Source organism: Pan paniscus, chromosome 12 (genome assembly GCF_029289425.2).
Source record: "Pan paniscus chromosome 12, NHGRI_mPanPan1-v2.0_pri, whole genome shotgun sequence".
Classification (NCBI taxonomy): Eukaryota; Metazoa; Chordata; class Mammalia; order Primates; family Hominidae; genus Pan; species Pan paniscus.
The window spans coordinates 72926231-72998319 of record NC_073261.2 but is presented as its reverse complement, the minus strand read 5'-3'; the positions used below and the strand labels follow the sequence as shown (position 1 = coordinate 72998319).

Here is a 72089-nt window from a genome sequence, read left to right as displayed (position 1 = left end):
AATAGCTATTTGTATTATTTACCACGTTTTTAACTGGATTGTCTTTTCACCATTGAGTTACAGTTATTGATATATTCTGCATAAAAGTCTCTTATCAGATATATCTTTGAAAATATATTCTCCCATTCTGTGGGTCTTCTTTTCACTTTCTTGATTATGTACTTGTAGCCCAAAATGTTTAATTGGAGGTAGGAAATTTAAATTTTTTCCTCTGTTACTTGTGCTTTTGGTGTCATATCTTGAAAAACCATTGCTTAACCCAAGATCATAAAAATTTACTGCTACATTTTTATTGAAAAGTTTTATAGGTTTAGCTCTTATATTTAAGACTCTGATCCACTGAAGTTAATTTTTTCTATGGTATGAGGTAGAGATCCAACTTTATTCTTTTGCATACAGATATTCACTTGTCTGACACTATTTCTTAGATAGATAATTATTTCTCCATTAATTGTTTTGAAATCAGGGAGTGTGAGTCCTCTAGTAGCTTTTCCTTTTCAAGATTTTTTGGCTACTCTGGGTGTCTTGCATACCATATGAATTTTAGGATCAACTTGGCAATATCTGCAAAAAAAGACAGCCAATATTTTGATAGAGATTACATTGAATGTGTAGGTCAATTTTGGGATTATTTACCATGTTGACATTAAGTGTACCAACTCATGAACAAGGGATATCTTTCCATTTATTCAGATCTTTTAAAATGTATTCCAACAATGTTTTGTAGTTTTTGTATATAAGTCCTGCCATTATATTGTTAAATTTTTCCCAAGTATTTTATTATTTTTGATGCTATTATAAATGGAATTGGTTACTTAATTTTTTCAGATTCTTTGTCAATAGTATGTGAAAATAAAATTAATTTTATTAATTTTATTGATATTATATTCTGCAACTTTATTGAACTTGTTAATTAGTTTGACAGTTTCTTAGTGGGTTCCCCAGGATTTTCTATATACAAAATCATGTCATTTGTAAACAGAAATAGTTTTACTTCTTCTTTTCCAATATAGATGCCTTTTATTTCCTTTGTTGCCAAACGTCCTGGCTAGAACCTACAGTACAGTATTGAATAGAGGTGATGAGCACAAGTGTTTTTGTCTCCTTCCTTATCCTAATGGGGAAGACCTTCAGGCTTTCAACATTACGTATGATGTTAACTGCAGGTTTTCTCAGATGTCCTTTATCAGATGTTTTCCATATCTAGTTTATTGTTTTGGGGAAGACCTTCAGGCTTTCAACATTATGTATGATGTTAACTGTAGGTTTTCCCAGATGTCCTTTATCAGATGCTTTCTATATCTAGTTTATTGTTTTTAATAAAGAAAGGATACTGTTTTCTCAACTGTTCTTTTTTATATATTGAGATGATCATGTACATTTCATCCTTTATTCTATTTATGTGGTGATTTTCTTATGTTAAACCAACCTTGAATTCCTGGACTAAATCCTGCTTGGTCTTAGTATACAATCCTTTTAAATTTCCACTTAGGCTCTTATACACCCCAGCTGAAATTCAGCCACAAGCAGAATGAAATTGCCAAAGGACTGCTACTTTTTTCAGTAATGCCTTGGAGGTAGGACATTTTTACTAAGCTGAGGTTTCAGTCAGATCAAATAGCTATAGTATCCAGGAACAGAGATTTTCTCTAAAGTTGCATATTTTGGACAAAATATTTACTGTGCTTTGGAGCAAGAACATTTATTGGAGCTCCAAAAATTGTCAGTCCTCCATGGTTTCAAGAGTACCAGCAACTACCATGCCACTAAGCTGGGAAAGAGGGGATAACAATAGTGTCAAGTTAAAACATGAAAGACCCTACTGGGTTTTTTTTTTTTTTTTTGATATTCAGTGCATTGTTTTCCTTTTCAGTTTGTTCTGTGCCTTTGGTTAATTTCTAGAGTTCTGAAATGGTTGGCTTTAGTTTTGCTAGTATTTTCTTTGTTTTTAAGGGAAAGCAAGTTCAACAAGGTCCACACTCCACCAGTTTGGAAGATGATCTCCACCCATATACTGTTGCCTGACTTCAGAGAATAGTGTATGTACAACAGGACATGATAGTTGTTTTGTTTCCTTGTAGTGGCTTTGCATAATTTATTATAGAAATTCAAAGTAGATGTAGACAGGGCCATTTTTTATTAATTCAGTCAACAAATATTTATAAAGTATCTACTAAATACCAATGAATAAGACCATATATACACCCTTAACAAGGGTAAAGTCTGGAAAGAGAAGAGAAACCAGCTCTTGTTGAGCATATACAAGTTGCCACTACTATGCTAGGTATATTACTATCTTAGCAGGAAAAGAGAAGATAAGTAGAATCTTCATCTAAAGGTCAAAACTTTAGGTTGAGTCCTGAAGAATGAGTAGGAAATTATCAGCTAGACCTAGGGCAGAGAATATTTCTAGGTAGAGAGAACACTGACTTCAGATAAGGAAAGATTATGTTTCAGTAAGTATTATTGAAGGTCTGATAATTCCTGCCTATTTAGTGTAACTCAACCCAACACAATTTGGAGTAAACTTCAAAACAAACTTCAAAAACAAAAAACAAAAAACAAAGTAACAAATCTATACTTAACCAAGATTTTAACACTGATACAAAAAAACAGATAACTAAACAAAGATAAAACAAAAATAACTTTGTCATTATTATGTAAACCTAAGAGTTTTATAACAATTAGGAGATGGTTGGCTCTATTAGTTGTGCTGTATTGTCACAGTCAACTTCAGGGTCTGTAGGTGTAAGTTCCTGTTTATTTCTGCCAAGTCAAAAACTAAATTAAAGTAGATTAAATTCTTTACGAAATTATTAGATCCAATTTTGTTTGAAAAATAATGTGGGAGGAATAAAAATAAGAAAATCAGCTTGGTTTTGACCTGCCATCACACACAGTCAGAGCTGCTCTGATTAATGAAGACATTACCCGATTGGAAGAGCAGGTGAAAGAAACTCTTGACCTCACAGAGCTGGAATAAGTTCATGTGGGAGTTGAAAAGAAGATTTTAAAATATCAAATGTATCTTTGCCATCAGCTCTCATGGCATGGTATGCACCTCCAGAAAGAAAAATGGATCCTGTAAAGTGGAGTTTGGACCAAAGCTGCCTTTGGTAAAAACAAATTAGAATACGTCTTTCACAAGACTTGAAATTCATTTTGCAGTATTTTCAAGTGCTACCAGTGCTACCACCCTCTCACTTCAAATGCATGAAACCAATTCCAAATAAAAAGGGTTTTGAGGCATGCCAGTGGCTGGTACTAAACAATGCTATATTGTAATTATATATAAGACAAATAATAACTTAGCTCGGGAGGAAAGTCCAAAGACGAATTACCTACTGTGCCAGTTGAATTGTTTCTGTGATAAGTGACAAAAGCTATAACAATATGGGTCTTAAAGGATAAGGGCATTTACTACATCACTGAACAAGAATCTGGAAAGAGGTTGGTCCAGAGTTGGGTTAATTTGGGACTAAATAACATAATCAAGGGCTTGAAGTACTCTCTCTTTGTACTTAGTCATTCTCAGAGTGTTGCTTTCATTAGAAAATTTGTTTCATCATGATCACAAGATGACTGCCATTGCTCTAAGAATCAATCCAATGAATTACCAGGTCCAAAGTCTGGTAGGTCAGCTACTTTACAAGTCTCTAACGGGGGAGAAGCCCGTAGCCGCTGTATGTGACCACACAGGTTGTACACCTCACAACTCCAGAGGAGCAATCACACAACCCACAATGAGTATGGCAACCTACAGAGATGACCAAACACAGCAGTCCTAAGATATCCTTTTCAAGAATCCACCAGAATAAATCTCCCCAGGGTTGGAGACTGTGTCCTGTATTTATGCCTTTTGCTGATGAGCCTGGGAAACCAAGTTTCTTGCATGTTCAGTCTCTCTTGTGGAAGGCAGGCTCAGCCAAGCACACTCTGCCAGGAAATAAGGGAGAAAGAAAATGCTGCTGGCCATGTAGTCTATGCATCTGCCTTTTACTTGCCTGTGATTTAGTCCTAATATGACCACTCATTGGTTATGGCAAATACCCATGCTTCCAATTATCCCTATTGAAATATAATATTTCATTCTTTTTCTTTAGTTTCATTATTATTGAATTCAAATTAAAAATGTTGAACACTTAGTCAGAATGAAAATATATATAAGCAACTTAGTAAGATACAGCAAAAGCCACAAAAGTATACATGGCTTTTGACCTGTAATACTACCTCAGAAAAATCAATCCAAGAAATACTTTAATATATGTGATCAAATTATATATAATAAACACACACACACGTGTGTGTGTGTGTGTGTGTGTGTGTGTATTAGTCCATTGTCATGCTGCTATGAAAAAATACCCAAGACTGGGTAATTTATAAACCAAAGAGGGTTAACTGACTCACAATTCTGCATGGCTGGGGAGACCACATGAAAATTACAGTCTTGGCGGAAGGGGAAGTAAACACACCCTTCTTCACATGGCAGCAGGAGAGAGAAGTGCTGAGCAAAGGCGGAAAAGTGCCTTATAAAACCATCAGATCTCATGAGAATTTACTCACTATCATGCGAACTGTATGGGGGTAACCACCCCCTTGATTCAATTACCTCCCCTCCATCAACATGTGGGGATTATGGTAACTACTATTCAAGGTGAGATTTGGGTGGGGACACAGCCAAACCATATCAATGTGCAAGAAAATGTTAATAACGAATTTTAGTGTTGAACACTAAATAAGCACCTTTGAGGACATTTGGATTGTATATAGAAGTAATTTTGTTATTTCGATATTATCAAATAACTCAATGCACTCTTTAGAATTATCAGATAATACATATTTGTTGAATGGCAACAACATAGAAAATAGGAGTGAACAAATATAGACCCTACCCTGATGAGACTGGCGATTTATTAGGCAGGCACAACTTTCATGGTGTGATCTCAATTTAGAACAAATTACCAAAGTCTGGCCTAAGAAACTGAAGGACTCCTTTTAGAGAGACAGAGATTAAAGCTGAATATTGAGAATGAAAAAGAAACTCAGTCAAAGCCCTTGGAGATAGGAACTAATATCAAATTTCAGCAACAACATCTTACTTTTCTATAATGCTGTACAGTTTATGAAATGCATCTCCCTAGTAAAGGAGACCTTGTAATCTCCATTTTATAAGAAATGACAGTTCAGAGGAGTAAAGTAACTTACCTAGTTTCTATACAACCAGTAAATAGATAAAAATTAGACTCAAACATGTATCTAAAGGAAGGAGTTCAAGATCAGAAACCAGGAAATAAGGTGACATACATAAGCTCCAATGCAAACAATCTTTTTTTTTGGTAGCCACGTATTTTATTTTCTTGGTGTAATTATCAGTCTTTTAGGGGGAAAAAAGATCCTTGACTTAACTCTGACTTCTGACAACTAAACACATAAAAACATAATTAACAATAAAAGGGCACAATAGGTGCCAGAAGATTGGAACACTTGGGTGTTCAAGGCAAGATCTGTTTCTTCCTAATCTTATTTGTTCTTAATGCTGTCATTGACAGGAGTTTAGGATTTATCATTTTCCTTTCAAAGAACAGAACTCTGATGCATGTGCTGACTTGTCCCACCTCAAGTCATTTAGCAGTTGGAAAAATAGAACCCGCTGCATTTCAATACAGGACCATTTTTTCATAATAGAAGATTTTGCCATATTAATAAGTCATCCTAAGGGCTATCTTCCCTTGATCTAGAGGTCATATTTTACAAGAGAAAAATATGTTTGGGGTTTCTGAGTAACAGCTTTTGCTCCAGGCAGATCTAACCAACCAGTTCCTTGGAAGCATCTGTTATTTTTCTTTTACATGGTGAACTACTACATCCTGGGTTGAAGTATAGCACATGTTGGATTAAAAAAAAATGAGAGAAAATTACCATATATTTTATAAACATCTACAATAATATTTAATTATTTGGGGCTAAATAAATTCTGTTATACTATTAAACCTGAGGATATCTGTATTTGGGTGGAAGTTGGAGACAGAAATACATAGCAATTGGTCACGTTAATTTTCACAAATTGGTTTTCAGTTTTTCTAACATAATAATTCCAATGCTTGCTTATTTTTTCTTTAGAGGATATCTGAAAATAACATAATTTCTTCTATAATTTCAAGTCGTTTTCTTTTTTAAAACCATAATTCTGTGTAGTATCTAAGGCATGGTGGCTCACGCCTGTAATCCCAGCACTTTGGGAGGCCAAGGCGGGTGGATCACGAGGTCAGGAGTTCGAGACCAGCCTGGTCAATATGGTGAAACCCCATCTCTACTAAAAATACAAAAATTAGCTGGGTGTGGTGGTGGGCACCTGTAGTCCCAGCTACTTGGGAGGCTGAGGCAGAAGAATCGCTTGAACCTGGGAGGCAGAAGTTACCATGAGCTGAGACCGCACCACTGCACTCCAGCCTGGGTGATATAGCAAGACTCTGTCTCAAAAAAAAAAAATTAGAGGCTCTGTTTTTCCTAACATGCCATTAAACCACCTTTCAATTGTCACTCTTAAGTCAAAAGTACTCCTAAATGTCAATCCACAAAATTTGACAATTCACTCCATTATTCAGATTGTTCTTAAAGTGATCAACAGTGGGCTCTGTGAAACAACACACATTTCTCTCATTAAAAAAAAAAAACTAATAATCTCAGACACTAATTTTTTACAGAAAATATTTTCATTCCTGCTGCTATGTAATTTCAACCACAGCCACTCCCAAGTATTTAAACTCAAAGGACATGCTGAAAGGAACTGTATTAATTAAAGTACATTATCAACCCTATCTACTCCTCCCCTAGATTACTAATTTGGTCCTACTTCCAAGGACAGAGCAAAGTGGTAATTGGTAGCTTTTCCAGGACTTAATGAGCACATAAACTTAAACAACCATGACAACCATTCCCACTTCGTAAAACATAATTTTTATGACTGCCATTCAAGTTTGCCCAGCCCTCAGCGTGGTTTCCAGATTTACTTAACAGAGGATGATAACAATCATGCCGAGTTATAGACTACCAAATATTAAGCCGCAAATCCATGCTTTTTTCTTAGGAGACATTAAAACCATGGCTCTATGTATAGATTTCCGGCATGGACTACATGGCATAGGATCCTCAACTCATCTAAAAGAGCATGAATTTCAATTCAGGGTTTGTTTTTTGTTTTTTGTGTTGCTTGTTCTAAGCAAGAGAGAGATGTAAATCAGATGCGCTGCTGACCATGGTGTTAGAGTATTGGTGAGGATCTGCAATCCACAGGCAGTACAAAGGGTTAGTAGACCTTTCAGTAACAGGAAATCAGAGGAGAAAATTGGAGCAAACGAGCCCAACAAGCATGTTAGTTTATTTCATCTTTCAGGGAAGAACTTTTAAAGGTACTTTTCTGCTAATTTATGCTCTAAAGCTGGCATTCCCATTTCTCTTCCCACCTGCCCCTGTTCTAAACAAGTAATCTATCATTTTAAACATAATGCTGCGTTAAAAAAAAATTAAGGAAGTCCCCAATATCTTAAAATAACTCTAACAGTGGCAATTGTCTGATTTTGAAAGGCCTTACTGTACATTATTCTGTGTCACTTAATAGTTACATTGCTGTTTTGGTAACAAGGATTTTCAGAGATATAATGGCTTTTTCAAAAATCTCCTCATTTCTCTGAGCCTCCTGAAGAGGATGTACATTTCTCGATGCCTTTTCCTCATGCCCCATTAGGAAATGAATGGCTTCTGTGGATCCCACTCAGTTTACAACTCAACTTTCTCTTTTTTTATTTTTGTAATTTTTTTGTTTTCATTTTTTGGCTTAAAACAACGGAAATTTATTGTCATAGTTCAGGAGGTCAGAAGTCTGAAATCAAGGTATCCATAGGGTTGGCTCCTACTTTGGGGCTCAGAGGGAGAGTCGGCTCAACACCTCTGGCCTAGATATGGTGGTTGCCAGCAATCCTTGGTGTATTTTGGCTTGTGGCAGCATGATTCCAATCTTCCTCCACTGTCCCTACAGCATTCTTCTGTGGGTCTCTATCTCTGTGGAACTCACCTTTCAATAGCAATGCAAGATTTATTTGGTTTCTACCTGAATACAAGATTTCAGAACTTACTGATGATGTACTCACATGTAGAAGACCTAGTAGTAAAGAGAAATTCTTGAAATTTGACCAAGAATGACCACAGATCCTGTTTTTAACCATGCTGGTTCCATGGGTACTCAGATCTGAAATCTTCAATGTCTTAATAAATGAATATTTCCTATACATCTACCAATTGAGTCCTATGAATAGACATATAGAAATTAAAGTCAGATATCTCAAAGTTAAGTTTGTTTTAACTTTGACCACTGACCTTCCTTTCTATACTGATAACCAGAGTAATATTTTCAAATGAGAGATAATTTAAAATGGCAAGAAAAACAAAAAGCTGTATAAGAAATTAATGGTCTACATATAAAGCAAACTAAAATGTATGATTTTTTTAGCAGGGGTTGCAGTATTTTTTTAAAAGGACATAGAGAATCCATTTGTCCTTGATACTAGCAACATCTCCTCTTGAGTGGCATGGGTTAGTGTTTATAGATTACATTTTCTTAAAAGCCCAAACATACTAGATTTTGAAGTAAACAACACTTATATAATTATAATATTGTAAAACCTGCTTATTGAATTTTTGTTTTTAGAATCAATCTGTAGGATAAAGCATAGCAAACTTAATAATAATCATATTTGAAAAAAACTACACACATCTACACCGCTAATGCCATACATGAAAATAAACTCCAGGAAAGGACAGCGTATTTGAGATTTAAAGGATATTATTTGTAAAATTAAAAATAAGTGGTAGGCTGATACCAACCATGGTTAGAACTTCCCTAAATCAAGAAAACTGATAATTGACTAGAAAAGATGGGTAAAGTTTATGAAAGGATAATATACCAAAGAAATAAAAAAAGAGAAAGATTCTCAAACTCATTGGTAATCATGGAAAGGCAAATTAAGTCAACAATAATACATCATTTCTGTCCTATCAGATCAACAAAAATTAAAGTGACTAATAAAATCTCATTTACTATCAGTAGGCATGCAAATTGATAATTTCTTCTCAGAACAATATGGCATTACCTACCACAACTTAAAATGTTCATATCCTTGACCCTTTGTTTCTACATGTGATAATCTGTTCCTTAATATTACTCAACCCAGTAACAAAGATGCAAATAAAATATTGTCACTGAACATTCAGTGAACAGGAAAAATTAGAAACAACTATCTTTTAACAGCTGAGTGCCTATATTATGGTGCATTTATTTATATGCATTAACTGAAAGAAATATTTCTGATATATTGCCTGAACAAAAACAAGTATCAGTGCAATGTACATGGCTGTATGTTTCTATTAAAAAAAAAAAACAAACAACAACAACAAAAAAACAGTGAACTGGCTTGGCACACTGACTCATGCCTGTAATCCCAGCACTTTGGGAGGCTGAGGAGGATCACTTGAGACCAGAAGTTCAAGACCAGCCCAGGCACCATGGCAAGACCCTATCACTACAAAGAAATTGTTTTCATTAGACTTATATCGTAGTGCATGCCTATAATCCAAGCTACTCAAGGCTGAGCCAGGAAGATCACTTGAGCCCAGGAGTTCAGGGTTACAGTGAACTATGATCATGCCATTGCACTCTAGCCTGGGCAACAGGGCAAAACCCTAATTTAAAAAACAGTGAATAAACATCTATATGTATTTTCTAACATGGAAATGGTTGCAAGCACTATTAATCAGTAAAAAGTATAAGCCATGATGAATTTTTTTCCTTTTAAAGGTATATAAAAATTCTAGGTCACTAAGGAAGACAGAAGAAAGAATCGTAATTTTTAACAAGAATGTATCAATTATTTTCTGTGAATTATTTTTTGCATAATAAGTAAAAGACAAAAGGAATCTATTACATATCAATATAGACTGGCAATAAAGCCATCCTAAAAAATAAGTAAAATGAACCAAGAACATGGGTGAAGGAGGAAATAACCAACCTGAACCACAGGGCCTCACCTCTCCATTTCCATGCCAGCACTACTTAGCTGGGTTAAGGGTTGCCATCCTGCTGTTTCCAACATTCTAGGTTGAAAGTTTAAAATGTAAAGAATCAAATCTTGCAGAAGTGAATTTCTCCTACTTAAATTCATCAAAAGAAATGGTTATCCCTTTGAATTTGTCACTCTTCTTTATAAAATTTGATTCACTTGGCAATAAAATCCTGAATCAAGGGAAGACTAAAATGAAGCAGAATGTATCATTTAATGAGAAAATAAAGGTGAGAATCCTGCCTCAATCCAAAGATATCAACTATTAACCAATAAGGAGATGACACTAAAACACTAAATTACCAGAAGAAAATACTACAGTAAAAAGTACAGTAGCCAAAATATTACATTCGTCAAATGGTTAAAGTAAAAGGGTATACAATTTTATTAATTAATTTTTGAGCTTGGACTAGACTTTTTTGAATACTTTGTCCATATGCATTTGATAAACAACAGGCTAATGATATCCTGTTAGAGTAGAGTGGGGCACACATCTAATCAGAATAATTCATCATTGTGATTTTCCCAAGTTTCATATAGCCCAGGATATATCAAGGAATTATAAACAAATGAGAAAACCTTTAATTGACAGTTTTTAAAACAATGTCCAACTATGTCTTACCTGCAAAATGTCTACGAATTAATGACTTAAAGAATTATATTTCATAAGTGTATAATTAATGATAAGTCCTGCAGCAGCCACAGAGGCCAGATGACTGAAAACTCAGAAAATTTAGTTTTTATTTTAGTTAGGATGGCTAACTTGAGTTCTACTCAAGTTATGGCCAGGGAAAAAGTTTTTTCTGTATTTGATTTAAGTTTAGCCTAATAAAAATGGCATTTTATCCAGATTTAGACACAGAATATATCATAGAGACAGAACTTATTGTCTTGAAGACATCATCTGAACAAGTTTCCTGAATTAAGAAAAGTAAAGAGCTTTCATTCCCACTTTACAGATAAACTTGAATTTAAAGAAGAGATTACATGAAAAAAGTAGACTGACAACCTGATCTTCCTATAAGACCGCTGATACTTCCAGTCTACTGTGTTATGTATTCTTTTTCCAGATTTATTCTATGGTACCAGTGTGCATTGGCTGTACTATTTTTAGTTCTGGACAGAATTAATGGAATGTGTTAATAATGAGGAAGTGCATAAGGACAAGGCTGTAGTGCAATCTATTTGAATTAGTTAAGACAATCAGAATTTTCACTTTCCAGCCTTCCTTTCTAGTCTTCTCAAACCCCTGTACCTATAATTCACATAATTCATTCTAAGCATTTAGCTTTTGGGTATATTTCTCTTTTATCTTGGAATTTCATTTAAGAGAAATCTATAAACAATTAGAAGGAGACTACTTATTATAAAGACTAACATTTACTTTCTTTTCATCTGGTAGTGTGATGTATTTCTTCCTCTCCCTTTTAACTTTCTACTTTTGTTCTTATAAAGAATCTGCTTGCCTGGATACTTTGACTTTATGCTGCCCTATGAGAAAGGGCTTGTTTCTGTTGACAAGAGGATATATACAGAAATCTTAGAACATGTTTTGTTTTTTTCCATTATGCTTTTCAAATTTATTATTATTTAAAAAAAAAAAAAGGCCAGGGGGAGGAGCCAAGATGGCCGAATAGGAACAGCTCCGGTCTACAGCTCCCAGCGTGAGCGACGCAGAAGACGGGTGATTTCTGCATTTCCATCTGAGGTACCGGGTTCATCTCACTAGGGAGTGCCAGACAGTGGGCGCAGGCCAGTGGGTGCGCGCACCCTGCGCGAGCCGAAGCAGGGCGAGGCATTGCCTCACCTGGGAAGCGCAACGGGTCAGGGAGTTCCCTTTCCGAGTCAAAGAAAGGGGTGACGGACGCACCTGGAAAACTCGGGTCACTCCCACCCGAATATTGCGCGTTTCAGACCGGCTTAAAAAACGGCGCACCACAAGACTATATCCCACACCTGGCTCGGAAGGTCCTACGCCCTCGGAATCTCGCTGATTGCTAGCACAGCAGTCTGAGATCAAACTGCAAGGCGGCAGCGAGGCTGGGGGAGGGGCGCCGGCCATTGCCCAGGCTTGCTTAGGTAAACAAAGCAGCCAGGAAGCTCGAACTGGGTGGAGCCCACCACAGCTCAAGGAGGCCTGCCTGCCTCTGTAGGCTCCACCTCTGGGGGCAGGGCACAGACAAACAAAAAGACAGCAGTAACCTCTGCAGACTTAAATGTCCCTGTCTGACAGCTTGGAAGAGAGCAGTGGTTCTCCCAGCATGCAGCTGGAGATCTGAGAACGGGCAGACTGCCTCCTCAAGTGGGTCCCTAACCCCTGACCCCCGAGCAGCCTAACTGGGAGGCACCCCCCAGCAGGGGCACACTGACACCTCACACGGCAGGGTATTCCAACAGACCTGCAGCTGAGGGTCCTGTCTCTTAGAAGGAAAACTAACAAACAGAAAGGACATCCACACCGAAAACCCATCTGTACATCACCATCATCAAAGACCAAAAGTAGATAAAACCACAAAGATGGGGAGAAAACAGAACAGAAAAACAGGAAACTCTAAAATGCAGAGCGCCTCTCCTCCTCCAAAGGAACGCAGTTCCTCACCAGCAATGGAACAAAGCTGGATGGAGAATGATTTTGACGAGCTGAGAGAAGAAGGCTTCAGACGATCAAATTACTCTGAGCTACGGGAGGACATTCAAACCAAAGGCAAAGAAGTTGAAAACTTTGAAAAAAATTTAGAAGAATGTATAACTAGAATAACCAATACAGAGAAGTGCTTAAAGGAGCTGATGGAGCTGAAAACCAAGGCTCGAGAACTACGTGAAGAATGCAGAAGCCTCAGGAGCCGATGCGATCAACTGGAAGAAAGGGTATCAGCAATGGAAGATGAAATGAATGAAACGAAGCGAGAAGGGAAGTCTAGAGAAAAAAGAATAAAAAGAAATGAGCAAAGCCTCCAAGAAATATGGGACTATGTGAAAAGACCAAATCTACGTCTGATTGGTGTACCGGAAAGTGATGCGGAGAATGAATCCAAGTTGGAAAACACTCTGCAGGATATTATCCAGGAGAACTTCCCCAATCTAGCAAGGCAGGCCAACGTTCAGATTCAGGAAATACAGAGAACGCCACAAAGATACTCCTCGAGAAGAGCAACTCCAAGACACATAATTGTCAGATTCACCAAAGTTGAAATGAAGGAAAAAATGTTAAGGGCAGCCAGACAGAAAGGTCGGGTTACCCTCAAAGGGAAGCCCATCAGACTAACAGCGGATCTCTCAGCAGAAACCCTACAAGCCAGAAGAGAGTGGGGGCCAATATTCAACATTCTTAAAGAAAAGAATTTTCAACCCAGAATTTCATATCCAGCCAAACTAAGCTTCATAAGTGAAGGAGAAATAAAATACTTTACAGACAAGCAAATGCTGACCGATTTTGTCACCACCAGGCCTGCCCTAAAAGAGCTCCTGAAGGAAGCGCTAAATATGGAAAGGAACAACCGGTACCAGCTGCTGCAAAATCATGCCAAAATGTAAAGACCATCAAGACTAGGAAGAAACTGCATCAACTAACGAGCAAAATCACCAGCTAACATCATCATGACAGGATCAAATTCACACATAACAATATTAACTTTAAATGTAAATGGACTAAATTCTCCAATTAAAAGACACAGACTGGCAAGTTGGATAAAGAGTCAAGACCCATCAGTGTGCTGTATTCAGGAAACCCATCTCACGTGCAGAGACACACATAGGCTTAAAATAAAAGGATGGAGGAAGATCTACCAAGCAAATGGAAAACAAAAAAAGGCAGGGGTTGCAATCCTAGTCTCTGATAAAACAGACTTTAAACCAACAAAGATCAAAAGAGACAAAGAAGGCCATTACATAATGGTAAAGGGATCAATTCAACAAGAGGAGCTAACTATCCTAAATATTTATGCACCCAATACAGGAGCACCCAGATTCATAAAGCAAGTCCTGAGTGACCTACAAAGAGACTTAGACTCCCACACATTAATAATGGGAGACTTTAACACCCCACTGTCAACATTAGACAGATCAACGAGACAGAAAGTCAACAAGGATACCCAGGAATTGAACTCAGCTCTGCACCAAGCGGACCTAATAGATATCTACAGAACTCTCCACCCCAAATCAACAGAATATACATTTTTTTCAGCACCACACCACACCTATTCCAAAATTGACCACATAGTTGGAAGTAAAGCTCTCCTCAGCAAATGTAAAAGAACAGAAATTATAACAAACTATCTCTCAGACCACAGTGCAATCAAACTAGAACTCAGGATTAAGAATCTCACTCAAAGCCGCTCAACTACATGGAAACTGAACAACCTGCTCCTGAATGACTACTGGGTACATAACGAAATGAAGGCAGAAATAAAGATGTTCTTTGAAACCAACGAGAACAAAGACACAACATACCAGAATCTCTGGGACGCATTCAAAGCAGTGTGCAGAGGGAAATTTATAGCAATAAATGCCCACAAGAGAAAGCAGGAAAGATCCAAAATTGACACCCTAACATCACAATTAAAAGAACTAGAAAAGCAAGAGCAAACACATTCAAAAGCTAGCAGAAGGCAAGAAATAACTAAAATCAGAGCAGAACTGAAGGAAATAGAGACACAAAGAACCCTTCAAAAAATTAATGAATCCAGGAGCTGGTTTTTTGAAAGGATCAACAAAATTGATAGACCGCTAGCAAGACTAATAAAGAAAAAAAGAGAGAAGAATCAAATAGACGCAATAAAAAATGATAAAGGGGATATCACCACCGATCCCACAGAAATACAAACTACCATCAGAGAATACTACAAACACCTCTATGCAAATAAAATAGAAAATCTAGAAGAAATGGATACATTCCTCGACACATACGCTCTCCCAAGACTAAACCAGGAAGAAGTTGAATCTCTGAATAGACCAATAACAGGAGCTGAAATTGTGGCAATAATCAATAGTTTACCAACCAAAAAGAGTCCAGGACCAGATGGATTCACAGCCGAATTCTACCAGAGGTACAAGGAGGAACTGGTACCATTCCTTCTGAAACTATTCCAATCAATAGAAAAAGAGGGAATCCTCCCTAACTCATTTTATGAGGCCAGCATCATTCTGATACCAAAGCCTGGCAGAGACACAACCAAAAAAGAGAATTTTAGACCAATATCCTTGATGAACATTGATGCAAAAATCCTCAATAAAATACTGGCAAACCGAATCCAGCAGCACATCAAAAAGCTTATCCACCATGATCAAGTGGGCTTCATCCCTGGGATGCAAGGCTGGTTCAACATACGCAAATCAATAAATGTAATCCAGCATATAAACAGAGCCAAAGACAAAAACCACATGATTATCTCAATAGATGCAGAAAAAGCCTTTGACAAAATTCAACAACCCTTCATGCTAAAAACTCTCAATAAATTAGGTATTGATGGGACATATTTCAAAATAATAAGAGCTATCTATGACAAACCCACAGCCAATATCATACTGAATGGGCAAAAACTGGAAGCATTCCCTTTGAAAACTGGCACAAGACAGGGATGCCCTCTCTCACCGCTCCTATTCAACATAGTGTTGGAAGTTCTGGCCAGGGCAATCAGGCAGGAGAAGGAAATAAAGGGTATTCAATTAGGAAAAGAGGAAGTCAAATTGTCCCTGTTTGCAGACGACATGATTGTTTATCTAGAAAACCCCATCGTCTCAGCCCAAAATCTCCTTAAGCTGATAAGCAACTTCAGCAAAGTCTCAGGATACAAAATCAATGTACAAAAATCACAAGCATTCTTATACACCAACAACAGACAAACAGAGAGCCAAATCATGAGTGAACTCCCATTCACAATTGCTTACAAGAGAATAAAATACCTAGGAATCCAACTTACAAGGGATGTGAAGCACCTCTTCAAGGAGAACTACAAACCACTGCTCAAGGAAATAAAAGAGGATACAAACAAATGGAAGAACATTCCTTGCTCATGGGTAGGAAGAATCAATATCGTGAAAATGGCCATACTGCCCAAGGTAATTTACAGATTCAATGCCATCCCCATCAAGCTACCAATGACTTTCTTCACAGAATTGGAAAAAACTATTTCAAAGTTCATATGGAACCAAAAGAGAGCCCGCATCGCCAAGTCAATCCTAAGCCAAAAGAACAAAGCTGGAGGCATCACACTACCTGACTTCAAACTATACTACAAGGCTACAGTAACCAAAACAGCATGGTACTGGTACCAAAACAGAAATATAGATCAATGGAACAGAACAGAGCCCTCAGAAATAACGCCGCTTACCTACAACTATCTGATCTTTGACAAACCTGAGAAAAACAAGCAATGGGGAAAGGATTCCCTATTTAATAAATGGTGCTGGGAAAACTGGCTAGCCATATGTAGAAAGCTGAAACTGGATCCCTTCCTTACACCTTATACAAAAATCAATTCAAGATGGATTAAAGATTTAAACGTTAGACCTAAAACCATAAAAACCCTAGAAGAAAACCTAGGCATTACCATTCAGGACATAGGCGTGGGCAAGGACTTCATGTCCAAAACACCAAAAGCAATGGCAACAAAAGACAAAATTGACAAATGGGATCTAATTAAACTAAAGAGCTTCTGCACAGCAAAAGAAACTACCATCAGAGTGAATAGGCAACCTACAACATGGGAGAAAATTTTCGCAACCTACTCATCTGACAAAGGGCTAATATCCAGAATCTACAGTGAACTCAAACAAATTTACAAGAAAAAAACAAACAACCCCATCAAAAAGTGGGCGAAGGACATGAACAGGCACTTCTCAAAAGAAGACATTTATGCAGCCAAAAAACACATGAAAAAATGCTCATCATCACTGGCCATCAGAGAAATGCAAATCAAAACCACTATGAGATATCATCTCACCCCAGTTAGAATGGCAATCATTAAAAAGTCAGGAAACAACAGGTGCTGGAGAGGATGTGGAGAAATAGGAACACTTTTACACTGTTGGTGGGACTGTAAACTAGTTCAACCATTGTGGAAGTCAGTGTGGCGATTCCTCAGGGATCTAGAACTAGAAATACCATTTGACCCAGCCATCCCATTACTGGGTATATACCCAAATGACTATAAATCATGCTGCTATAAAGACACATGCACACGTATGTTTATTGCGGCATTATTCACAATAGCAAAGACTTGGAACCAACCCAAATGTCCAACAATGATAGACTGGATTAAGAAAATGTGGCACATATACACCATGGAATACTATGCAGCCATAAAAAATGATGAGTTCATATCCTTTGTAGGGACATGGATGAAATTGGAAACCATCATTCTCAGTAAACTATCGCAAGAACAAAAAACCAAACACCGCATATTCTCACTCATCGGTGGGAATTGAACAATGAGATCACATGGACACAGGAAGGGGAATATCATACTCTGGGGACTGTGGTGGGGAGCGGGGAGGGGGGAGGGATAGCATTGGGAGATATACCTAATGCTAGATGACGAGTTAGTGGGTGCAGCGCACCAGCATGGCACATGTATACATATGTAACTAACCTGCACATTGTGCACATGTACCCTAAAACTTAAAGTATAATAAAAAAGAAAAAAATAAAAAATAAAAAATAAAAAAAATAAAAAAAATAAAAAGGCCAGGCATGGTGCCTCACACCTATAATCCTAGCACTTTGGGAGGCCGACACAGGTGGATCACGAGGTCAGGAGTTCGAGACCAGCCTGGCCAGCATTGTGAAACCCCATCTCCACCAAAAATACAAAAATTAGCTGGGCATGGTGGCAGGCGCCTGTAGTCCCAGCTACCTGGGAGGCTGAGGCAGCAGAATTGCTTGAACCCGGGAGGCAGAGGTTTCAGTGAGCCGAGATCACGCCATTGCATTCCAGCCTGGGTGACAAAGTGAGACTCTGTATCAAAAAAAAATAAAAAAATAAAAAAATAATTCTGGATAATTCCACATTGCTTAAATGCATAAAACTCTGAAGAAATTCAAAGGCGAAAAACAGATCCTACTTCATATCAGATCAATAAGAAACCATCTAGCTTTGGACTATAAAAAAGCACCTTGGGTTACCTCTTCTATCCTTTTCTTATAACAGCCTTCTTTACTTTTACTGCTTCATCTGACTGTATTACAGAAGTGACTTTAATCTGTGGCTTTGATTAAACAACAATGGCAGCCAGAAGCAATGATATAAGGTTTAAGAGACTGAAACTGCTGAAATATTGAGCACATTTATTGTGTGCTGAAATAGATCAGCATAGTGCAGATAAAGCTTAGGAGACATGTCCATCTCCACTACAGAATTGAATTTAATGAAACTTGCTTGCTCTTGAGTGATATTTACTTTTGCTTTGACAGCTCAAGTCCTGTCAGAAATACTGTTTCTCTGGGATAATGTTGTAGTGATCATTATCTAGCCATTGGAAATCTTTGGTTGCACAAAGAGTTTGTTGAAATGGGATCTAAACTTCATGTCCTTCAAATCACTGAAAGGTAAAGAAAAAAGGATAGCTAACAAATAATAATTAAGAATATCATTGGTTGGGCATGGTGGCTCACATCTGTAATCCCAGCACTTTGGGAGGCCAAGGTAGGAGGATTATTTGAGGCCAGGATTTCAAGACCAGCCTGGAACAACATAGCAAGACCCTGTTTCTACAAAAAATAAAAAGAATATTATGTGGTAGGAAGGCAGCAACAGGAGTAATTGATCCTGCTTTAGAGTGTGTGGGTTGAGATGGGAAAGGGAAAAAAAGAGTATTATCTTATATTTATATTCCATCATTAATTTTTCAGTATATTTCTATATCTATTATCCTTACCACAATCGCAAGATATGAGTAGATTAAGTATGACTATATATAATTCACAGAGTAGTCTAAGGGCACATGGATGGTGAAAGAAGTGATACAAAAACCCATCTCTAACTCCTAATTTTTTATTCTCCTCGCTTATTTTTTGTTGTTGTTGTTGTTGTTCCATGTATTTATTCCTATTTTGGTTCCCAAATTCTTTTTTCTCTTCTCTTGGATCCTATATTGCTATTTCCTATTTTGGTTCTCATATTCCTGTGGCCCAGTTCATACCATTTAGGGTTAAAGTACCTAATTCAATGCTTGAATTGAAAGCACTCAGTAAATACAAATGAGATTTAATTGAAGTATTTATACAATCAGCAAGATTCACTCACTTTTGCTTTTTGTCTGTTGTGTTTCTACAAGAATATCTCTAACTATTCCTTATTTCTGCCTGTTGTAGGTCTTTCATCTGAATCAGCAAGAAGATATACACCTTTTTACAGAATACTCTGCACAGAGAAAATCCCAACCCTTCCTTCAAATACCATCTTTCAAAACATTTCTGAGAATGTCATCTCTTTTCCTTAGGCAATGGGAGTGCACTAAAATACACTCTTGATTTGTCCAAATAGCCTGGGGTAAGAATTTCCATAACAGACTCTCCACTGAATGTAGACAAAATTTTCCCCAAAGGGGACTCCAATTTTATCTGCCTTGGGAAATAGAAACTAAAGAGAGAAAGAGAAGGAAGATTTTCTAAAAATTCTCTGGATTCAGGAATTTAAGTGAAAGAAAGATGGTCTTGTCTACTCCAAGTCCCATTCAAACAATTGGATTTCCACTTGGAGTGGTTGTCTCTTTAAACAAAGGTGTTATTTTAATGAACACGAAAGGAAGCATTTTACTTCCTCTTACACTTGGAACTGAAAACATTTTGTTGAGGAGAGCAGAAGAGGTAACATGTCACTGAAACTGAAATATAAGCATACTTACATAGAAATTGGGAATTTACATTGCAATTGAGTTCATTATCTTCTTTGATTTAACATTTACTGACTTTTTTAAAGGAATCCGAATACTCTTCAGACATCAGACACTTAGAGAAGCAGTCCTCACATTGCATCAAAACCTACCAGATTTTAAAGATTCAGCCTTTTGGATCATTTAAAGTGGTAGGGGTGATTGGTTGCAAATCCTCATCTATACTTTAACAGCACTTTAAAATTTCAGTTACTTTAAACCATACCTTTGCTAATTCCAATCAAGTTACATTGAACCACTGTAGCCACTACATTGACCATGGCATCAAAGACAGGAAGTAATTATAGCTTTTTAAATAATATCTTCTAATCTATGCTCTTACTAAGTTTACAGTTCATTCCAATACTTTTAGCATTGGCAGAAAGCTCTCACAGGCTTTTCCCTCTTATCACCCTCAGTTTTCCTTCTACTCTTTACATATTCTTATTGAAATATTTTAGTTGCCAAGAGTATCCCCATTAGTGAAGACCTTAATAAAATTAATTATAACTGGTAACTTGAATAAAAGTCTTTTTTTAGAAAAAAAAAAGGTAACATTTTCTATTTTACGCTGAATTTAAAGAAATCTGCTTCTGTAACAGTATTTCAGGTTTCTGGCAGCTCATCCTCCAATTACATTTAAAATTTAAAGGAATAAATATTCATCTTTAATGAGAAAGCATGAAAGCACTTATGTGTAATCAAAAAGGAATTCATTTGTAAATTTGAAACTTTTTTAACAGAAAGAAAAAACCTAACAAAGAAGCTTTGACCTGTAAAGAAACATTCAATCTTTTACAACTATTCTCTAAAAATGCACATACTGCATTCAATGTAGAGCTCAAACATGCCCCAAGCACAGAACTGAGAATACTAATCTAACTTGAAACTATAGAGTTTAAGGAAGAAGTTTTACATTTTCTGCTAGAAAATTCAGTCTGGGGATCAAGAGAACCGGGTTTTTAATCCCTACCCTGCTACAAATCTCTGACTTTGGGCAAGGCACTTCACTGGCTTGAAGGGTGGTAGACATTCTGTTATATTAGGCTGCTTCCAGCCCTATCATTCTAATATTCATAAATTATAATGGATGTCCAATTGTCTTTGGTTCTCCTAATAAAGCTACCCAGGTCAGATAAGTAATGTTTTGCTGAAAGGCAGTCAATCCATGAAAAGTATCTAGAGCTTTAAAGTAGGAAACACATATTTAGTACTTTATGTTTCATTTGAGTTTTTACCAAATTGGTCAATTTTTTTATTCAACATGCATTACTCCAGGTAATCTGCTGAGGGTACAAAGTTGAATAAAACCCAGTTCCTGCTCTTGACAGTTTCATGGTCTATTGTAGGGAAATAAGGGTGAAAACACATCATAGCAACAATGTGATAAGTGCTATAACCAAGGTATGAACCAGGAACAAAGATAAAATTCTTTTTGTGCCCAAAGATGACAGGATTACATACGATTAAAAGTGTGCTTTCTAGATACAAAATCATGTCATCTGCAAACAGGGATAGTTTGACTTCCTCCCTTCCTATTTGCATGCCTTTTATTTCTTTCTCTTGCCTGATTGCTCTGCCCAAGACTCCCAATACTACACTAAATAGGAGTGGTAAGAGAGGACATCCTTGTCTTATGCCAGTTTTCAGGAGGAATGCTTCCAGCTTTTGCCCATTCAGTATGATGTTGACTGTGGGTTTGCCATACATGGCTCTTATTATTTTGAGGTATATTCCATCAACACCTAGTTCATTGAGAGTTTTTAACATGAAGGGGTGAATTTTACCTAGAAAACCCCACAGTCTCGGCCCAAAATCTCCTTAAGTTGATAAACACCTTCAGCAAATAATCAGAATATAAAATCAATGTACAAAAATCACTAGCATTCCTATACACCAGCAACAGCCAAACTGAGAGCCAAATCAAGAACACAATCCCATTCACAACTGCCACAAAGAAGAATAAAATACTTAGGGGTACAGCTAACCAGAGAGGCGAAAGATCTCTACAAGGAGAACTACAAAACATTGCTCTAAGAAATCATAGATGACAGAAACAAATGGAAAAACATTCTATGCTCATGGATAGGATGAATAAATGTCATTAAGATGGCCATAATCCCCAAAGCAATTTATAGATTAGGTAAAAAAGGGCAAAGGACATGAACAGACATCTTTCAAAATAAGACATATATGCAACCAACAAGCATATGAAAAAAAGATCAACATCACTAATCATTAAAGAAATGCAAATCAAAACCACAATGAGATACCATCTCACACAATGCTATGCCTATCAAACTACCTATGACATTCTTCAGAGAACTAGAAAAAAACTGTTTTAAAATGAATATGAAACCAAAAAAGAGCCCAATAGCCAAGACAATTCTAAGCAAAAAGAACAAAGCTGGAGGCATCACATTGTCTGACTTTAGACTTCAAACTATACTACAGGGCTACAATAACCAAAACAGCATGGTACTGGTGCAAAAACAGACACATAGACCAATGGAACAGAATAGAGAGCTCAGAAATAGGGCCTTGCACCTACAACCATCTGATCTTTGACAAAGCTAACAAAAATAAGCAATGAGAAAAAGACTCGATATTCAACAAATGGTGCTGAGATAACTGGTTTATTATATGCAGCAAATTGAAACTGGACCCCTTCCTTATACCATATAAAAAAATCAAATCATGACAGATTAAAGACTAAAATGTAAAACCCAAAATAATAAAAACCCTGGAAGACAACCTAGGCAGTACCATTCTGGACATAAGAATAGGCAAAGATCTCATGATGAAAACACCAAAACCAATTGCAGCAAAAGCAAAAATTAACAAATGAGATCTAATTACACTTAAGACTTCCTGCAAAGCAAAGGAAACTATCAACAGAGTAAACAGACAACCTACAGAATGGAAGAAAAATTTGGCAAACCGTGGATCCAACAAAGGTCTAATATCCAGCATCTATATGGAACTTAAACAAATTTACAGGAAAAAATAAACAAGCCCATTTAAAAAGGGTAAAGGACATGAACAGACACCTTTCAAAATAAGACATACATGCAACCAAAAAGCATATGAAAAAAAAGATCAACATCACTGATAATTAGAGAAATGCAAATCAAAACCACAATGAGATACCATCTCACACCAGTCAGAATAGCTAGTATTAAAAAGTCAAAAAATAACAGATGCTGGCAAGGTTGCAGAGAAAAAGGAATGCTTATACACTGTTGGTGGGAGTGTAAATTAGTTCAACCATTGTGGAAAGCAGTATTATGATGCCTCAAAGAGCTAAAAGCAGAACTACCATTCAACCCAGCAATCCCATTACTGGGTATATACCCAAAGGAATATAAATCATTCTATTATAAACAGACATGCACATGTATGTTCACTCCAGCACTATTCCCAATAGCAAAGACATAGAATCAACCTAAAAGCCCATTAGTGACAGACTGGATAAAGAAAATATTGTACATACACACCATAGAATACTATGCAGCCATAAAAAAGAATGACATCATGTCCTTTGCAGGAACATGAATGAAGCTGGAGGCCATTCTCCTTAGCAAACTAACAGAGGAACAGAAAACCAAATATCACATGTTCTCCCTTACAAGTGGGAGATAAATAAGGAAAACATATGGACACATAGAAGGGAACAACACACACTGGGGCCTACTGGAGGGTGGAGAGTTGGATGAGGAAGAGGATTAGGAAAAATAACTAATGGGTACTAGGCTTAATACCTGGGTGACGACATAATCTATATAACAAACCCCAGGGATACAAGTTTACCTGTGTAGCAAACCTGCACATGTACCCCTGAACTTAAAAGCTTTTTAAAAAAGTGTGGACTCTATAGCCAGACAGCCTGGGTTCATATCACGACTCCACCCTTTATAAGCTGGGTGATCTTGGACTTTCATTTAAGCTCTCTGTGGCTGTTTTTTCTTCTTTAAAATGGTGCTAATATAGTACCCATCTCATAGAGTAATTGTAAGTATTAAATGAATTAAAATATGCAAGAGTGCTTAGAACAGTACCTTGTTCACAGTAAGCACTATGTGTTATCACTATTTTTTGAAAAATGATTAGATGTTGGCTAGGAAGAAAAAAAAATGAAGGGCTATTGGGGCATAGAGAGCAGTATATATAAACTGGGTGTTTATATAAAGAAAAAAGAATGGCATGTTTATAAAAATATTAATGAGTTCACTGTGGCCAGAATAATGGAGAAATAATGGAGAAATGGGGAAAGAAGGCACTGGTTGGAGGGTAAGGGTCATTCCATGAAGGCTTTATGCCACATTTAAACATTTGAAACAATTGACAATTTAAGGACTAAAACTATTATGTGACGTCTCTTGAGAGGTCTTGTGGGTACAGGTCCCAAAAATTCAGGTGTTAAAAGTAGGAATTTTTTTAGTCTACAATTTAAACTGGAGGTAGGTAAAAATTTCAATAATGTGTACTGATAAGTACATGATTAGGTCGGTAGTCTTAATTATCTCAAATAATAAAACCTAAATGGTTAACTTTGTATTTTAGTATCTTTGTACTTCCCCCAAGCTTCTATTTCAAATTTCAAGAAACAAAACTGTGGACAATAGACATACTCTCTGCTTATTTGCACCAATATTTTACTCATACACTAACTGTATTTTTCAATTCAAATTTTCAAATTTTCTCCAAGTTTCTTTCTTCTTCTTCTTATTTTTTATTTTATTTTATTTTATTTTTTATTTTTTGAGAGGAATCTCACTCACTCTGTTGCCCAGGCTGGAGTGCAGTGGTGTGATCTCAGCTTACTGCAACCTCTGCCTCCTGAGTCAAGCAATTCTTCTGCCTCAGCCTCCCGAGTTGCTGGGATTATAGGTGTGCACCACCATGCCCTCTAATTTTTGTACTTTTAGTAGAGACGAAGTTTCACCATTTGGCCAGGCTGGTCTCAAACTCCTGACCTCAGTGTTCTGCCCTCCTCAGCCTCCCAAAGTACTGGGATTACAGGCATGAGCCACTAAGCCCAGCCTGTCTAAATTTCTTTCTATGGAAGCATAAAAGTTGGCTACAGAAATATATAGCTTAATATATCAGGAAGCTGTCAAAATGACCATGGGAAGAATTTAAATAATGATCCAGATATAGACATTAAGAACTGTGGTTTTGTGAATAGAATTGTGAGATTCATTCTCTATGTGCTGGTTGTCATCTTATTAATATTCCAAATTTAAGGTAGGACTAGCTCACATTCTATTTTATCTCATTTTTACATAGTCAAGAAAGAAAAGCACGGTAGGTCTGTCTAAAACTCATGAAATATTCTAAGAATTCTTTTGACTCATCTAAAAGATCTTCGAGCCATAAATAATAATTAACCCTACTTGGAAGGTAGTTAAACACAAAATCAAAACTCCTGAGGGAAAAGAATAAAAGTCAAATCTCTGATCAGATGTTCTAAAATCTGAAAGCCAAGAAGAAAGATAGTGCAGGTAAATTATCTTGAATATTTGAGATGGTGCTACCTAGTTGGTAAAAATTGGGACTCTTTTAGCAGGCTGCAAAGGAGTCCTAAAAGAAACTTCTATCTGAAAATAGGTGTTACAACTTTGTATGAAATCTTTATGGATATTTGCAGTCATTTGGAAAATCTAGATGAGATTTGCTCCCCTTCACTATGTTCTCCGCCAGTGAACAGGATCTTGTTTTCAAATGGCCTCCATGAAACCTCTTTCATTAGATTTTTTGCAAATTTTCTTAATTTGCAAATATTTTTAATAGTAGACTTGATAGAAAACTACTGGGTTCTCATTATGTTCTTTTGGTTGAAGTATATGAAGAAAGTCTCTCCTTACACAAATGTGAAGTTGGAGAAGGGAGGTGTATTTTAATAGTCTTTTCAAATAACTGTGGATATTACTTTTTACTCCTATATCTTTAGGGCTTCCCAGTTCCCCCACTTTCTTTCTCTGCCCTAAGTGAAAATCACAGAGTATCTTGACAGCTCTGTGACCCAGCCAGCTGCAGATATTTTCCCAGCAGGCTTGAACCCAAACCAGGGCCTTGAACATTCCCAAGCAGTGATAACAGTATCTAGCTTGTCCAAAACACTGAAAGAAACTGGCTCCAGCCCTGAGCCAAATTCTTTAACCCCTCATATAAATTCCATGCCCTGACCCCCTCACTGTCCACAGGTGGAACATCCTTTTCTCTCACTGTCCATCTCAAGGATTGCTACAGCACTCTATAAGGAAGTTCCCCTAATAAATGCTTTGAACTGATCACCCTGGCATTTAGTGTTTCTTTCTTTGGAATCCCAACTGACCACATCTGGGGTTGGTTTGGGGTACTCCCTTGTGGAAACTTCCCTGCCTCTGCCTTTGGGGCAATTCCAGGCATGGGTTCAGTGGGACAAAACAATATAGGACAAAACAATATCCAAACTCGACAAGTGGTAGTTTCTCCATTTAGTTGCAATGCGCAGTTTGGAACCACTATCAATGAACTTTTCATACTCTTACATTTAAATCATGTATATTTTGATGCATGGTTTTGTAATATCATGCTTTGGTCATTTGGAAAACATCAGTTTACTGAGTTACATAGATCTTCCAAATGTTGATGCCTTTTACCAAATACTATTTAAAAATCACATTCATTTATATTACCACAAATCTCATCAAAAGAATCTTTAACTACTGGGGAACTGTCACAGTGGCAAATACAAGTTTTCCAAAATTCTAATAGTTAATAGAAATCTTAAATTTTATCACTGGCAATACTTGCTGTGAATTGTTTATTGTTGAAAAAACAGACTCACTTCATTCATTTTCACAAAAATGGCTGTTGACCAAATGTACAAATCTGCATGACCACAGTTTATCTGTAATTGTTTCAAGTAAAAGTGATGTTTTATAAATAAGTGGCTAGTTCAGCTTGCAACTAAAGCAATCACACAAATGCTTTTTCTCAGGACAACTATCGTACACTGACATACAACAGGAGGGCTTTATGCGCACCTTTCATTTTTAATGCAAGGTACTAAAAAGACATGTACTCAAGGATCAAAATTTAATGAAACAAATATTTTGCTGCTTCATCAAGGACAGTCACTTTTCCTTTCAATTACATGTGTGTATGGCGGTAATGAATACAGTTTGATGCCACAGGCTTGATTTATGCTAAGGCACCAGCAGTTTTACCATTGCACCATCAGTGCAAACATCAGTACAGCAAAAATGGCAAATAACATGTTAATATTATAATGAGAATAGTCTTGACCTCACAAACCTTTTGAAAGAGCTTGAGAGACCCCAAAGGGTCTGCAGACTCCAATTTAAAAACAGCTGCCCTGGCCCTCTGTTCTTCAAATGATTCACCTGACCTCCAATCTCCCCTAGTTTTCTTCAGCATCTCTTCTGTCTACTTACAAAGCCCATCAAGCCTAAAGTTGAAAAAAAAAAAAAAAAACTGCAGCCAATACTAGCTTTCTCTGCAGCCCGAAATCTGACTAATAGTTGACTTCACCCCACTCTAATTGCTAGCAAGTAGATCATCAGACTAACCAATAAATAAGTGGCCAGGACTACTTTGATCCATAACACACACACTTGCAGAAAGCACAAAGCTAAACCATACAAACAAAATAATTAAAGTGTATATGTTTGGGGACCACAGAGCTCTATGTCATCTCACTAGTAAATTAGCACTAATCTTTGGAAGATATCCTTTTCTTGTCTGAACTACTGCAGTCTGTTACTGAACAGGGAGGAGTGATGAAAGAAGTGCTTGAGGAGCCCCAGATGACCTGTCACACAGCAGCTGGGATGCTATCTTCACTTGAGGCTTATGACATCCCTGTTGCTACAGGCATCCATTTGGTTGGAAGTGCCAAATCTCTTTTTAACTGAACAGTGACTACAAGTGTTTCTTTACCTCCAGCAAATACATAGTATTTTGTACCCCCTTCTTCCTACAGCTACCCCTGCCCACTAGAATGCATGCCCCTTCAAAGAGGGATTTTTGAGCAGTAATGAGTTCAACAAATATTTATTAAAATACTAAAAAATGTTGACAAAGAATGTTTACTAAGTGTTAAGGGGTGAATTGTACCCCTCAAAATGTTGACAAAGAATGTTTACTAAGTGTTAAGGGGTGAACTGCCCCTCAAAAAGATATACTGAAGTCCTAAACCCCAGTGCCTTACAATGTGACCTTTATCTGCAAATAGGGTATTTGTAGATGTAATCAGATTAAGACCTTGAGGTCTTGCCCATTTTCAACTCATCTAACTGGCACAGAATAATCTTAAAACTTGAAATAGGTTAAGGTGATCCTACATTACTGGTACCCAGAGTCAACTGACAGGTGTTTTCTAGCAGAAGACAGTATAATTCAAGGTCTCCAAACAACACACTCTTAGAGAATTCAGCAATGTAAAAAATAATAGCATGTTTTAGACAGGAGATAAAAAGGCTTAAACAGATTTAATGAATCTGCATTTTCCTCGAAGACGGTAAAAATATTTGTGAGCATAAAAAGTCCGAAGTCAATGGTGAATTTCTAGCCAAAGAAGTAGGGCAAGGAAAAAAATTGTAAGAATTAGAAATAAAACTAGTATTACTCATAAATTATAAAAGTATGTGTGTGTTCCAAAGAAATCTACAAAGAATATTCAATTTTATATGTGAATTTTAAAAGGTGACTGGGTACAAAATCAATATATAAAAACCAATTATAGATACACAAATGAGCAAGCATATCAAAAGATGTTAAGTATCACTGTCACCAGAGAAATACAAATTGAAACCACAGTGAGATATTGCTCATTAGGATAACTACTATCAAAGAAACAGAAAATAACAAGTATTGACAAGGATGCAGAAAAATTAGAACCACTGTGCACCGTTGAGGGTGTCATAAAATGATGTAACCTTTATAAAAAAACGTAGAGGTGTTTCTCAAAAAATTAAAAATAAAACTGCTATATTACTCAGCAAGTCCACTTTTGGATATATATCCAAAATAATTGAAAGCAGGATCTCAAGGAGATATCTGCACACCCATGTTCGTAGCAGCACTATTCACAATAGCAAAGAGGTGGAAGTAACCCAATGTCCATTGATGGATAAGTACATAAACAAAATGTGGCCTATGCATACAGTGCATTAACCTTAAAAAGGAAAAAAATTCTGACACACGCTACAACATGCATGAACCTTGAGGAAATTATGCCAAATGAAATAAACCAGTCACAAAAAGACAAATACAGTGTGATTGCACTTGTCTGATATATCTAAAGTGGTCAAATTCATAGAAACAGAAAATATGAGCGGTTATCAGAGCCTCGGAGGAGAGAGGAAAAAGGGAGCTATTGTTTAATGGGTAGAAAGTTTCAGATTTGTAAGATAAAGTTCCAGAGATCTGTTTTACAGCTATGTATATATACTTATCACTACTGAACTGTATACTTAAAAATGATTAAAACACTGAATTTTATGTCGTACTTTTAGCATAATAAAAAATCAATTATATTTCTATATATCAGCCACATAGAGGATGATGCCCAATGTATGTTTACATTTACATAAAGTATAAAAATAGGCAAAAGCAATCTGAAATTCTTAAGAATATATACCTAGTAAAAGTATAAAGAAAAGTAAAAACATCATTATCATAAAAGTCAGAATCCAGGTTACCTTTAGTGTGGAGAGAGGGGTTGTGATCAGGAAAGGACAGAAAGTTACCTTCTGTGTGCTAGCAATGCTCTATTCATCAGACTTTGTGGTGGTGACAGAGAAGAGAAGGAGACAGGTACATTTGCATTATATCAATATGTGAAGGGTAAATCTATGTTTTGTGCATTTTTGTGTGTTATTTTTTACAACAAAAAAACTAAAAAGAAAGAAACCAAGGCCCTGAAACATTCTAAGTTTTCTGTATTTGCATAACTTTTAGGTGGCAAAGATGGAAAACTTAGGTTCATTTTTGTAGCTACTTGTATAAATAAACCTTGACCCATGTTCATTCAAGTCTGAAAGCATTAGACTAGAGAAGACCACAATGACATATAAGTAAAGGCAATCCAAAAGGCAGTCCACAGAAGCCAAACAACAGTTCAGTTCAACAAGCATTTGCTGAACCTGTAAAATGCTCCAGACCCTATATTAGATACTGAAAATAGAAAAATAAATAAGACATGTTCCCAGCACTGAAGAGTTTTATAATATGGTAAGTGAGACAGACATTATCAATCCATCATTGTGATAGAATATAGTCAGAGTTATGACAAAAGTATGACATGGAAGCAAACCAGGTTTGGGGGGTATATTTGAGTGAGAAAGAGATAGGACTGTGAGAGTTGCAAGGACTCCTGTGATTCAAAGTTAGAATTAATGAGTTGAAAATAGGAAAGAGTTACAAGGGTATTTTAGGCAAAGACAATATCAGCAGAGCTATGCATAGGGAAAAACGTTAGTATAATGCGTACTGCGGAATCATGAAGTATGAGGCAGGAAGTGATGAAGATGAAGCTAGAAGTAAGCAGAGGCCTCATATGCCAAGCTAACGAGCTTTGTGCATTTAAAATGATATATTTCTCCCTGCCATCTAACAGGTTACAAACTTGCAGGGAAGAGGTAACATCACGCCAACAACTAGCTATGAGGCCTTGGATATCTCATTTCCACTGTCAGGGCCCAGATTGTTTATTTATTTGTTAAGGGAGAGCTTGAATTTTATGGCCTCCAAGATCAATCACGTCTCGATCTGATTCTAAAGTTTTATGAACCAGTGTTAGGCCTGGTAATAAGCCGGTCATTAAAATATTTTTCTCTGTTTTAAGAAAATGAATAAAGAGATCTATTTTATATATCTCATAGGAAAATTGAAAGACTCAAACAAGGAATCACAAGTGGTATGTATATAAATAGCCTTATTAATTAGAAAGAGTACTAAATGCAAATCAGAACTATGTAATGTTGAAAATGCCTCAGAAGTAGTGACAATATTTTGGGGGCTCTCTTAGTCTATGCCAGATACTTTACCTATATTCTGTTACTTACACTTCAATAACCTCAAAAATGCCCTTATTGTCATCATTTTGAACATGAAGAATCCAAGGTTTGGTATATTAAACAACTTACCCAAACTCCATGCCAAGGAGGTGGCAGAACCAGTGTCACACATTTTATCTGCCCTAAACCTCATTCTCTCCTTAGGTTTCAAATACATTAGTATCTCCATATAAGTAAATGAAAAGGACATGCTATTTTTTGAGCACTCATGCACTAAATTTATATAATGTTCAATATTTTCTTTCTCAATTCTACATAATGTTTTTGATTCACTTTAAATGCTTAGAAAAATAGGAAATACAACAAAGATAGCTTTTAGCAACTGAATTACTGTTTATCCAGAAATTAGCTGCTCAGAATAAGTGAAATTGTATTTACAACTGCCAAGATTATACCCAAAATGCTTTTAAGAAGCCCAAAATGCTTTTAATCAGTCACTCTAAATTTATTCATGTGTTGAAATAAGCACTGAAACACCAGCAGGAAAAAAGGAGTATACCAAGATTAAATTCAGAGGCTTCTTAAAATAACAGTCGACAAGGCAGTCACAGACACTAACTAGTCCTGGTTTCTTTGGGATTATTTCCAAGAAAGGAAAATAAAGATCCCGAGGCCTAGGTTGCTGCTATTGAACAGAAAAGCAAATAATCAAACAATTAAGACAATTCCAGTGATTATTCACAGGAGATGTGACTACTTGATTTGGCTGTTGGCTATTTCTCCCTTTAGATTTTTCTTCCTTATGAAGGGGAACATCACACACCGGGGCCTGTTGTGGGGTGGGGGGAGGGGGGAGGGATAGCATTAGGAGATATACCTAATGTTAAATGACGAGTTAATGGGTGCAGCACACCAACATGGCACATGTGTATATATGTAACAAACCTGCACATTGTGCACATGTACCCTAAAACTTTAAGTATAATAAAAAAAAAAGATTTTTCTTCCTTATAAGAAAACCCTTAAAAAAGTAGTTTTCCCCAAATCTGACATAATCATTTAATTCTATGTTGAGCCTTTTAGGTTTCTAACCAGCTAAAGGCACCTGATGAGCATGACAGCAGGAAGAACAGTCAACACAGGAGCAACAGCCACAAGACAAGAAATGCATTATAGTGGTTCAAATCTTAATCTAGCAGTGCTTCTCAAACTTGAGAGTGCATCATAATCTCCTGCAGAGCTTGTTAAAGGGCAGGTTGCTGGACCTCACCCCCAGAGCTTCTAGTTCAGTTATGTCAGGAATGGGGTCCAAGAATGTGCATTTATGTTACTTTCACTGGCAATGCACTCTGAGAACCACATCTATGCTTAGTTTTGGAAGTGAAACTCTATGTGCAACCTGTGACCAATAAATAGCCTCATTGTTTATAAAGGACTATCCTTCCTGTGTGAACAGTTCAAAACAGGCCTATTTAGTTATTTGCTAAATATAGGTCTAATCAAACATTAACTGAAGATAAGATTAATTGGTAGGGCTATGCTTACTCAGAATTATAAATTTGAATTTTTGCTACATATAATTTTTAAAATTATAGCATTTATTGAGAAACTGCTATATGGCAAGAACTGTGTTACGTATTTTTTTTATATACAGTATTTCATTTAATTTTCATGAAAAAAATCTATGATATAAATGCCACTATTATTGTATTTCCCAGTTTATAATAATAAAACATGCTTAGGAAGATTAATCCACTTGCCCAAGTTCACACTTTTAATAAATGATGGAGGCAAGCTTCAATTCAGGCAGTCTGACACCAGAATTGGAGCTCTATTGCTTTATACGCTATGACCTCCCGAGTAAAAAACACTGTGACTGTCAGAAATGAAAACTATAATCACAAACTCCAGATCCAAAATGTGGATAAACAATTTATGAGATGAGCATTGGTATAGGACCACACAGGACACCAGGGCTTCTGTACCACAAGAATGTGTTATAGTTAGGTCACTACAAATTTTTAAAAAGAGAGCTTGGTATACAGAAAATCAATAGAGTTGATTTGGCTATCTCTAGGTTAGGTTTCTTTGCAAAGTTTTCTCCATTTTCCTGAAATATAAAATTCAATGTTGGATGAAACTCAACTGTGAGAGTAAAATGTGCCTGGAAATGAGAGTTAGGAAATGTTCAAAGAGCATAAATAGCTCACTCGTTTTCAAGATATCATAGAACCTGCAGTATTTCAAAGGAAAAGGCAGGGTCCCAGCAGGTGGATATAGCACACAGACATGGCATCCAGGGATAGACAAAATCAGGAGTTACTGCACCAGATGGATATCGTCAGGGAGATGTATCCATACCCATCATGTCTGGGTTTTGGCTAGAGAAGAACAGAGTAGCAGGTCTAAAACTAGAACTCTTGTCTTAGGAAACAAAATGCATAGAGATGGGATAAACCTCAACTCGGGAACAAGGGATGGAAATATAAATCTATCCGGGGAACCCTCCCCCGATAATTCAATGTTATTTCATATAGGTTCTTTTCTATTTCCCTAAGTGTCAGCCGGTCTGAGAAATAAAGGGAAAGACCACAAAAGAGAGAAATTTTAAAGCTGGGTGTCCGGGGGAGACATCACATGACGGCAGGTTCCGTGATGCCCCCCAAGCTGCAAAACCAGCAAGTTTTTATTAGTGATTTTCAAAGGGGAGGGAGTGTATGAATAGGGTGTGGGTCACAGAGATCACATGCCTCACAAGGTAATACAATATTACAAAGCAAATGGAGGCAGGGCGAGATCACAGGACCACAGGACCGAGGCGAAATTAAAATTGCTAATGAAGTTTCGGGCATGCATTGTCATTGATAACATCTTATCAGGAGACAGGGTTTGAGAGCAGACAACCGGTCTGACCAAAATTTATTAGGCAGAAATTTCCTCGTCCTAATAAGCCTGGGAGTGGTATGGGAGACCTGGACTTGTTTCATCCCTTATCTTCAATCATAAAAGACAGACTTTCCTACAGTGGCCATTTTAGAGACCTCCCCCGAGGAACGCATTCTCTTTCTCAGGGCTGTTTCTTGCTGAGAAAAATAATTCAGCGATATTTCTCCTATTTGCTTTTGAAAGAAGAGAAATATGGCTCTGTTCCGCCAGGCTCACAGGCAGCCAGACCTAATGGTTATGTCCCTTATTCCCTGAACATCGCTGTTATCCTGTTCTTTCTTCAAGGTGCCCAGATTTCATATTGTTTAAACACACATGCTTACGAACAATTTGTACAGTTAACACAATCATCACAGGGTCCTGAGGCGACATACATCCTCAGCTTATGAAGATGATGGGATTAAGAGATTAAAGTAAAGACAGGCATAGGAAATCACAAGACTATTGATTGGGGAAGTGATAAATGTCCATGAAATCTTCACAATTTATGTTCAGAGATTGCAGTAAAGACAGGTGTAAGAAATTATAAAAGTATTAATTTGGGGAACTAATAAATGTCCATGACATCTTCACAATTTATGTTCTTCTGCCAAGGCTTCAGCTCGTCCCTCCATTTGGGGTCCCTGACTTCCCGCAACATAAATCATAACAAGAGGGACTGAATGAAAATAAATTAAGATTCATAGATATCTACCTGAGAACTTATTGGCCAGCGCTAAAGTTTTTAACTGGGGTTAGGGGAAACAAGTTAGAGTTGAAATTTGCCAGAATAGAAAAACAAAACAAAATCAATTAAATAGCTTTCATACTATCAACTTGCAAGAGAACTGTAGGACTGAACTTTCAGGCTTATCTGTGGAAATTCAGAAGTTGGCAGATGATGCAGAGATGATGCAGGTGGTGACACTGTAAGCTTCCAAGAAAAACGGTAAAAAGAATCACAAATAATCCAGAACCTTCTATGGAATTGGAGTACAAAAGGATTGCTGGGGCAATAAGTGTATTTGAAGGTTATGGGACACTAAACTGAATTCACCTTCCAAATCTCCCAAATTTGAGATGAAATCTTCTCCAAACCCCACTGAATTGAGAGAGCAATATATCAAAGAAGGCAATTACAAAAAAAAAAAAAAAAAAAACAAAAAAAAAAAACAGACTTTCAAGGATTTTGAATTCTTAGAAGTAAACTCCTTATCTTGGCTTTGGAATTAGAATGAAAGTGGGCTCCTTTATTATTTCTAGAGATAAACCTATGGAAACACATTTTTTTAAAAAAGCATTTCAATGATTTCTATGATTCAACGATTTGAATGAGCTCATTCAAAAACCCTGTCATGTCAAAATGATTGAGACTCACAAATCCACGTTTCTAGCCAGAGCCAGCTTTGTAGTTTGTAGTAAACAGAAATAAATCACCCAGGTTTTTTAATACTTCAATTTATATACCAGTTCCTAATTTAAAATAAATAAATAAAAGAAATTTGGTCTTTAAAGAGTATAAGAATTTCAATCCAATGATCTTTGTCATAGTTAAGAGCATATATGAATAGCCTACACATGTGATTTAAAGTGTGACAAAATCTTTTGGTAGAATTACATAAAACTGCTGACCAACTCAAGATTTTCTGACATCAGGAGATGTAAGATGATTCTGTAAAAAGCCTGATCAATATGCAACCATCAGTGATGGAGTATGTCATCTAATTGTTCCTGTAAGATTTGAGAAACCAGAAGCTTAAATGGCCTCAAGAGCCCAATTTATAAGTTACATTATTGAGACTCAGGCAGATTATCTACCTTGCTTATTAGGAGACCATACAAGTTTAATTGGAGCTATTTATATTGGGTTATTCAGAGTCTTAAGGCATTAAACAATATAACACTATTCTCATATAATATCCACATAAATGACTAGACCTAGGAAAGTCTAAGTATAGTAATAAGATAATCAGCTGGATAGCACAACCTGAGATTCTAAACAGTGCTTCTCCGGAATCACCTAGAGGTCTTTTTCTTCTGGGAAGATAGAATAGACATACTTTTCCCTATTTCTTCTGCCATGTGCAGGTAAAATTCCAGATATTATACATCAAACACAGGTAAACTCTGAAAAGTAAAGAGAAAAAGGGAAGAAGCTTAGGACCCAAACAACATACTAGAAAGTTTCCTGGGTTTTCACTTTTTCTCATATTTCACAGACCTGGAACTGACTACCCAGAAATATCAATAGGCACAAACCAAAAAATACATATAAACATAGAAACAAGCAAAAACCCACAACAAAAGCCTACTCTATTAACCAAAGAATCAAGAGAAAGAGACAATCTAGGGAGATTTTTTTTTTTAAATTCTAGAAAATAACCACTCTACTACAGCCAAATACAACAGAAATAAACTATGGCCCTAATCCCAACCACATCAGCAAAGACCAAGTGGAGAGAGCCTAGACTTCAATCCTCATGAGGCTATGATGAAGGACCCTCCAACATTACAACTGGGATAATGAAAGTGAAGGCCAAGCAGGAAGCCTAGACGTTCATCCTCACCAGGCTGTAACAGGGTGCCCCAACCACCACCAAACCTTCCTGTTTCCCAGGGTACAATCAAAGAAAACCAAGGAGAAGGCCAAGATTTTCATCCCCTCCAGGTAGTAAGAAGCACTCTCCTCCTGCAATGTTGGTGGTAATCACATAGAATCCCACTCACACCCAAAAAGAACAGAGTTCCCTCAAGTGAGTGCCAGTGGAGGCCAAATGGAATGGCTGGCTGGATGACTTCTTCACTCAACAATAATAAGACAGTGCGCTCCTTCCCCGTTAGAAAAATGTTAGACACCAGCTGAAACAGATTATTTAAATAAAATCCAGAATCTCATAACAAATACCCAAAATGTACAAGATTAAATTGAATATCACTCATTATACCAACAACCAAGAAGATCTTAAATCAAATTTTTTTTAAAAAAGAATCCTAACACCAATATGAAAGAAAAGTTAGAATTATCTGAAAAAGATTTTAAAGCAACCATCATAAAAATGCTTCAATGAGCAATTATAAACATATTTGAAACAAATGAAAGTCTCAGCAAGCAAACAGAACAAAGAAACAAGCTATAAAAAACACCTGAAAATTTTAGAACTGAAAAATACAATCAAAAATAAAAAATATCAATGGATAGGCTCAATAGCAAATGGTGAGGGCAAAAGAAAATATCAATAAGCTAGAAGATAGATTAATAAAGATTACTTAATTTGAACAGAGAGAAAATAGACTTAAAAAGTGAACAAAGCCTCAGAGACCTGTGAGACTATACCGAAATATGTAGCATTCATTTTTATCAGAGTTCCAGAAGAAGAGGAGAAGTAAGGCAGGATTGAAAAAGTACTTGAAGAAATGAAACTTCTCAAATTTGGCAAACATAAGCCTACTGGAACAGAAATTTAAAAAAATTAAAGACTGTATAAGCAAAAACTCAGTTGTATATAAGAAAAGCCAATTCCCCCTAAAGAAGAGAAAGGGCTGGAGTCCTTTAAAATTAACTGCCTGTTTTTCTGTGGCTACTGAGCCTTATCTCTCCCTTTCCCAGGCATTGTAAAGACCCTGTTTCTCTAGCTGTGCAGCTGTAAGGTCACTAGATAGATAAAATCAAGTCATAAAACATAATTCCTTAAAAAGTAAAAAATAATGTAATGCATGTCTCAATTAAACTACTGTCTTTGTTTCTCACTTCTGTAATACGCTTCCCCCTGCACAGATCTCCCCCAGCCCACAAAATGCTTAAAAAGTAGCTTGACTCTTTGTTCGGGGCTCAGTCCTTTGGATGTTAACCTGACTGGGTCGGTGCACCTAAATGATTAAATAATTCCTCCTCAACTCCTCGGTCTCTCTGATTCCTTCATTATCCCACAGCACTACAGATTCAAGAAGATTAATTCAAGAAATTGAACTTCAAACAGAATAAAGTTAAAGAAATCCACACCAGGACACATCTTGGTGAAGGTTTTGAAAACTAAAGACAAAAAAAAAAAAAAAAAAAGCTTTAAAAGAAGTGAGAGAGAAACAAAAATTTACCTAAAAGAGAAAAACAATGAAATTAATAGTATATTTCTCACAGAAATCATGTAGGCCAGAGGAAATGGTAGATTTTTCAAGTACTGAAAGAAAATAACTGCCAAGTCAGAATTCCGTACACAGCAAAAATTTCCTTTGGAAATGAAGGGTAAATTAAGACATTCTCAGATGAAGGAAGACTAAGAATTTGTTGGTAGCAGACCTATCCTAAAAGAAAGACTAAAGGAAGTTCTCTAAACAGGTAGAAAACCAGAAGGGAATCTTTGAGTATCAGTGTGTAGAGAGAATAATGGCCCACAGAGTTGAGAGACACAGATGATTATTGCCAGGCCTTGAAACCAAATGGTGTTTGTCCTTCTGGATTTCAAGATTGCTTGTGGCTCTGGTTCCTTTTCCCCTTCCATTTTCTCCCTTTTTTAACAGGAATTTCTATAATTGGTATCAAATGCATGCCCCACCTTTGTATTTTGGAGGCAGATAACTTGTTTCCTAGTTTCACAGGTCCACATATAGAGAGAAATTTCTACAAAATGAATCACACTTAGAGTCTCATTCATACCTGATTGAAATGATTTAGATGGTGAGGTTTGGGGCTTCTGAGCTGATGAGATTTAGATGACAATTTGAACTTTGGATAGATTATTCGATAGGTTGAGACTTTGGGGGATGCTAGGGTGGGATGAATATATTTTGGATATGGATAGACATAAATCATCATGGGGGCCAGAGAAGGAACTGTGGCAGATAGAATAATGACCCCTTCCCCAAAAAAAGATATCCACATGCTAATCCCTGAAACCAGTAAATATGTTACCTTATATGACAGCAAGGATTTTGTATACGTGATTAAGTTAAGAATTTTGAAACAGGGAGATTATCTTGGATTAGTGAGTTGTGCTGGTTATAATCACAGCATATTAATAAGAGGAAAGCATCAAGGTCAGAGTCATATAAGAAGATGTGACAATGGAAGTAAAGCGTTAGAGAAAGAGGTTTAAAGATGTTATGATTCTCGCTTTGAAGATTAAGAAATGGTCATAAGACAGGAAATGCAAGTGGCCTCTAAAAGCTGAGAAACATAACATATTCTTCCCAGGAGCCTTCAGAAAAAAACACAGCCCTGCCAATACCTCAGTTTTCAACGCAATAAATTTATTTCAGACTTTTGGCCTGTAGAGCTATAAGATAATAAAATTGTGCTATTTTATTCCAGTAAGTTTGTGAAGGTTTATTACAACGATAGAAAATTAAAGCAATGGTAAGCAAAATTCAGTGTAAACACAATTAAATTTCCTTCTCTTCTTGAGTGCTAAATTATGTTTGATGGTTGAAACAAAATTTATAACACTATCTGCTGTGCTCCTAAATATCTGAAAGGAAATATTTAGAATACAATTAAATTCTAAACAAGGGGAAATTATGTAAAGGGCAGTAAAGGCAGTACAGCTTCTGTATGAACTGATAAAATGGTGGCACCAGTAGACTCTGATAAATTTATATTAATTTTATATAAATATAAAATTATAAAAACACAAACTACCACAACTATCAGTCTATATATACATATATATATATTTATGCCCAGAGCAACCACAAAAATAGTTATATAAAGAGATATATAACTCAAAAACTCTATAGATAAACCAAAGTGAAATTCTAAAAAAAATGTTCAAGCAACCACATGAAGACATGTAAAGGAAAAGAGAGAAGCCAAAAATAAAGAACAGTCTGAAAACAAAAATTAAAACAGCATAATTAAATCCTAATGTATCAATAATTACATTAAATGTAAATAGTCTAAATATACCAATTAATAGGGATTGACAAAGTAGGTAAAACAAAAATAAACCCACTATATGCTATGGATTTCTGTGGAAATTCACTTCAAATTTAATTACATAGACAGGTCAAAAGTGAAAGAATGGAAAAAGATGTACCATTAACCAAAGGTAAGCATGAATGGCTATATTAATATAAGATAAAGTAGACCTTAAAGCACAGAAAATTACTTAAGACAGAGTGAGATATTACATAATAAAAATGTCAAGCCATCAAGAAAACATAGCAATCTTAAATTTAAGTATGTATCAAACAAGACAGCTGTAAAACACGTGAAATAAAAACTGACAGAACCAAAAGGAAAAGCACACAAATCCACAGTTTTAGTTGGAGATAACATCCGTCTCTCAGCATCTGAAAGAATAGCTAGACAGAAAATTAGCAAGGATATAGATCTCAACAACACCATCAACCAATGGAATCTAATCAACATTTATAGATCACTCCACCCAACAAAAGCAGAAAACACATTATTTTCTAATGACCATGGCCCGTAAGCCATATACTGGGCCATAAAACAAACTTTAACATATTTTTAAAAATTGAAATTATGCAAATTGTGTTGACTGGTGCAATAAAATCAAATGAAAAATGAACAAAAGAAAGATAACAGAAAAAGCGTGAAACACGTGAAAACTAAACAGCACATTTATAAATAATTCATAAGTAAAAAAGAAGTCTCAAAGAAACTGAAAAAATACATTGAACTGAATGAAAATGAAAATATAACATATCAAAGTTTGTTAAAGCAGTATTGACAGCCAAATTAATAAACTAAGTGCATATAGTAGAAAACAAAAAAGTCTCAAATCCGTAACTTAAGAGCCTGAAAACAGAAAAGAAAAGTAAAATAAACCCAAAGTAAACAGGAAGGAAAATATAATAAAGATAAAGATAAGGGCAGAAATCAATTAAATTGGAAACAGAATATCAGTAGAAAAAGAAAAATAGTTTATTTCTTGAAAAGAACTGTAAAATTGGTAAACCTCTAGCAATAATGACAAAGAAAAAAAAGAGAAAACACAAATTTCCAGTATCAGAAATGAAATAGGGTATCACTACAGACCCTGCAGACATCCAGACATCAAAAAGAATCTCTAAGGGAATTAAGGGAACACTACAAACAATAATATGTGCATAAATTTTGCAACTTAGATGAAATGAACGAATTCCTTTAAAAACACAACCTACCACGACATACCCAATATGAAAGAGACCATTTGAATAACCCTGTAACTTTTGAGGGAATTGAATTCATAATCCAAATATTTACAAAAAAGGAATCTCCATGCCCAGATGTTTTCACCAGAAAATTCTACCAAATGTTTAAGAAAGATTCTACACAATCTCTTTCAGAACCTAGAAGAGATATTAACACTTCCCAATTTATCTTAGGAAGTTAGCATTACCCTTTTATCAAAATCAAACGAAGACAATACCCAAAAAAGAAAACTTCAGACCAATATCCCTCATAGATTTAGATGCCAAAACTCTTAACATAACACTGGCAAATATAATGTAGCAAAATATAAAAAGAATTAGATATTATAACCAAGTGGAGTTTATACCAGGGATGCAAGGCTGACTCAATATGTGAAAACTAATCGATATAATCTGCCATATAAACAAGCTATAGACAAAAAAATCACAATGATCATATCAACCAATGAAGAAAAATTATTACAGAAAATTCACTATCCATTTATAATAAAAACTAAAAAATAAGAGTAGAGGGGAACCTCATTTCCCTAGGAGAGAGGAAGAGCATTTACAACAAACATTATCCTTAATGGTGCAAGACTGACTGCTTTCTTTCCAAGATGAAGAACAATGTAAGAATGTCTGCTCTCACCACTCTTCTTCACTGTAGTATTGGAAGTTCTAACCATTATATTAAGTCAAAGAAAAGGAAATAAAAGGTGAACGGATTGGAAATAAATAAAATTGTTCATATTTGCAAATGACATGATTGTCCATACAGAGAATTCCAAGGAATCTACTAAACATTAAAAATGTCCTGACATTAATGAGTTCAGGAAGATCACAGGATACAGAATAATCATACAAAACTCAATTGCTTGTATACATACTAGCAATGAACACATGGAAAAGGAAATTTAAAATATAATGCCACTCACAGTCACTAAAAATAATAAATACTTAGGTATAAATCTAACTAAACATGTACAGGACTTGTATGCTGGAAAGTACTAAACGCTGATGAAAGAACTAAAATAAATGTAAATAAATAGAAAGATATAATATATTCATGGACGGAGAGACTGAGCATCATAAAGATGTCCATTTTCCCAAAATTGAGGTGTAGATATAAGGCAATTCCTCTAAAAATCTCAGCAAGATTTTTTTTGTAAATATAGATAATATTATTCTAAAATTTATACGGAAAGGCAAAGGAACTAGAATGGCTAAAACAATTTGGAAAAGGAGATTAAAGTGGGAGGAATCCATTTACCGGCAAGATTTATTATATAGCTACAGTAATCATGACTGTGAGGTATTGTCAGAGAGTTAGACACATAGATCAATGGAGCAAAATAGAAAACCCAGAGACAGACCCATACAAATATATTCAACTGATTGTTGACAAAGGTGCAAAAGCAATTCAGTTGAAGAAATATATCCTTTTCAATAAATGGAGCTGGAGCAATTGGACATCTAGAAGAAGAAAAAAATTAATCTAAGTTTCATCCTATATATAAAAATTAATTCAAATGGATCACAGGCTTAATGAAAAAAGTACAACTATAAAACTTTTAGTAAAAACATATGAGAAAATGTTCAGGATCTAGTGCTAAGCAAAAGTTCTTAAATCTAACACCAAATGCAAAAGCTATTTTTTAAAAAGTTAATAAATTGAATTTCATCAAAATGGACAACATTTGCTCATAAAAGACACTGGAAACAGAATGAACGGAGAAGGTACAGTGTAGGAGAAAATATGTGCAAGCTACATATCTAAGAAAAGGCTGCTATTTACAATACATAAAGAACATTCAAAACATCCAATTAGAAAATGGGCAAAAGACAAGAAGAGGTATTTCACCAAAGGGGATATACAGTTGACAAACACATGACAAGAAACTCAACATCTACCCTAAGAGAAATGCAAACTAAAACCACAATGAAATGTCACTACATACTTCAGAATGGCTAAAATTAAAAGTTAGTAATAGCACCTTATGCTAGTAAGGATGTAAAGAACTGGATCACTTACACATTGCTGGTGAGAATGTAAAGCAGTACAAGCACTCTGGAAAAGTTTGGTAGTTTATTTTTTAAAACTAAATTTGCGACTACCATACTACCTAACAACTGCACTCCTGAGCATTCATATCAAAGAACACAGAGACCACCTCACGCTCATTAGGACAGCTACTGTCAAAAAAACAGAAAATAACAAGTGTTGGCAAGGATGTGGGGAAATTTGAACTCTTGTGAACTATCAGAAGAAATGTAACATGGTGGAAAAAATATAATGGTGGTTTCTCAAAAAAAATTAAAATGGAATTATATGATTTAGCAATTCTACTTCTGGGTATATAACCAAAACAAATGAAAATACTATCTCAAAGAAATATTTTACACCTATATTCATAATAACATTATTCGTAATAGCCAAAAGGTGAAAGCCAACCAAGTGTCCATTGACAGACAATGGATAAATATGTGGTGTATACATACCATAGAACATTATTCAGACTTTAAAGTAAGGAAATTCTGACACATGCTACAATATGAATGAACCTTAAGGACATTGTGCTAAGTGAAATCAGCCAGTCACAAAAGACAAATGCTGTATTATTCCACTCATATGAAATACTTAGAGGAGTCAAGTTCATAGAGACAAAAAGTAAAATGGTGGTTTCCAGGGGCTGGGGTAAGGGGAGAATCAGGAATTGTTTAATGGATATAATTTCAGTTTTGCAAGATGAAAAGAGTTCCAGAAACGGGTTATACAACTATGTGAATGTACTGAGCACTACCGAAATGTATATTTAAAAATGGAGAAGATGGTAAATTTTATGTTATGTGTATCTTACCATAATTGTTTTAAATAAAAGAACATAGACCTCTACTGCTGTTTCCTCAGCTTTGGGAGTCCCCAGTGGCTCCACCACAACCTCTGTTGCCCTATGACCTGAAGATACTGGGAGATCTGCAGGGAAGAGACTGGGACACCCCACAAGCCAGGAAACGGTATGGGACAGACAGGATCAAAAGTCATCCCTCCACCCACCTAAAATAAATGCATATTTGACTGCTTTGTCTACTCTGTGTTTACTTTATCTTAAGTAAAAATGCAGATTCACTGAATGTGAGACAAATCAGTAATTGACTATTACTCTACCCTTTCTGTTTACATGTAAGATGTAGATTTAGTGAACACAGCTCAAAACCTCAAAAGAATGCAACTGCTTGCCCTTTTTATCTACTCTCCCACTTTTTTTTCTTTCCTCTTTCCCCTACTGCCCACTATTTCCCCTCTAAATACTGAAGTCCCCAGACCCTCTTTGGAAAAAGCATTAATCACAGATGTTCCTGTGGTTTGTTTCTTTTTCCCGGGCACCTCCTCAACCTCAGCAAAACAAACCTCTAAGTTGATTGTGGGGGGGATGGGAGAACATACAAAAAAATTAATGTTTGTACAAGAGCCAGAAGTAAACCTAAAGGGACGGAGGGACCTCTATCTGGTACTTTATTAAAAAGTCATTACCATTTCCTCGCACAATTATAAGAAAAATAAAATGCGAAGAGTTAGGGAAGGTGTTAAATAGAGAAATTTTATAAAACTTCTCTTAAAATCTTTCAACATTTTTTAATGAAGCCATTTAGCCACAAAAAAAAGTGATATTAAAAAGTTGTATCCATGGTTAGAGTTAAGATGGTTTTATTAAATTCCTGTTCAAGACATTTTAATGATGATCTCTATAAATTCTTGATGGACACCATCAATGAGAAACTGTTCTTACTAGTAGGTGATTTAAAATAAATAAATAAATAAATAAATAAAACCTTTTTATGCAACCATTCAAAAATTTACAACAGTTGAAATTATATTTAAGGAATTTGAGAGCTCTTCCATTGACAAATATAACTATTCAATTTCTTGTAATAACATGAAGACATTTTAAATCCAATTGAAATTTTCATATCAAGTATTTCAAAATAATGAGGAAGCCTTGATTTTTAGAATACATATATTTTAGAACAAAACCCTATAGCTAGCCTGGACATAAGTAAAAGGGCCCATCCATGGATGGACAGAAGTATCTGATATTTGACAAGAAAGAGCTTCTTCATTCCCATCTGGAGGTGCAGTCACAAGGAACCTCCATCTAGCCTGCCAGCCCCACCATCATCCCACTGGCATCACCTTAACCTACACCCTTGGCTGGTGCTCTTAAGACACCTAGAACATGAGATCATTCAGTAGTGCCCAGACTTCTTATGCATACTGAGCAGCAGAATGCCCTGCAACAGGCTGCTGGAGGAGATGAGGAGGGAGGCATGCCCTGGTACCGAAGCTAGGCCGGATAAGTACCTTTGCCATCCCCAGCACACATGGGGAGTGTGCTATCAGACACTGCTCCTGGCCACCCTCTAAGAAGCCTTAGATAAAACTGCTCCCTCCAGAGACAGCTACCTGGGAGTTCCAGTTACCCCAGCCTTCCTAAGGGCTTAGGGGACCATTATCTTAGCATGCCATGGCAAACCCTATAAGAAGCTCTAGGATAGGCAGAAAACACAATCATTTTAAATAAGTATGGCATGTAAGTTCATTTTTCTAGTAGATATTCAGATGTGCTAACATTCACTGCTTACAGAAGAACTTTTCAGTGTCTCACCTTTCTTATCTGAAATGTGACATGGCTCCAGACTTAAAGGACCCTTAGTTGCATGTTGTGAATATCAAATAAACTTCTGACCTGAAAAAGAAACACAGAAAGATCACCAAATAAAACTGTCATAACACAGCTGTCACTGACTCATTCATTCAAGTACCCCTTATTAAGCACCCCTTATGTGACAGGAAATATTTTAGACACTGAGAATAAACTACTAAATAAAACAGACAAAATGTCTTCCTTCAAAGAACTTACTTTTCACAGGGGAGAGGAATACATGTTAAAAATATTAATGAAGAAGAAATTATATAGTATTATAAGGTATGTGCTACCAAAAAAAAAAAAAAAGAGGGATATAGAGTGCAGAAGTGGAAGAAAGTTTGGGAAGTTTGTGATTTTAAATACAACGGTCAGAAAACACCTTGCTGAGAAGGGGACGTTTGAGCAAAGATTTGAAACAGATGAGGAAACTGGCAACATGGATGTCTGAAAGGGAATCACTGAAGAAAATGGAACTGCAAGGCCCTGGGGAGAGCATGCGCGTTTTCAGGGAACAGAAAGGAAGCTGGTGAGACTGAGCAGAGTGGAAAAAGGGGAAGGCTGTGAGCAGAATGTTACATCTTCACTTGCGGTATGAGGGGTAGATTCTGTAGAGCCCGATAGGCCACGGGCTTCTATTCTACATGAAATGGGGAGCCACTGGAAGGTGTTAAGCAAAGGAGGAACATGAGTTAAGTTTCAACAAGATTACTCTTGTTAAAAGAGTGATTTTGTGTTGAGCATAGCCATAAGGAGGTGTGGTAGCATCAGGGAGTGAATTCAAAGGTGGCTGCAATAATACAGCTGAGTGGTAACAGTAGCTTGGACCACGAAAGCGTGTGGATGGCAAGAAGTGATCAGATTTTGGATGTGTTTCTTATCAAGAATTTCCTGTTGGATTGCATGTAGGACATGAGAGAAAAGAAAAGTCATGGGCAATTCCAAGGTATTTGACTTGAACAATTGAAAAGGAGTCATCATTTATTGAGATGTGGAACAGCTTTAGGATAAGAGAAAATCTGGAGATCAGTTTGGGAATGCTAAATTTTAGATACTTATTATTATCCAAATGGAGTTGTTGAGGAGGCACACAGATATATGTGTCCGGAGTTCAAGGGAGAGAAAGCAAAAAGAGATCTCTTGAAACCAAGAGAATCTTGCAAATAAAAGTTCATGTTTAGGAAAATGACCAAAACAGTAAGACAAAATGTCTAAACCCGAAAGGCCCAAGAATGGGTCCTGAAGAGAGTGATGTGGTATGAGGGGCTTTCCAATAACCCACCCTACAGTCTGAGAAGTTTTTCTAAAATGGAGGCCTGATTATGCTATCCCTCTGCTCAGGACTCTTGTACAGCCCCCAGGCTCTAAGAATGCAGTGCAAACTCCTTAGCATGACATGAACCCTCATCCTCTATCACCTGCTTAATGATTCATTCAGCCTCATTTTTTGCCACAACATTCCTCCCAACCCCTTGCCCCCACAAAAGCATTCTCCAAAGAGGCTGGCTGACATTTTAAAACTCAACACTTATAGCTATCTCTGATTTTTCCCTTCCCCACTCTCTTACCCAGACTAACCCCTATTGCTCTTTCAAGTTTCTGATAAGATATTGTCTCATTCCTTATTCTCATTGCCTTTTAACCCACTAGGTTATAAGCTCTGTGAAAGGCAATGTATTAGTTTTTTGTAGCTGCTGTAACAAATCACTACAAAATTGGTGGCTTACAACAGCAGAAATTTATTCTTTCTCAGTTTTGGAGACCAAAAGTTGGCTGTTTTGGTGGGCTGAAATTGAGTTGTGGGAAGGGCCCCACTCCAAATGGAGGCTCTGGGGGAGAATCCTTTTTGTGGCCTTTTCCTTCTTCTGGAAGCTGTCCTGCCTCCGAGGCCCACGGCTCTGCACCTCCCCTTGCTTTATCATATTGCCTTCTTCGTCTTCTCTCACATTCCCTCTGCATCCTTCTTAGAAGGACACTGTGATTTCATTCAGGGCCCACCCAGATAATCCAGAATATTCTCCCCACATCAAGATCCTTAATTTCACCACATCTGCAAAGTCTCTTTTATTATATAGGGTAACATATTCACCGGTTCTGTGGATGAGGACTTGGATCATTATTTGTGGTCATTATTCAGCCTACTACAGTCAAGACTGGCTGTTCTATTCATCACAATATCCCCAGCAGCTAGTGCTGCATCGGCCATGTAAGAATCCAGTTAATAGTACTGAAGAACACATGAATGAATTTAGTGAGTTTTTATCACCTGAATGCCTCATTAATCTTCCTCATAGACACAACAAGAGATAAGTCATTACAGTAGTCACTCTACTCCGTTTCACTTTCTGTGGTTTCAGCTACCCATGGACAACTTCAGTTTGGAAATATTAAATGGAAATTTTCAGAAATAAACAACTCACAAGTTTTAAACTGGGCATTTTCCTGAATAGCATGATAAAATCTTGCACCATTCTACTCCATCCCACCCAGAATATGAATCATCTCTGCCCAGCATATCCATGCTGTATATGCTACCTGCCTGTTAGTCACTCAGCAGTCATCTGAGTTTCCTTGTGATCACTAGATTACAAGAAAAAGGAGGGTGAGTATGGTGCATGAGATATTTTGAGGGAGACCATATTCACATAACTTTTATTACACTGTATTGTTACAATTGTTCTATTTTATTATTAGTTATTGTTGTTAGTCTCATACTGTGCCTAATTTCAAAGTAAATTTTATCATACATATGTATATATAGGAAAAAACATAGTATAGGGTTTGGCGGTATCCATGGTTCCAGGCATCCACTGGCGTCTTGGAACATATGAGTCACAAATAAGAGGGGGCTCCTGAATCTCTTATCAACTTATTTTTGATAAACAAAAAGAAGTTTTCATTTGATCAAACAGCTTTTTCTCCTAGTATCAGATTTGACAAAGTTTATTAAGCTAGGGAAAAAAAAATCCTTGGTCAGTTTATTGAGATGAAATACAAAAAACAGCACTGGGGTTCTTATCAAACTTAAATCTTACTATAAACTTCTAATTGCCTCCCCAAAATGCAAATAATAAATCCTTTTGGGAAGACTATAGCTTGCCGTGAGAATGGTTAATAAGGGTTGGTGTGGGGGATTCAGTTACCAGGAATGAATGAGGTCCTGGGAGTCCAGGTCCCAAGGACACATGTGAGGTTTAATTTTCTCAGCTTTATCATCCCAAAATGCCCCCTTTCTGATTAAGGCCCAGTAATGTTCCCTTGCATAACATAGTTCATTTAAAAGTTTAAATTCATGAGAAAATGATATAAAGAAAATATAAAACATAGCTAAGTAATTTTAAAGAAAATGTGACTAAGGGCTACTCATGGTACATGACTATGGTACATGTCTACCCAGAATAAAAACATTTCCCATCTTCCCTTCCAGCTAAGGGCAGCCAGATGACGAGTTGCTGAAAAATGGAGTATAAATGGAAAGCTGTACGTAAAACTTCTAATAAGTGCCCTTAAAGGAAGAAGAATGATCTTTTTCTCCTACCTTTTTCCTTACTCCTGGCTAGAGAGTAGGCATGATGATTAGAGTTCAAGCAGCTATCTTGGAACATAAGGCATCAAATTAAGAATAACAGAGCATTAAGAGAGAAGAAACTGAATCCTGATAATCATGCAACTACCATAAAAATCCTGGATTCCCTACCTCTGGAGTCCTCTGTGTTGAACAGAAATATACTTCTACCTTATGTAAGCCACTGTTATTTTTATTTATCTGTTATGTGTAGCTGAATCTAATCCAAAGTGATTCAGAATGTGGATACCCGGAAGTGGGCACCTAAAAAATATCAAGTATTGGCTTCTAAGGTGTGGTGGGTAGTAGGTCACAACAAATTATTAGAGGGTGGAAATCTAGGAACCCTCTTTTCATGATGGCACAGTTCCCTCATAACATGGTGGCTGGTTTCTAAGAGAAAGCATCCTAGAAAGACAGGTAGAAGCTGCATCACCTTTTATGATGTTGCCTTGGAAGTCACTTGGTGCCATTCTGCCATACTCTTTTGTTGAGGCAGTCAAAAGGTGCAAGTTTCAAGGAGAGGAAACAGAGACTCTACTTCTTGATGGGGAAATAACTGCTTATTTTGTAAGAAGAACTCGTAGGATGGAAGATATTGTTACAGCCATCTTTAGCCAGGGGAAGGTCTATAACTGTCTATACTTCAGAATACAATTCCTGCCCTACTCCCCCCAACAAAACAGCAAAAATAATAAGTGATGTGAAACATTCCATGGGGCTTACTAACCATTGTCCTCAGAGATGTCCTTGCATGGAAATAGAAAAGAAAAAACTTTCCAGGAGCAAATCCAGAGCAACACAGGACAATGGATGAGGGAGTTCCTTCCAAAGAACAGAATCAGAGGTTTTTGGATGGCTAATCAAGGAACTTATCCCTCACATTCCTGCCTGCAGGGAATTTATAATTACTAAGGACCAGTGAATGATGGTTGTTTCCATTCTATCCATTTCTAAATGGGAGTTTTTATTGCAATTATCCTATTCCTTCTCCCCAATATAGTATGTTAGTTGTGTTTATGGCAATTTGTCTTTTAATTTACGCACTACCAGAACTTAAAAAGTCATACCCAAGCTTCATGGATAGGTTTGCCTAACTCTCAGAGATCCTGGACTTTGAACTACAATTAGTAAATTAATGGGATTCAGGGTTGCCTCCCTAAAAAGGAAGTGGGTGGCCAAAAATCCAAATTTGCCCCAAATGTTCATGTTCTCCTTTTTCCATAAGAATAGAGCCTTGCATTTTTAGCTAGGCACTTGGCCCCACAGAAAACTAACCATACCCCAGCATTCACTGGAGCTGGGAGTTGGCATGTAATTAAGTTCTGGAACATGGAAACATCATATGTAACTTCCAGGAAGTGTCCTTAAATAAAGAAGACATGCCCTTCCTCAATCCCTTCTCCTTGTTGCTAACTGGAAGACCAAAGTGAATTCAAGTGACCATCTTGGGCCATGAAGCAGACACACTATGCTGCTAGAGTAACAAAAAAAAAGAGGATTTCAGCTCCTTGATGACTGCTAAGCTTCCATACTAATCCTGGAATGTTTACTTCAAGATTCCTTTATATAAGATAAAAACAAACTTCTATTTGTTTAAGCTGTTATTTGGGATTCTTCTGTTTGCACACCAAATCCTAATTGATATAGCATATAGTTGAATGGAGGAAGATGCTATAATGTCAAGTAGATTAAAATAAACGTTAGTCATATAACAACATCCTGCTTCACAAAAAAATTGAGTGACAAAAAGTGATTCAGAGATGTCATCTGTCACCACATGGCAGCCAAAGATAGCTTTCAAAATTTGAATTAGATCTCATTAACGCTCTAGTTTAAAATTAAAATCTCTATCTTATAATCCTTAAAATTAAAAATCTCTATCCTATAATTTCCCCTGGGATAAATCTCCTTAACCTAATATGATATTCCCTGTGTAATCTGGCCCCTTCTACCACTCCAATCTGACTTACTCCCAGAATCCTATCCCACTTTGAGATCTGCCCACACTGGCTTTTCAGTTCCTATTACTCAGAACCATAGCTGGGGGTATTAAATTATACAACTGGTCCCCTGAATACATTCTCCAAAATAGGTACCTATTTTAAAGTAAAATTTAGCATGACAACTATTAATATTATGGAGAATTAATGCAAGATCATGATATATGTAAACAGAAACCAAAAAGGTGGCTTTTCACGTTACCTCCCACACTACTGGCCTGGTTCATCCCTAGACTCACTCCAAAAATTTTAAAACCTAGCTCTGCCCTGAATCTTATTCACCATGTTCCCTCTCACATCATACTCTTCCATTATCTCTTCATCCAGATAATTTTTATTATTTTTCATATATCAAATATGCCTACCAAATTTCCCCATTATAGTTGCTCATGATGCCCATACATTGCTATTATTTCTTGAGGATATATCAGTTTCCTCATGGAAACATGTGCACTTGTTTCTGTGAATATTTACAAATACCAGTTTTCTCCCACTAGACTGTGAGTTCCATGAGTCAGAAAATATGTTGGTCTTAGTTCATCAATATATCCCTGGAGTGCAATAATGTACCTAACATATTGTGGACTCTTAATAAATACCTGTTGAATGAATCATTGAGAAACCTAGGGCTGAGACCAAAAGAATTACAAAATTCGTACATCAAAAGTAAAAGAAAGAGCTGGGGGAAAAGCAAGAAGTAATGATGGCATGAACATGGATGGTAAGTTTAGAGAAGGGCGGGTAATAAATGTGCTACAAAGCACTTATTCTAGGTGATGAGAGAAACAGAAAAGAGTACAAAGCATAGTGCCTACCCGTTGGAGGCATAGAGGCATAATAAGGCTTATGCAAAAAAAAAAAGTCAATTAACAATGAAAGGTAGAAAAAAATGTGAGGCCAAGGAACAATATGTCATAGTATTTCAATGTCAAGAAAAGTTAAAACAGACTGGAAAAAAATGAGGGACAATAATGATTTTTGAGAACTTGCTGTGTACCAAGGACTGTGTTAAGCACTTGAAAATAATTATTTTATGTAACTCTTATAATAACCCACAAGCAAGGTATTAATACCCTTAAAGATGAGACTGAAAAAGTTTAAATATGCCTAAGTAATAAAGCTTACCTGTGCAATGTCAAAATTTGAAACTTAGTGTTTCCAAATTTGAAATCGGTATACTAATCATCTATGTAGTAAAGATGAAAGTTCGGTTTATCGCTAAAGAATGCACAGAAGTTACACAGGCAGAGGGAATGTATGAATGATAATCAGGGAGAAAGCAGAGTTGACACAAGCCATAGAGGAAAGTCAAGGTATAATGAATAGCTTAGTCTAGTCATAGCTAGAGGGTTCCTATATTAGTAGAATCCAAGATGAAGTTGGGGACAGAATTTGGGTTAGACAGGAGAGCCAATTAACAGCAGACTAAGGTAAATTTGGCTTTTATCCTATAGGCAACAGGGAAGTTACTATAGGCCCCTGAGTTGGCAAATGGCAAAATGAAAATGATAGTCTATTTGGATTGGAGAAGGAAAAGAAAAGAAACAGATTTACACAGGAAAATTCAGCATACTTGAGATCAAAAACTATTAGGACTGAATATAATTATAGATTACTTAATGCCAGATCTCATTTGCAGATGAAACTGCAGCCCAATTTAGTAACTTCTCCAAAGGTGGTAGAATTGTTAGGACTGTAACTTGGTTTCCTGACTACTCTTTTCAATACGACATAGAAACAGATGAAAAAATTGAAGTCAAATAGAGAGAAACTAGAATCAAGACTAACTCCAAGATTTTAGGCCAGGATAACAGACCTAAAATATAATAAAGACATGACTGTCAGATAAAACATGATATTATTGTCAGCTAAAAAGTATTTGAGAATTAATCTTTGTGGCAGAGATTCTAAGAAGGCCCCCAGTGGTTTTCACCACTTGTTATTCATACCCTTATATAATCCCCTTCCCTGGAGGGTAGGCTGGCCTATCAACTTAGTTCTAACCAAAAGAATAAAGCAGCATTTTCATAATTAGATTACAAGAGACTATGACTTCTAACTTACTAGCAGAAGTTCTCTCTTGCTTGCTATGATGAAATCAAGCTGCCATATTGTGAGATGCACTATGGAGAGGTTTTCATGGCAAGCAATTGAAAGAAACCTTTGGCTGACAGTCAAACAATTGCAAAGCCCTCAGCTCAAAACCCTCAAGTACCTAACTCATGACAACACCATGTGAGCTCAGAAGCAAATCCTTCCCAGTCAAAACTTCCAATGAGACCCCAGCCCTGGCCAATAACTTGATTGCAGCCTTTTCAAGAGACCCCAAAGACAAGAACCCAGCTAAATGTTGCCCAAATTTCTGACCCACAAAAATGAGATAATAATTTTGTGTTGTTTTAAATGGCTAAGTTTATAATAATTTGTTATACAGCAATAGACAATAAGTAGAAGACTATTTGAAAGAAAAGGCTGTTTGGTTTGAGGTGACAGAAGAATCATATGAAGTTTCTGTAGAGCACCAGGGATGGAATCAAAGTTTTCGAAGACAATAAATTGGTAAGAAGTAGAAAACAGAGAGTAAGCTTAAGAACTTCAATCAAAACATATGGCAGTGAAAAAATTAAAATATGCATGGAAACGAAGAGGAAAAGTCTTTAGAAGAAGTTTAGGTAACAAAAATAGGATATTGTTTGGAAATAGGGTTTCTTTAAAGAAACTAAAATTTGTTCAAACATAAAAATTGCCATTAAGTGGGGAAAAAAGAGAATACATGATTAAAACCATTGTGCTGTGTGCAAAACCGGAAGCCTCAGTAAAAATTCAGCAGCCCAGGGGCCAGGCACAGTGGCTCACACCTATAATCCCAGCACTTTGGGAGGCCAAGGCAGGCAGATCAAAAGGTCAGGAGATCGAGACCATCCTGGCTAACTCAGTGAAACCCCATCTCTACTAAAAATACAAAAAATTAGCCAGGCGTGGTAGCAGGTGCCTGTAGTTCCAGCTACTAGGGAGGCTGAGGCAGGAGAATGGCATCAACCTGGGAGGCAGAGGTTGCAGTGAGCCAAGATTGCACCACTGCACTCCAGCCTGGGCGACAGAGGGAGACTTTGTCTCAAAAACAAAAACAAAAACAATACAAACAAAAAAAAATCAGCAGATCTGGAATTTTGCTCTCAGTGCCCATCTTTCACTTGCAGAACTATCTAATCAATAAACAGCACAACTCCATGGTCAAAGTACCCCTTGAAAATAATAAACTATGAGGGCATTATTTTATTTTAAAATGTTAACATCAGCAATTTGGCATCATATAACTAGGAACTTCCAAGATATTTTAAAGGGACTTTTTCATTTTACCTTCAATTTTTGTAATCTTGCTTTTAAAAAATTAAGTTGAATTTTCATTGAAATACTCCTTTCTTCATAAGAATAAATTTTAATATTCTGGAGGTTGCATATGAAATTGTATTTTCTCTTAGAGGAGAGAATTGCATTTAACTATTCTACTCTTATTCCACCTGGTAATTTTGATTTCAGCACAGAGGAAAATGACAAAATATAATTGACGTCCTAAGACATAGTATTTTAAAAAGCCATTTTCAGGCTTGGGTTCCAAGATGGCCAAATAGGAACAGCTCCAGTCTACAGTTCCCAGCACGAGCGATGCAGAAGACGGATGATTTCTGCATTTCCAACTGAGGTACAGGGTTCATCTCACTGGGGACTGTTGGACAGTGGGTGCAGTGCACCAAGCATGAGCTGAAGCAGGGTGAGGCATCGCCTCACCCAGGAAGCACAAGGGGTCAGGGAATTCCCTTTCCTAGCCAAGGAAAGGGGTGACAGACGGCACCTGGAAAATCAGGTAACTCCCACCCTAATACTGAGCATTTCCGACAGTCTTAGCAAACAGCACACCAGGAGATTATATCCTGTGCATGGCTCAGAGGGTCCTACACCCGTGGAGCCTTGCTCATTGCTAGCACAGCAGTCTGAGATCAAACTGCAAGGCGGCAGTGAAGCTGGGGGAGCGGCGCCCGCCATTGCTGAGGCTTGAGCAGAAAAACAAAGCAGCCAGGAGGCTCGAACTAGCTGGAGCCCACCGCAGCTGAAGGAGGCCTGCCTGCCTCTGTAGACTCCACCTCTGGGGGCAGGGTATAGCCAAACAAAAGGCAGCAGAAACCTCTGCAGACTTAAATGTCCCTGTCTGACAGCTTCGAAGAGAGTAGTGGTTCTCCCAGCATGCAGCTTGAGATCTGAGAACGGACAGACTGCCTCATCAAGTGAGTCCCTGACCCCCAAGTAGCCTAACTGGTAGGCACCCCCCAGCAGGGGCAGACTGACACCTCACATGGCCAGGTACCCCTCTGAGACAAAACTTCCAGAGGAACGATCAGGCAGCAGCATTTGCTATTCACCAAAATTTGCTGTTCTGCAGCCTCTGCTGATGATACCCAGGCAAACAGGGTCTGGAGTGGACCTCTGGCAAACTCCAACAGACCTGCAGCTGAGGGTCCTGATTGTTAGAAGGAAAACTAACAAACAGAAAGGACATCCACCCCCAAACCCCATCTGTACGTCACCATCATCAAAGACCAAAGGTAGATAAAACCATGAAGATGGGGAAAAAACAGAGCAGAAAAACTGAAAATTCTAAAAATCAAGAGCGCTTCTCCTCCTCCAAAGGAACACAGCTCCTCACCAGCAACGAAACAAAGCTGGATGGAGAATGACGAGTTGAGAGAAGAAGGCTTCAGACGATCAAACTTCTCTGAGCTAAAGGAGGAAGTTCGAACCCAAGCCAAAGAAGTTAAAAACCTTGAAAAAAGATTAGATGAATGGCTAACTAGAATAACCAATGCAGAGAAGTCCTTAAAGGACCTGATGGAGCTGAAAATATGGCATGAGAACTACGTGACGAATGCACAAGTCTCAGTAGCTGATTCAATCAACCGGAAGAAAGGGTATCAGTGATGGAAGATGAAATGAATGAAATGAAGGGAGAAGAGAAGTTTAGAGAAAAAGGAATAAAAAGAAACGAACAAAGCCTCCAAGAAATATGGGACTATGTGAAAAGACCAAATCTACGTCTGATTGGTGTACCTGAAAGTGACGGGGAGAATGGAACCAAGTTGGAAAACACTCTGCAGGATATTATCCAGGAGAACTTCCCCAATCTAGCAAGGCAGGCCAATATTCAAATTCAGGAAATACAGAGAATGCCACAAAGGTACTCCTTGAGAAGAGCAACCCCAAGACACATAATTGTCAGATTCACCAAAGTTGAAATGAAGGAAAAAATGTTAAGGGCAGCCAGAGAGAAAGGTTGGGTTACCCACAAAGGGAAGCCCATCAGACTAACAGTGGATCTCTCGGCAGAAACTCTACAAGCCAGAAGAGAGTAGGGGACAATATTCAACATTTTTAATAAATGAATTTTCAACCCAGAATTTCATATCCAGCCAAACTAAGCTTCATAAGTGAAGGAGAAATAAAATACTTTACAGACAAGCAAATGCTGAGAGATTTTGTCACCACCAGGCCTGCCCTAAAAGAGCTCCTGAAGGAAGCACTAAACATGGAAAGGAACAACTGCTACCAGCCACTGCAAAATCATGCCAAATTATAAAGACCATGAAGGCTAGGAAGAAACTGCATCAACTAACGAGCAAAATAACCAGCTAACATCATAATGACAGGACCAAATTCACACATCACAATATTAACCTTAAATGTAAATGGGCTAAATGCTCCAATTAGAAGACACAGACTGGCAAATTGGATAATGAGTCAAGACCCATCAGTGTGCTGTATTCAGGAAACCCATCTCACGTGCAGAGACACACATAGGCTCAAAATAAAGGGATGGAGGAAGCTCTACCAAGCAAATGGAAAACAAAACTACTTTAAAGTTCATATGGAACCAAAAAAGAGCCCGCATTGACAAGTCAATCCTAAGCCAAAAGAACAAAGCTGGAGGCATCATGCTACCTGACTCCAAACTATACTCCAAGCCTACAGTAACCAAAACAACATGGTACTGGAACCAAAATAGAGATATAGACCAATGGAACAGAACAGAGCCCTCAGAAATAATGCCATACATCTACAATTATCTGATCTTTGATAAATCTGACAAAAACAAGAAACGGGGAAAGGATCCCGTATTTAATAAATGGTACTGGGAAAACTGGCTAGTCATACGTAGAAAGCTGAAACTGGATCACTTCCTTACACCTTACACGGGATGGATTAAAGACTTAAATCTTAGACCTAAAACCATAAAAACACTAGAAGAAAACCTAGGCAATACCATCAGGACATAGGCATGGGCAAGGTCTTCATGTCTAAAACACCAAAAACAATGGCAACAAAAGCCAAAATTGACAAATGGGATCTAATTAAACTAAAGAGCTTCTGCACAGCAAAACAAACTACCATCAGAGTGAACAAGTAACCTACAGAATGGGAGAAAATTTTTGCAATCTACACATCTGACAAAGGGCTAATATCCAGAATCTACAATGAACTCAAACGAATTTACAGGAAAAAAACAACCCCATCAATAAGTGGGCAAAGGATATGAACAGACACTTCTCAAAAGAGACATTTATGCAGCCAAAAGACACATGAAAAAATGCTCACCATCACTGGCCATCAGAGAAATGCAAATCAAAACCACAATGAGATACCATCTCACACCAGTTAGAATGGCGATCATTAAAAAGTCAGGAAACAACAGGTGCTGGAGAGGATGTCGAGAGATAGGAACACTTTTACACTGTTGGTGGGACTGTAAACTAGTTCAACCCTTGTGGAAGTCAGTGGGGCAATTCCTCAGGGATCTAGAACTAGAAATACCATTTGACCCAGCCATCCCATTACTGGGTATATACCCAAAGGATTATAAATCATGCTGCTATAAAGACACACGCACATGTATGTTTATTGCGGCACTATTCACAATAGCAAAGGCTTGGAACCAACCCAAATGTCCAACAATGATAGACTGGATTAAGAAAATGTGGCACATATACACCATGGAATACTATGGAGCCATAAAAAAAGATGAGTTCATGTCCTTTGTAGGGACATGGATGAACCGGGAAACCACCATTCTCAGCAAACTATCACAAGGACAAAAAACCAAACACTGCATGTTCTCACTCATAGGTGGCAATTGAACAGTGAGAACACTTGGACACAGGAAGGGGAACATCACACACTGGGGCCTGTTTTGGGGTGGGGAGAGGGAGGAGGGATAGCATTAGGAGACATACCTAATGTAAATGACGAGTTAATGGGTGCAGCACACCAACATGGCACATGTATACATATGTAACAAACCTGAAAGTTGTGCACATGTACCCTAAAACTTAAAGTATAATTTAAAAAAAAAAAGGGAGTTTCTTTGCACAGGCTCTCTCTTTGCCTGCTGCCATCCATGTAAGACGTGACTTGCTCCTCCTTGCCTTCTGCCATGATTGTAAGGCCTCCCCAGCCAGGTGGAACTGTAAGTCCACTAAACCTCTTTTGTAAAAAAAAAAAAAAAAAAAAGATGCCATTTTCATTCCAATATACGGGTTTACAAGGTTTCTAGAGAGTCCACTTATTAACAGTATTTTAGTTCAGAGAAAGTAGAATTCTATTCTACACAAGCAGGCATGAAATAAACTGTGAACAACCACTTCCCACAAAACAACAAAAGGAATCTTGTTTATTTTTTCAGCTTCATTGAGGTATGATTGACAAATAAAAATTGGGTATATTCAAGGTGTGCAACATAATGATATGACTTATGTATACATTGTGAGATGATTACCACAATCATATTAATTGACACAGCCATCACCACACATAGCTATCATTTTGCAGTGGGGAGGAGGGGATGAGGATACTAAAGATCTACTCCCTTAGCAAATTTCAAGTAAATGATACTTTATTAACTTTAGTCACCATGTTGTATATTATACCCCCATTCATCTTATAACTGAAAGTTTGTACCCTTTGACTAACCAGATGAACTCTATTTCCCTGATCCCCCAGCCCTTGGCAACCAACAGTCTACTCTTTTTTCAGTGAGTTCAACTTTTTTAGAATTCACTTGTAAGTAAGATCATGTGGTATTGTCTTTCTGTGCCTGGCTTATTTCACTTAATGACATCACAAATGGCAGGACTTACCTTTGTATGTCTGAATAATATTCCATTGTTATATAACACATTTTCTTTATCCATTTATTGGTCAGCAGACACTTCGGTTATTTCTATATCTTGACTTTTATGAAGAATGCTGCAATAAAATGGAAATACAGATATCTCTTCAAGATCCTGATTTTATTTCCTTTGGGTATATACCCAGAATTAAGATTACTATATCATACAGTAGCTCTATTTTTAAATTTTTGAGGAACAACAATAGTTTGCCATAATGCTGTACCATTTTACATTCCCATCAACAGTGTGTAAAGGGTTCCCTTTTCCCCACGTGCTTGCCAATATTTGCTGTCTCTAGTCTTTTTTATAATAGCCATTTTAACAGATGGAAGGTGATAGCTTATTGTGGTATTGATTTGCATTTCCTTGGTAATTACTGACATTGAGCACCTGTTGCAATTGTATGTCTTCTTTCAAGAAATGTCTATTCAGATCCTTTGCCCCAGGTTGTTTTATTTGCTATTGATTTGTGAGGAATATTTCTGCATTACAACCCCTTAGCAAAGGAGACAAGGGACACAACGCACAGAGAGATTATTTCCTAAATAATTTGCAGACATTTAGAAGAAGACATATTGAAGAAGACCAGCATGCTTCAGTTCCAGCAGGGCCTCTATACAGACAGGAGTTATGAACATGACCAGTACAATGACTACATCAGTTATGGACTGAATTGTGTTTCCCAAAAATTCTATGTTGAAACCCTTATTCCTAATGAGATTATATTTATAGAAAGGGCCTTTAAAGGGGTAATGAAGGTTAAATCAGGTCATAAGGGTGAGGCCCTAATTCCAAAGGACTTGTGTCCTTATACAAAGAGGAAGACACCAGGGATGCATACGCAGAGGGAAAGCCATGTGAAGACACATTGAGAAGGCAGCTATCTGCAAGGCAAGGAGAGACAGACCTCAGGAGAAACCAAACTTATTGACACCCTGAACTTGGATTTCCAACCTCCATAACTGTAAGAAAATAAATTTCTGTTGTTTAAGCTACCCGGTTTGTGGTATTTTGTTATGGAGCCCTAACAAACTAATACGACATCTATTTTGTTCATCTATTATCTCTCATAGTATCCAGCACAGGCATTCAGGAAAAATTTCAGTATAAAGGAATGAATCCCAATCAGGGGTAGCTACAGAGAGAGAGAAAGAAAACAGCTGGTGTAAACTCTCTATTAAAGATGTTACTTAAGAAACTACAGAGATGTTAAGAATTATCTACATTTACGGTAAGAAACTTAATGTATAAGGAAGCAACCTGGCCAATGCAGAAAATAAATGCTATGAAATGTCATAAGATTCAAACACTGATTTGTCCACACACAAAACCAGGACAAGGAAAGGTGACAGGCTAAACAAGACCAGAACTGAGACAACTCCCACTTTGTGGGGCTTTGTCAGTTTATGACATTACAAGGTTGCAATGTAGACATTAGAACCACAAAATATCGTTTTTGTCATTTATTATACATGAGATCACATCTATTTTTATGTAGCAGTAATATACATGGATGTATTTTATATGTGTACTTTCTATGTAATCATATGTCAGAGTATTGTTTTTCTCTATTTATCCTTTTGCTGACTTTAGAAAACCCAAAATTAACAAGCTTTTTAAATGTCATAGAAGAGAAGACAGCTGAACCAAGAGGATAGGACTGATAATGGTCTTCACGATTCTGGTGCTACTTAATAAAAGGATACTCAAACAATCTTGCCCCTTCCTGGGACTCAGCATTCCATACACTGTCTTACAATGGATACAGGGTTAGAGTAGCTATTGTGATATTTTCAATCCTACCATAATTTTAGAAACATTATTAAACTTCAAGTCTGAAGATGCTTAAATGTATTAAAAAGCAACTGTTATCAGTCAGGGTTCTCCAGACACATAGAACAAATAGGATATATTTGGCAAATCTCAAATTTGTAGGACAGGCCAGCAGACTGGAATGCAGACAGGATTTTGTGTATTATAGTCTTGAGGCAGAATTCCTTTTTTTTTTTTTTTAAAGGAAATCTTAGTTTTTGCTTTCAAAGCTTTTAACTGATTAGGTGAGGCCCACCCACATTACAGAGGATAACCTCTTTCACTTTTTTTGTTTTGTTTTTGTTCTCTTTTCAACTTTTATTTTGAGCTCAAGGGATACATGTGCAAGTTTGTTACAAAGGCAAATTGTGTTTCACAGGGATTTGGGGTACAGATAATTTTGTCACCCAGGTAATCTGCATAATACCTAATAAATATTATAGTTCCTCAATCCTTACCTACTCTCACTCTCTACCCTCAAATACGCTCCAGTGTCTGTTGTTCCCTTCTTTGTGCCCATGTGTAATCAATAGAATTTAGTTCACACTTACAAGCGAGAACATGCAGTATTTGATTTTCTGTTCCTGCATTAATTTGCTTTGGATAATGGCCTCCAGCTCCATCCATGTTGCTGCAAAGGCCATAATATTTTTTTAATAGCTGCATAGTATTTCATGGTATATATGTACCACACTCTCCTTATCCAGTCCATCACTGGTAGGCATCTAGACATGATTCTATGTCTTTGGTATTGTGAATAGCGTACATGTATCTTATGGTAGAATGATTTACATTCCTTTGAGTATATACCCAGTAATGAGATTGCTGGGTCAAATGCTAGTTCTGCTTTTGACTATTTGAGGAGTCACCATACTGCTTTCCGCAATGGCTGAACTAATTTACAGTCACACCAACAGTGTATAAGTGTTCCCTTTTCTCTGCAACTTTACCAGCATCTTTTATTTTTTGACTTTTTATTAATATCCATTCTGACTGTTATGAGATGGTATCTCATTGTGGTTTTGATTTGCATGTCCCTAATGATAAGTCATATTGAGAATTCTTTCATATGTTTGTTGGCCACATCCATGTCTTCTTTTGAGAAGTGTTCACATCCTTTGCCCATTTTTAATGGGTTTTTTGCATATTGATTTCTGAGTTTCTTATAGGTTATCAATATTAGACCTTTATCAAATGCATGGTTTGCAAATATTTTATCATATTCTGTAGGTTGTCTGTTTATTAATTGTTTTGGGGTTTTTTGTTTGCTTTTTTTTGTTTTGGGTTTTTTTGTTTGTTTTGTTTTTTTGCTGTGCAGAATCTCTTTAGTTTAACTAGGTCCCATTTGTCAATTGTTGCAATTGTTTTTTGTGACTTCATCATGAAATCTTTGCCAGTTCCTATTTCCAGAATGGTATTTTCTAAGTTTCTTATAGTTTTAGGTTTTACGTTTAAGTCTTTAATCCATCTTCAGTAAATTTTTATATATGGTAAAATTCAGGGATCCAGTTTCAATCTTCTGCATATGACTAGTCAGTTATCCCAGTACCATTTATTGAATAGGGAATCATTACCCCATTGCTTATTTTGTCAGATTTCTTGAAGATCAGATGGATGTAGGTGTGCAACTTTATTTCTAGGTTATCTAACCTGTTCCATTGGTCTACATGTCTGTTTTTGTATCAGTACTACGCTGTTTCAGTTACTGTAGCTTTGTAGTATAGCTTGAAATCAGGTAGTGATACCCGCAGCTTTTTTCTTTTTGTTTAGGATTGCTCTGACTGTATGGGCTCCTTTTCTGGTTCCAAATAAATTTTAGAATAATTTTTTTAATTCTGTGAAAAGTATCATTGGTAGATGGGAACAGCATTGAATCTATAAATTGCTTTGGTCAGTATGGCCAGTTAAACAGTATTGATTCTTCCTATCCATGAGCATGGAATATTTTTCCATTTGTTTGTGTTGCCTCTGATGCCTTTCAGCAGTGTTTTGTAATTCTCATTGCAGATATCTTTCACCTTCCTGGTTAACTGTATTGCTAGGTATTTTATTCCTTTGGTGGCTATTGAGAATGGAATTTCATTCTTGATTTAGCTCTCAGCTTGGACATTGTTAGTGTATAGAAATGCTACTCATTTTTGTACATCGATTTTGTATCCTGAAACCTTGCTGAACTTGTTCATAAGATCTAAGAGCCTTTGAGCAAAGATTATGGGGTTTTCTAGGTATAGTATCATATCATCTGCAAAGAAATAATTTGACTTTCTCTCTTCTTATTTGGATAGGATTTTTTTTTAATTTTGTGGTAACACATTTCCTTACCAATTGCTTCTCTGAAAGAGATCTTTTTCTTCTGCGTTTATGAAGCTTAGTTTGGCTGGATATGAAATTCTTGGTTGGAATTTCTTCTCTTGCCTGATTGCTCTGGCTAGGACTTCCAGCACTATGTTGAATAGGAGTGGTGACAGTGGGAATACTTGTCTTGTTCTGGTTCTCAAGTGGAATGCTTCTAGCTTTTGCCCATTTAGTATGATGTTAGCTGTGGGTTTGTAATAGATGGCTCTTATTATTTTATGATATGTACCTTTGATTCCAAGTTTTTTTAGAGTTTTAACATGAAAGGATATTGAATTTTATTGAAAGCCTTTTCTGTGTCTATTGAGATGATCATGTGGGTTTTGGTTTTGGTTCTGTTTATGAAATGGATCACATTTTTGATTTGTGTAAGATGAACCAACCTTGCATCCCAGATAAAGTCTACTTGATCATAGTGAATTAGCTTTTTGCTATGTTGCTAGATTTAGTTTGTTAGTATTTTGTTAAAGATTTTTATATGTCTGTTCATCAAGGATATTGACCTGAAGTTTTCTTTTTTCACTGTGGCTCTGCCAGGTTCTGTTATCAGAATTATTCTGGCCTCATAGAATGAGTTAGAGAGGAGACCCTCCTCAATGATTTTTTCGAAATAGTTTCAGTAGGATTGGTACCAGCTCTTCTTTATACATGTAGTAAAATTCGGTGGTGAATCTGTCTGCTACAGGGATTTTTCTGATTGGTAGGTTTTTTTGTTATTGATTCAGTTTCAGAACTCATTGTTGACCTGTTCAGGGTTTCAATTTCTTCCTGGTTCAATCTTGGGAGGTTGTATGTTTCCAGAAATGTATCTATTTCTTTTAGGTTTTCTAGTTTGTGTGCATAGAGGTGCTCATAATAGTTTCTGAGGGTTTTTGTACTTCTGTGGGGTCAGTGGTAATGCACCCTTTGTCATTTCTGATTGTGTTTATTTGGATCTTCTTTTTCTTTATTATTAGCCTAGCAAGCAGTCTGTCAATCGTACTTATTCTTTTGAAAAACCAACTTTTGGTTACCTTGATGTTTTATATGGTTTTTCTCATTTCCATTTAATTCAGTTCAGCTCTGATTTTTTTTATTTTCTTCTGCTACTTTTGATATTGGTTTCCTCTTCTTTTTCAAGTTCCTCTAGGTGTGATGTTAGGTTGTTAACTTGAGATCTTTCTAACTTTTTGATGTGGGTGTTTAGAGCTACAAACTTTCCTCTTAACACTGTTTTAGCTGTGTCCCAGAGATTCTGTTACATTGTATCTTTGTTTTCATTAATTTCAAAGATTTTCTTGATTCCTGCCTTAATTTCATTGTTTACCCAAAAGTCATTCAGGAACAGATGAATTTCCATTTTATTGTATGGTTTTGAGAAATGTTCTTGGTATTGATTTCTATTTTTATTGTGCTCCGGTCTGAGAGTGTGGTTGGTATTATTTCCATTTTTTAATTTGTTGAGAATTGCTTTATGGCTGAGCATGTGGTCAATTTTAGAGTGTGTTTCATGTGCAGATGAGAAGAATGTATACTCTGTTTTTGTTGGGTGGAGTGTTCTGCAGATGCCTGTTAGATCCATCTACAGATTCTTGGTCAAGAGTAAAGTTTAGGTCCTGAATATCTTCGTTAGCATTCTGCTTTGATCTGTCCAATATTGTTAGTGTGGTGTTGAAGTCTCCCACTACTATTGTGTTTATCTAAGTCTCTTCATAGGTCTCTAAGAGCTTATTTTATGAATCTGGGTGCTCCAGTGTTGGGTGCATACATACTTAGGATAGTTAAGTCTTCTTGTTGAATTAAACCCTTTATCATTATGTAATGCCCTTCTTTTTCCTTTTTTATCATTATTGGTTTAAAGTTGGTTTTGTTTAAAATAAGGATAGCAACTCCTGCTCTTTTTTGTTTTGTATTTGCTTGATAGATCTTTCTCCCTCCCTTTACTTTGAACCTGTGGGTGTCCTTGCATGTGAGCTGGGTCCCTTGAAGACAACATACATGGGTCTTGCTTCTTTATCCAATTTGTTACTCTATGACTTTTAAGTGAGGTGTTTAACCCATTTATGCTCAAGGTTAATATTGATATGTGCAGATTTGATCCTGCCATTATTTTGTTAGCTGGTTGTTATGTAGACTTGATTGTGTATTTGCTTTATGTTGTTGATGGTCTATGTACTTGAGTGTGTTTTCATGGTGGTCATTTCCATGTTTAGCACTCCCTTAAGGACCTCTTAGAAGGTAGATCTTGTGGTAACACATTTCTTTATCAATTGCTTCTCTGAAAGAGATCTTATTTCTTCTATGTCTATGAAGCTTAGTTTGGCTGGATATGAAATTCTTGGTTGGAATTTCTTTTCCTTTAGGATGCTGAATATAGGCCCTCAATCTCTTCGGGCTTGTAGTTTCTGCTGAAAGGTCTGCTGTTAGCCTGATGGGGTTCCCTTTGTAGGTGACCTGCCCCTCCTCTTGAGCTGCCTTTAATATTTTTTCTCTTTCACATTGACCTTGAAGAATCTGATGACTATTTGTCTTGGAGATGGTCCTCTTGTACTATATTTCACAGGGGTCCTCTAAATTTTTTGAATTTGTATGCTGACTCCTCTTGTGGGGTTGGGGAAATTTCTGTGAACAATATCCTCAAATATGTTTCCCAATTTTCTTGTTTTCTCTCCCTTTCAGATATGCCAATGAGTCATAGATTTGGACTCTTTACATAACACTATATTTTTCCAAGGTTTTTTTTTTCCTTGTCTGGGTTATCAGGTTGGTGCAAAAGTAATTGTGGTTTTTGCCATCAAATATGACAAAAGCCACAATCACTTTTGCATCAACCTGATAATTCAAAGAACTGGTCTTGAATCTCTGCGATTCTTTCCTCAGCTTGGTCTGTTCTGTTATTAATACTTCCTATTGTGTTATGAGATTCTTGTAGTCAGTTTTTCAGCTCTATCAGCTCAGTTTGGTTCTTTCTTAAAATGGCTATTTCATCTTTCATTTCCTGAATCATTTTACTGGATTCTTCAGGTTTTTTGGAATGGGTTTCCACTTTCTCCTGAATTTCAATGACCTTTGTTATCATCTAGATTTTGAATTCTGTCTGTCATTTCAGCCATTTCATTCTGGTTAAGAACAATGGCTTGGGAAATAATGTGGTCTTTTGGAGGTAAGGAGACACTAACTTTTAGAGTTGCCAGAATTCTTGTGCTGGTTCTTTCTCATCCATGTGGGCTGATGTGCCTTTAACTGTGGTGTAATTTGAGTACCGTCAGTTGACTTCATTTCTGGATGTTTTCAAAAGGCCGAGGCTTTGTGCAGGGTCTTTATTTGTGGCTGAATTCTTGTCCTTGGTTTCACAGGGGTCTATACTAGCAAAGTATTTTTGGTGTCAAAGTTTGGCCTGGGATCCAGTAGATGGAGCCTATGTGTAATGGCCAGTATGTAGGCTCTTGCTCAGCCACATTAGCTCCTCTGCATTAGCTCCTCTGCATTTCCTCATGATTGCAGCAGTGTTCTCTCTCAGTACTCTGAGAGTGTAGGGCTCCTCTTCAATTCAATGCTGGCTGCATATCCCAGCTTGGCATTCTCAGGCTGTGCACTGCAACCCTGGGGTGAACTCTGGCTTTTTGTTTTCTCCCCAGCTTGGGAGCTGCAGGGTAAGGGACCTTGGTAGTGTAAATGGCAGAGGGCCTTTCACTTGTCTCTTGGGACTTCATTTCACTTAACTTCTCTTAGAGAAATTAAGAGTTGCTGCCAATTGGAACAGTCAGCCCCAGGATGGGTAGCTGCATTGAGGGCCCAAGCCAGGAGGCCCTGCCTGGTGATGAACACGGGGATGAGGGGCTTGCAGGGAAGACAGAATGGCCTCTTCTCCCTAGGGCAGCTGTGGCAGGCTGGAGGTATGAGTAAAGCACTTAGGGTCTTTGTTCCTTCTCCAGTCCAAAGGCAGCAAGGGCAGTACCTCTGCAGTTGCAAAGGCAGAGGGACTTTCAGTAGCATCTGGGAGCCTCACCCTGGAGAAACAGAGCCACTGCCAATGGAAATGTTCATGCAGGGGAGGGGCAGCTCTGTGGGGGGCAGGGCTGCTTGGTGAAGAGTGGGAGGTAGAGGCTCACAGGGAAGAGAGACTGAGAGGCTGGGCTCCTCTCTCTATGGTGACTGTGTCATGCTCGAGGTGCCAGCAAAACATCCAGGCTCTTTGTTTCTTCTCCAGCCCAAGGACAGCAAGTGGTACTTCTGCAGCTCCAGTGGCAATAGGGTTTTGGGTTGTCTCTGGGATTTCTGTAAGAATTAAAGAGGAAAGAAACATGAAATGCAGCTCACCAGTCAAGACAGTTTTATTTTAGAGAAAACAAACCCGAGAGGAGCTTCTGGCCAAGTTAGGTCAGAGGCACACTCTCTTACAGACTAGGAGTTTTTAAGGATTCAGGGTGGGAGAGTTTATCAGAGGCTTGGATTGCTTCTGTGTCTCTTTGTTGTGCTTATCTGGGAGGGAGAGTTGTGTGTCTGTTCCCAAACATCTTTCTGCAACTGCAGGCATACCCCCGAGTCTGCTTTTAGCTTCCCTATCTTAGTGCACCTGAAGGGAAAGGAATGTGCTTATTAAGGCCCACTGTTTTACTGGGGCCCATTTTATGAGTGTAAATTTTGGCAGTTACCAAAGGGACTTTCCCCCCATCCCCCTCTGTGCCCAAGCTGTCTTATCTATGTTTTACTGTCTCCTCTTTCTGGCTGCTCATAGTTAGAAGAGAAGTGATTTCCTTGAAATGCATGAGGCTAGAAAGAGAGCTGGAACTTAAAGTGGCGTTGTTTGTCCAAGATGACGGTGCTCCTGCTCTGTCAGTTTCCTCCCCAGAGGAACATAAAGCCGCCACTGACTGATGTGCTCAGGTGGGGTAGGGTGGCTGTGTTGGAAGCCCAGGCAGGGAGGCCCTGCCCAGTGAGGAGTAGCAGCGGCAGGGACCTGCATAGGAAAGTCTGGCCACTTTTCTGTAAGGTAGCTGCACTATGCTGGAGACCCATAATGGTCCTTAAATTCTTCACTCCCTCCCAAGCCTGAGGACAGTAGGAGCAGGGACTGCAGCAGCAAAAATGATAGGCCTCTCTGTTACCTCTGGTAGCGCCATCCCAGAGAAATGCAAAGCCGCTACCTGTCTGAGTGCTCAGGCAGGGGTGGGGTGGCTGTGCTGAGGTCCCAGGCCAGCAGGTGATGTGTAGCAGAGGTGTAGCGGAGGCAAATCGGTCCACTCCTCAGCAGTCTGGATCCAGCCGCTATCCTCAGGAATGTGAGAGAGCCTAGCCTACCTTGTTGGTGGAGCTACTGCTGCTGGCCTGGAGTGCTCAGGGGTCCAAAGCCCTTGGGACTTTGCATGTGCCTAAGCTACGGCTCTGCCCAGAACCCACATAGCTCTCCATGTCAGTCAAAAGGCCCCAGGGGGAGGAGGTCAGGGGGATCTCCTGTGCCCACGGTAGCAAAGGTCTGTGGCAGAAATGTGGGCCCCTGGGGACTCTCACTCACCATTTCCCCATAGTGGGGAGCCTCCCTTGACTCAGCAGCAGTCCCAGGTAGGTGGCTTCCTGTCTTGCTCTTCTCTGTTCCCCATGGACCTTATTGCTTCCTTGATGAATCCCAGTGTGTCCTCCTGAACCATCTAGTTGAAGAGCTGGTGTCTACTGGCTGCTCTATCTCCTCTCTGTGAGAGTGGTGCTCACTAGCTGCTTCTAGTCAGCCACATTGGTACTCACTCTCCTCTTTTACTTAAAGTCAACTGATTGTACATATTAATCACATCTACAAAATATTTTCACCACAACATCTAGACCAGTGACTGATCAGGCAACTGGGCACCATAGACAAGTTAACACATAAAATTTAACCATTACAGCAAACAAAATAAACCCATGGAGGGTAGAGTTGCCAAGCTAACACCTACCCATGAAACCCTTAAATTTCTAACAAGTCATTGTGCAAATGCGATAGTAACCTTATCATCAGTGTCTATTATTCTATGAATATACAGTGCAGGTAGATGAGGCTTTACAGAAAAGTCTGCCATTATAAATACACTGGTATTCTGAAACACCACCATCTTCAGATGGACCAAGACTATAAGTGATAAAAGCATAGTAGTTCTTCAGATTAATGGATCTGAAATAATTTCCCTTGCAGTTTACTTAAAATATTTTATTGTTAATTAGGACAGAGAATGAAACTGCCTGCTAAACTCTGCTAAGAAATTTATGAACCTTTAAAAAGCATGGATGCATTTTTCACTAGGTTAAGTCAAACATTGGTAGCATTACAGCTTACATAAAATACAATCTGACACAGCTCTATGTCCTTATATCTACAGTTCTAAAAACCATATCCTTTGCCTATCAGTTTATATACCTTATATGATAATATCTGTCTCCTAATCAATTACTTTAAAAGGAGGAATAGTCTAACCTGATAATTTCAAGGATTTAAATATACTGATTCCACTCCTGATTAGTATGCTGCATGATCATTTGAGTTTCTCTTTAACCCAGTTTATCGCCCTAGGCTTATTGTTTTATCTTTATCTGCATCAGGTTGAATTTTTGGCCAAGTGCAGTGGCTCACGCCTGTAATCCCACCAGTTTGGGAGGCCGAGGCAGGCGGATCACCTGAGGTGGGGAGTTCGAGACCAGCCTGACCAACATGGAGAAACCCTGTCTCTACTAAAAATGTAAAATTAGCCAGGTGTGGTGGTGCATGCTGGTAATCCCAGCTACTTGGGAGAGTAATCCCAGCTACTCTCCTGAGGCAGGAGAATCGCTTGAAGCCAGGAGGCAGAGGTTGTGGTGAGCAGAGATTGTGCCATTGCACTCCAGCCTGGGCAGCAAGAGTGAAACTCCGTCTCAAAAAAAAAAAAGGATATTTTCAGTTGCCATCTGAAAACAATGAAGAAAGTATGACTTTTGTGATCAGTTTGCCCTGTTTTCCCAAATTTGGTCTACAGATTTTCCATTGTTTTGAAATGATTTAGGACCTTATCCTTAGTTCTCCATTTAAAAAAAGGTAAGCAATGATCAACTTCAGTTTATTACTGATCCATTGATAACATCTTGTCAACTGAGGAGATTGTCATCTTATCACTTCATTCTATTATATGTCTATAATGAGTTGTTTTGTCTTCCAAAATGATATGTTTAAGTCCTAAATTTTGGTACCTGTGAATGTAACCTTATTTGGAAAGAGGGTCTTAGCAAATGTAATTAACATGAGGACATATTGGATTAGATTGGAACTTAAGTCTAATAACTGACATAAGAAAAATGAGATTTGGCAACACACAGACACACACACAGGGAAGAAAGGAAGATGGTGACAGAGATGATGCCACTACAAGCCAAGGAACACCAAAGATTGCCAGGAGCCATTATAAGCTAAGAAGAAACAAGGCAGTATTCTTCATCGGAGCCTTCAGAGAGAGCATGGCCCTGCTCAACCCTTGACTTTGGACATCTAGCCTGTAGAACTGTGCTGGGATAAATTTCTGTTAGTTTAAGCCACCAAGATTGGGTTGATTTGTTACAGCAGCCCTAGGAAACAAACATGTCATAAAATATTATTCCACATTCCTATGGATATACAGCTGTTCAAGTGGTCAGTTTGCCTCCATTTTGTTCAACCTACAACTGTGAGATGCCCATCATTTCTTCATAAGTCAATAGCAACATGCTAACACTAACAAACCTCTTTTCTCTTGCAAAATATTTTCTCTTTAGAGAAACACCATGTAGTGGTTTATTATGTTGTGCTGTTGTTGCTGTTATTGTTGTTATTGTTACTATTAATATTAGTGTTGTTATTTTCATTTTACAGGTTGAGACACAGGAACACACAACTAATTAGGGGAGAGGAGAGGTTACCCATACCACCCCAAGAGAGAAATGTACTTAAGACAGAATTCTGTGTGCTGTGACTGAAATTAAGTTTTGAGACTAGCCAGTATATAGAATATGCTCAGAAAGTATGTTTAAATAAATTATACTAGCACCTTCTAATCTCAGATTCTGCCTACAGGCTGACAGTGCTGGACAAGATAGAGGCCACTGCAGGGCTAATAACATTGTATGAATTGCCTTCATATCATTTGTGGTCAGATAGTTAGTTCTATGTCTATATGCATAACCTAATAACTTTATATTTTAAATAAATTGATTTTAGGCCAGACACAGTTGTTCACACCTGTAATCCCAGCACTTTGGGCAGCAAAGAGGGAGGATAGCTTGAGGCCAGGAGTTCAAAACCAGCCTGGGCAACATAGTAAGACTCTGTCTCTGTGAAAAAAATTGAAAATTAGCTGGGCATGGGTGCATGCACCTGTATTTCCAGCTACTCGGGAGGCTGAGGCAGAAATATCA

General features: G+C 37.4%; 1 long non-coding RNA gene across 1 annotated transcript; it reads right to left on the bottom strand.

Annotated features, from left to right (window-relative positions):
* Positions 1–45129: 45129 nt before the first annotated feature.
* LOC129397167 (uncharacterized) lies at positions 45130–66590 on the bottom strand. Its single transcript, XR_008624358.2, has 3 exons — positions 61919–66590; positions 59523–59631; positions 45130–45813 (listed from the first exon to the last, which is right to left on the bottom strand). It is a non-coding gene; the product is annotated as an uncharacterized LOC129397167 (long non-coding RNA).
* Positions 66591–72089: the final 5499 nt, after the last annotated feature.